The 72,089-nt window shown below is 40.6% G+C and overlaps 3 protein-coding genes across 4 annotated transcripts; 1 reads left to right on the forward strand and 2 right to left on the reverse strand.

The window, feature by feature from the left end:
* Nucleotides 1-35,127: 35,127 nt before the first annotated feature.
* Nucleotides 35,128-37,705, forward strand: LOC104093632 (probable polyamine transporter At1g31830). Of its 2 annotated transcripts, none has more exons than XM_009599403.4 (2): nt 35,128-35,347; nt 35,725-37,705. In XM_009599403.4, the coding sequence occupies exons 1-2, from the start codon at nt 35,345-35,347 to the stop codon at nt 37,165-37,167; spliced, it is 1,446 nt and encodes a 481-aa protein (XP_009597698.1). In that variant the 5' UTR covers nt 35,128-35,344; the 3' UTR covers nt 37,168-37,705. The 2 variants fall into 2 exon arrangements, with proteins under 2 accessions (XP_009597698.1, XP_009597699.1); XM_009599404.4 differs by having other exon boundaries at nt 35,128-35,331.
* Nucleotides 37,706-37,796: 91 nt separating this feature from the next.
* LOC104093633 (gibberellin 20 oxidase 1-like) lies at nt 37,797-39,450 on the reverse strand. Its single transcript, XM_009599405.4, has 3 exons — nt 38,960-39,450; nt 38,358-38,685; nt 37,797-38,183 (listed from the first exon to the last, which is right to left on the reverse strand). The coding sequence occupies exons 1-3, from the start codon at nt 39,448-39,450 to the stop codon at nt 37,926-37,928; spliced, it is 1,077 nt and encodes a 358-aa protein (XP_009597700.1). The 3' UTR covers nt 37,797-37,925.
* Nucleotides 39,451-40,150: 700 nt separating this feature from the next.
* On the reverse strand, nt 40,151-43,649 carry LOC138898047 (increased DNA methylation 1-like). Its single transcript, XM_070184078.1, has 9 exons — nt 42,699-43,649; nt 42,318-42,426; nt 42,110-42,201; nt 41,330-41,571; nt 41,146-41,199; nt 40,956-41,042; nt 40,766-40,865; nt 40,395-40,608; nt 40,151-40,242 (listed from the first exon to the last, which is right to left on the reverse strand). The coding sequence occupies exons 1-9, from the start codon at nt 43,647-43,649 to the stop codon at nt 40,151-40,153; spliced, it is 1,941 nt and encodes a 646-aa protein (XP_070040179.1).
* Nucleotides 43,650-72,089: the final 28,440 nt, after the last annotated feature.

Genomic DNA, 72,089 nt, shown 5'->3' on the forward strand with positions numbered 1-72,089 from the left:
TTAAGGTTCTTTAGAAATATAATGGATTCATATATGAAACTTTAGTAAAATTTTCACACATATTGATACTCTATATTAAAAGTATTGGATACAGATGAATCCGATACCGTAAGGCTAGATCCACCGTCGCACCCTACGCCCTCAGCTGGGGCACAAATAGGCACGCATTCAGTTTGCATTGGCTTGATTTCAGTTCAACATTAGAGAAATATATATCACATAGACTATTGGAGTGCTATTTGTGAGTTTTAGGCCTGTATGACAATGTTGAATTTAAAAAAATATCTTTTTTAGATCTCTTACGTATAAAAGAAAGATCTTTTATGTGTAAAAATAAATCTCTCATGTATAAAAAAGAGATGGGATCATAAAACTAAATACAAGTTTATAATGGGCCACAAAACCAATTGACCCGCTATTTGTATATCATGTCCCTTTATAATTTTGAATTTAAGAAAATGTCTTTTTCAGATCTCTTATGTGTAAAAAACACATCTTTTATGTGTAAAAGTAAATCTCTCATGTGTAAAAAAAAAGTAGGATCATAAAACTAAAAATAAATTTGTAAACAGCTTTAAAAAAAAAAACAATTGACCCGATTATTGGATTTGGAATACCCTACACATGAGGTTAATAATTATCTTATATGACCAATGTTCCTTTGACCAATTACTACACTAATTTTCTTGCTTATCTTTATTACTTGTACTTACTAAGTTACTAGTCAATATATCAGCTCTTCCACTTCGAGTCTTTTCTTGATAATGAAGTGAACTATCCAAAACCCTTTCCCCCCTGCAGTGATCTTCCGCCATTAATGAACCTTCTGATTTAATTTCTTGATTTTAATCTGCTCAAAGTTTTTTGACTGCAAATGGTGCCAACTACTTCAGCAGAAACTCTTCAAAACTCTGAAACTAAACTCACTTTTGAGGTTTCAAATTCTCGGCCACAAGTTGAAGCTTCTGCAGGAGCAGATAAGAAAACTTCACCTTCTCCTTCTCCTGCTACTGATGCAACAATTCAAACTGCAGCTCTATCTACAGCTACTGATAAATCTTTGCAGAATTCTCAGAATGCTGATAATCAGGGTTTTTTCTATATTTTCCTTTAAATGGTTAAAATTTATTTTTGTAGCTTTTATTGCGTTTTTATATATGTTTCTTTTGCGTACTCATTTGTTGAGTTTATATAAGAATGGCGGCTCAAGCATGTAAAACACAGTGTCTCCCCTGACTCTATAGCTGTTAATACCAATCCCAATTTAATGAGTAATCAAGAAAGATGATTAGCTGAAGTAAGTCAGGGAGATAACAATTAATTACTCCTTGTATACAGTAAAAACCGGTTAGTCCTTCGTACGAATTGGTTTAACTGGTAATACATTAGATGGGAGAAGAGTTTTCATAGTATCAGGTTGAGGTTCGATGTCAGGTCGCCAAGCTTCGAACCCGAGGGACCGATCAATGTCGAGCTCGATGTCATTATCAAACTTGAATCCAAGTCAAACTATGATTCAAAGTAAAGTTATCGAGCTTATGAGTCAGAGACCGACCAACACTGATCCCGAATCAATACAAGGATCCGAATCAAAATCGAGCTCGAGTCACGATCGAGAGCTCGAGTCAGGACCGAAAGCTCGAGTCAATATCGAGCTCATAGATAAGAGCCGTTGCAATCCCACTAGAGGAGAGAATCCTTGCAGGAATTATGGAAAAGTTGATTTATCTTGGATCTCCCACTATGTATTTTTAATTATATCTAAAGTAAGATCCCTCTACTATAAAGGAAATGGTTATTATTTCTGTAAGGACCAAGTTTTTACTTACATTGTAACTCAAATACCATACACTCCTATATTAAAGGGTTATTCTTTTTGGCTTCACAGATTGATTCATCTTGCTTAGTCCTTAAATCATCTTCTTTCCAACCTTGTATATTTTTCATTCTTTACAATTCGTATTTGATACTTTCAATTTATCCTTACGATTTGTGTTAAGTTATACCATGTATCCTTAGAACTACGTATAAATTTAACTCTATCTATTTTTCGGGTAAACAGTTTGGCGCCCACCATGGGGCTAAGGATAACAGTGGTTATTTGATACGAATATGCAAAAATACGCCGTTTTTGCGCTTGTTTTCGGAAGTGTCTTTGATTTTGGATTAGCAACGACTAAACTATCAATTAAATGGCCTTACCTATCGACAACGAAGCTGGTCTTCAAGATGAGAACAACAACTTGACACTCAATACTGAAAGGCCGTTTGTCAACGCTGTTGGAGCTCGAAGCGAAGTGTCGATTGACATTAATTCGCATGTGGCCATTGAGGCGAACCTACATTTTGAACCTGAAAATAGCATACATGGTGGCACTCGATCTGCAGCTCGAGATACCCATAACGTCGAGAAAAACGGCGTCAGCTTGCGTATGATTTTCGAAATGTTGCAAGCTCAACACGCAGCGATAGCTCAATTGCAGAGTCAAACCCATATAGAGAGCAGGTCGGAGCCCAGTCAACCCCGAGAAATTGCCTATACAACGGAATTAGCTATAGTGAAATCAAATGAGCAAGAGTCGAGGAATAATCCCGAAATTGCTAAGATGTTCGAAGAACTGACCAAACGAATAGAATCGGGAGAAAGGAGGATCGAAGCAAACGACAAAAAGGTGGAAACATACAGCTCCAGGGTTGATCAGATCCCGAGGGCACCACTAATATTGAAGGGCTTAGATTCGAAAAAATTCATACAAAAGCCTTTCCCCCCCGAGCGCGGCTCCTAAACCAATCCCAAAGAAGTTCTGCATGCCCGAGATTCCTAAATATAATGGAACTACCGACCCCAACGAACATGTCACCTCATACACATGTGCCATCAAAGGGAACGATCTAGAGAATGATGAGATCGAATCCGTATTATTGAAGAAATTCAGTGAAACTCTGTCAAAGGGAACAATAATATGGTATCATAATTTTCCATCTAATTCTATCGATTCTTTTGCTATGCTTGCAGATTCCTTCGTAAAAGCACACGTCGGGGCCATAAAAGTCGAGACCAGGAAGTCGGACCTGTTCAAGGTAAGACAAAAGGATAACGAGATGCTAAGGGAGTCTGTATCTCGTTTTCAAATGGAACGAATAGATCTACCACCAGACACAGACTATTGGGCTATTTAGGCTTTCACTCAAGGTTTGAACGAACAAAGTTCGATGGCTTCACGGCGGTTGAAGCATAACCTGATCGAGTACCCAGCTATCACTTGGGCCGACGTGCATAATTGGTACCAATCAAAAATCAGAGTTGAATATGATCAGTTGGTGTCTGAAACCGCTGCTCGAAGGGATATCAATCGAGAACAAGGTCCGACCAGGGATCGATATTGACCGTATAATGGAAATCACATAATCAATGAATCGAGACATAACCCCGGACAAAGTAACAAAAGAAGTGATCGGGGTCAAGGGTCTCGGGGGTTGATGAACAGAAGTGGGTTCGACAGGCCTATCGGATCTAAGGAAGCACCACGGTTATCGGAATATAACTTCAACATTGATGCATCTGCCCTCGTGTCGGCTATCGGACGCATCAAAGACGCTAAATGGCCTCGACCCCTACAGACTGACCCTGCCCAGAGGAATTTCAATCAAATATGCGAATATCATGGCACCCATGGCCACAGAACGGAAGATTGCAGGCAACTAAGAGAGGAGGTAGCCCGGTTATTCAATAAAGGGCACCTTCGAGAATGTTTAAGCGACAGGGCAAAGAACCATTTCAAAACCAGGGATTTTGTTAAACAAAACGAATAAGAAGAACCATAACACGTCATCCACATGATCATCGGTGGCGTCGATACCCCTCAAGGGCCGGTGCTTAAACGCACTAAGACACCGATTATGAGAGAAAAGCGACCTCGAACTCAGGACTACGCACATATAAGAACTTTTTCCTTCAATGATGAAGATGAAGAAGGAGTCATACAACCTCATAATGATGTACTGGTAATATCCGTACTTATGAATAAAATGAAATTTAAGCGTGTGTTAATTGATCCAGGTAGCTCGGCCAACATCATTAGACCGAAGGTTGTAGAATAGCTCGGTCTACAGGACCAGGTCGTACCTGCAACCCTGGTTCTAAACGGATTCAATATAACATGTGAAACCACCAAAGGCGAGATAATTCTGCCGATAAACATGGCCGGGAACATCCAGGAAACGAAGTTTCACGTAATCGAAGGCGACATGAGGTACAACTCCCTTTTTGGAAGGTCATGGATCCACAACATGAGAGTTGTACCTTTGACCCTACACCAGGTTCTTAAATTCCCAACATCGAGAGGAGTCAAAATAGTTTACAGAGAATAACCGGCCGCAAGAGATTTGCCGTCGAGGAAGTAAATCTGATATCCTCGCCTTCGCCAATAAAGGGATCGGACTCAAAAGGGGAACGGAATGCCAAATAGCAACCACAGACATCAGCTTTAACCCAACCAGAAAATCAGAAGATCGATGAAGATGATGATCAAAGGATCCCTCGATCCTTCGTGCTTCCCGATGATTCCGACGCTACCCAATCAACGATTGAAGAGTTGGAGCAAGTCATACTAATCGAGCATTTGCCCGAACAACTCCGATGCCACCAAATCGACGATCGAAGAGCTGGAGCAGGTTATATTAATCGAATATCTGCCCGAGAGAAATGTATACTTGGGAACGGGATTGACCCCCGAACTCAGGAAAAAACTTATTCAATTTCTTATCGATAACATAGATTATTTTACTTGGTCCCATTTAGATATAATAGGGATCCCATCGGATATAACGACGCATCGGCTAAGCCTGGACCCTAGGTTCAAACCGGTAAAGCAAAAGAGAAAACCTTAGTCCGAGGTAAAGCATGCATTCATAAAGGACGAGGTAACTAAACTTCTCAGAATAGGGTCCATTCGGGAGGTGAAATATCCCGAATGGTTAGCCAATGTAGTTGTAGTCCCTAAAAAAGGGAACAAACTTAGAATGTGTGTAGATTACAAGGATTTAAATAAGGCATGCCCTAAAGATTCTTTTCCACTACCTAACATCGATCGCATGATCGATGCCACGGCCGGCCACGAGGTCCTTACTTTTCTCGATGGCTATTCCGGGTATAATCAAATCCAAATGAACCCGGAAGACCAGGAAAAGACTTCATTTGTCACCAAGTATGGAACATATTGTTATAATGTGATGCCCTTCGGGCTAAAAAATGCAGGAGCTACTTACCAACGCATAGTAAATAAAATATTCGAAGAACAAATAGGTAAATCAATGGAAGTTTATATTGATGACATGCTAGTTAAGTCCATGTGCACAGAGGACCATTTGGCTCATTTGCAGGAAACATTCGAGATTTTAAGGAAATACAACATGAAGCTCAACCCCGAGAAAATGTGCTTTCGGGGTCGGTTCGGGCAAGTTCCTCGGCTTCATGGTATCAAATCTAGGGATCGAGATTAACCCCGATAAAATCAAGGCCATCGAAGACATCTCCATCGTAGACAGTGTAAAAGCCATGCAGAGGCTAACGGGATGGATTGCTGTTTTAGGCCGATTCATTTCAAGGTCGTCAGATCGAAATCACAAATTTTTCTCTCTACTCAAAAAGAAGAACGATTTTGCTTGGACCCCGGAATGCCAATAGGCATTAGAGGAATTAAAGTGATATCTATCGAGCCCACCACTACTTCATACTCCAAAAATAGACGAAAAACTTTGCTTGTACTTGGCAGTATCGGAAATTGCGGTAAGTGGTGTCCTAGTTCGAGAAGAGCAAGGTACGCAATTTACCGTTTATTATATAAGTCGAACCTTAGGAGAAGCATAAACTAGATATCCACACTTAGAAAAATTGGCACTTGCACTGATAAGCGCCTCTAGAAAGTTAAGATCGTACTTTCAATGTCACCCCATATGCGTATTGACCACTTACCCACTTCATAATATTTTGCACAAGCCCGAATTATCAAGCCGATTGGCCAAATGGGCCGTCGAACTCAGTGGGTACGATATCAAATATCAACCCCGTACGGCCATCAAGTCTCAAAGTTTAGCAGACTTCGTGGCCGATTTCACGCCGACCCTCGTACCCGAAGTTAAAAAAGAACTCTTATTGAAATTGGGTACATCATCGGGGGTATGGACCTTTTTCACGGATGGGGCTTCGAACATGAAGGGGTCCGGGCTAGGCATCGTTTTGAAGCCGCCCACGGGTAACACCATTAGGTAATCTATCAAAACTATTAGGTTGACTAACAACGAGGCCGAGTATGAGGCCATGATTGTAGGTCTCGAGCTAGTTAAAAGCTTGGGAGCAGAAGTCATTGAAGCCAAATGTGACTCTTTACTGGTGGAAAATCAAGTAAACAAAACCTTCCAAGTTCGAGAGGATAGAATGCAAAGGTATTTGGACAAACTGCAGGTCACTTTGCACCATTTCAAAGAATGGACTTTACAACATGTTCCATGAGAACAAAACAGTGAGGCTGATGCACTTGCAAATTTGGGATCATCAGTCGAGGAAGGCGAGATAAGCTCGGGGACTGTCGTTCAACTCTCGAGATCCGTGATCGAAGAAGGTCATGCCGAGATAAATTCAACAAACTTAACCTGGGATTAGAGGAATAAGTATATTGAATACTTAAAGAATGGAAAGCTCCCATCGGACCCTAAATATTCGAGGGCCCTACGAACCAAAGCTGCTCCATTCACATTGACTGCAGATGGACCATTATGCCGAAGGACATTCGATAGACCATTGGCAGTATGCTTAGGTCCAGGAGACACCGACTAAGTCCTACGTGAGGTGCACGAGGGCACTTGTGGAAATCACTCAGGTGCCGATTCATTAGTCCGAAAAATAATTAGGGTAGGGTATTATTGGATCGATATGGACAAAAATGCAAAGGGGTTTGTTGGAAAATATGACAAATGTCAAAGGTTTGCACCAATGATCCATCAGCCCGGAGAGTAACTTCACTCAGTCCTATCCCCATAGCCATTCATGAAGTGGGGAATGGATATCGTCGGCCCTCTGCCATCGGCCCCAGGTAAAGCTAAATTCATTTTATTTATGACTGACTATATCTCTAAATAGGTTGAAGCACAGGCGTTCGTGAAAGTAAGAGAGAAAGAGGTTATAGACTTTATCTGGGATCATATCGTATGTCGATTCGGGATACCCGCCGAAATAGTGTGTGACAATGGGAAACAGTTTGTCGGCAGCAAAGTGACGAAATTCCTCGAAGACCACAAAAAAAAGGATATTATCAACACCGTATCACCCTAGTGAAAACGGACAAGTCGAATCAACGAACAAAACTATCATTCAAAACCTAAAGAAAAGGCTGAACGACCTAAGGGAAAATGGAGAGAAATCCTACCCGAAGTTCTTTATGCATATCGAACAACATTAAAATCTAGTACGGGGCAACCCCGTTCTCCTTAGTATATGGCTTTGAAGCCTTGATTCCAGTCGAAGTCAGGGAACCCAGTGCCAGGTTTCAATATACAACAGAAGAGTTAAATAATGAGGCGCTGAACACTAGCCTCGCATTATCAGATGAAAAACGAGAAACTGCTCTCGTCCAATTGGCCGCCCAAAAGCAGCGAATCGAAAGATACTATAATCTAAGAACCAAGCTTCGCAATTTTAAACTTGGGGACTTAGTGCTAAGGAAAGTCACCCTCAGTACCCGAAATTCAAACGAAGGAAAACTAGGTCCAAACTGGGAAGGACCGTATCAGGTTCTCGAAAACGTCAGAAAAGGATCCTACAAGCTCGGTATTATAAACGGCAAAAAATTATCAAGCAATTGGAATGTGTCGCACCTAAAACGATACTACTGCTAAGGTACGACCCTCCCATATTCGTTTATATTTCGAAATTAACCCCTGCAGGAGTCCGATCAGGAGCTAGGATGGATTTTTCAATACGAAGCCCTAGGTCTGAAAGCACGCATTGCACCTTTTTTTCCCTTAGACCGGTTTTATCCCAAATGGGTTTTTCAGCAAGGTTTTTAATGAGGCAACCATTGATCGTGCTAACTTAGAAATAATTCGACAGTATCCGAGGCATCTTTACAATCGATCTCGAATACTGGGGGGGGAATTAGCCCTCAAATATATCCCAAGAAAGTTACTTCATAACAATAGGGTTTCGATAGGAAATATTGTAAGAGCCAAATAGTCAAAACGAACCATGCTCATGTAGTTGGCCCGAGCCCTAACGCGAAATATGGACACATGTATAATGACTTACAAAGAAAAATTTCTTCTTTACCAATATCTTATATCCAAGAAAGATTCCCCTATTTCGAGATTTATTATGCAAACATGCTTAAGGTAAATCAATGAGTTCGAGCACCACTCCTCAACTGTAAAGCCCAAGGGCTACACCAGCTTGAGTTCGAGCAACCATTCTCACTCGGGGACTATCTATAAGCCCACGGGCTACATTACTTCGAGTTCGAAATCACTCACTCGACTATTAAGCCTACGGGTTACGTTACTTCGAGTTTGAAATCACTCACTCGACAATTAAGCATACGGGCTACATTACTTCGAGTTCGAAATCACTCACTCGACTATTAAGCCTACGGGTTACGTTACTTCGAGCTTGAAATCACTCACTCGACAATTAAGCCTACGGGCTAAATTACTTCGAGTTCGAAATCACTCACTCGACTATTAAGCCTACGACCTGCATTACTTCGAGTTCGAAATCACTCACTCGACTATTAAGCCTACGGGCCACATTACTTCGAGTTCGAAATCACTCACTCGACTACTAATGTGATGACCCAAAAGATTATTTTATATTTTAGAGCTCGAATCTATGCTCTTAAGCCTTAAAAAACTTATTTTTACCCTCCTCTATTTGCGTGAACAGTCAGGGAAAGTTTTCGGAAAGCTTTTATGTTGAAAATTAATGAAAATAAGAATTTATGCCTTAAAAGTTGATTTTAGTTGACTTCGGTCAATATTTTTGGTAAACAGGCTCGGATCCATATTTTGATGGTCCTGGTGGGTCCGTATCGAATTATGGAACCTCGGTGTATGCTCGGAATCGAATTCGGAGGTCCCTAGCTCAAGTTATGAATTTTTGATAAAAATTAAAAGTCTGAAAATTAATTATTTTTAAGAATTGATTGATGCTTGACATTATTAGTGCCGTATCCGTATTCTAGTTTCGGAGCACGGTACAGGTTCATTATGATATTTAAGACTTGTCTGTGAAATTACGTGAGAAACGAAGCTGATTTGACGTGATTCGGACGTCTAATTGAGAAAATAGAAATTTTAAAGTGTTCTTGAGAATTTCATTTGATTTGGTGCTAAATTTGTAGTTCTAGATGTTATTTTGGCAATTTGATCGCACGAACAAGTTCGTATGATATTTTTAGACTTGTGTGCATATTTGGTTTGGAGCCCCGAGGGCTCGGGTGAGTTTCAGATAGGCCACGGAATGTTTTGGACTTTGGAAATCTGGTATTTTGCTGCAGCAGGTGTTCTGGCATGTCCTTCTTCGCGTTTGCGAAGGTACTCTTGCGAACACGAAGAGTAAATTGGGCAGCTGAAGATTTCTTCTTCGCTAACGCGAAGGCTTGGTCACGAACACGAAGCGATGGGGGCGTTACCCTTCGCAAACACGACAAGCCCATCGCGAACGCGTAGTGTTAGGCATTGGGGAGAGGGAGTCAGTCGTTCCTTCATCGCGAACGCGAGCAATGCCTCGCGAACGCGAAGGCCAGGGGGAGTAACCATCACGAACGCGAGCTAGGTCTCGCGAATGCGTAGGTTTGGCAGCCAGTATCCTTCGCGAACACGACAGTGCTCTCACGAACGCGATGAACATTGTCGCCCAACACTTAACAGAATCCAAAAACGGGATTTTAGCCAAAAATTCATTTTCTCAAAAACCAAACGGTGAGAGGTGATTTTTCAAGAACCATTTCTTCCCCAAATTGTTGGTAAGTGATTCTAAACCATTTTCTTTCAATTACCCATTACATTTCTTGAATTTTAAACCAAAAATCTAGAGTTATCATGGTAGAATTAGGGGTTAGGGTAGAAACTAGGGATTTCGGGAATTTGGGGATTTAGACCTCAATTTGAGGTCGGATTCCAAAACTAATTACGTATTCGGGCTCGGGGTTGAATAGGTAAAAGGATTTTGGTCCGAACCTCGGGTTTTGACCAAGCGGGCCCGAGGTTAATTTTTCGACTTTTTGAAGAAAAATTTGGAAAATTTAATTTATGAAAAATAATTGATTCCTTTAGCACTATTTGATATTATTGAGTCATTTTTGAATAGATACGAGTGGTTTGGAGGTGAATTCCAAAGAAAAAGCTATGATTGAGAATTAAGTGGCCTTCGCAGCGAGGTAAGTATCGTGTCTAACTTTGGCTTGAGGTAATATGTATTATGTGTTCATTTGCTACGTGTTTGGTTGTTAAATATGATGTATAGGTGAGGTGACGAGCATCTATGCATCGTTGTCGAGTCATAGCATGCGAGTAAAATTCTATTCTTGTCTATTTTGTAGCCTTAAATTCTACTATCCATGCTTATCGGGTTATTTGAAATGATGGGTGACTCATATCTGGTTTCACTAAGATTTGGTAACTTTCGAATATTGATTCAAGGTTGAGATTACATTGTGCTATGGATTATGGGTAAAATACTGGTTTCCTTGTGATACTCTTATCTATCCATTGTTATTGATTTTGTGACTGGTGAGGAGGAGTGTAAAGCATGAAGGGTGATGCCTTGCATGCATTATTTATATTGTGAGAAAGAGTGTAAATCACGAAGGGTGATGTCGTGCATGCATTATTTATATTATGAGGAAGAGTGTAAAGAACGAAAGGTGATGTCGTGCATGCATTAATTATATTGTGAGGAAGAGTGAAAAGCACGAAGGGTGATGCCGTACCGTTCTATTTATTTATTTGGTGAGGTTGCCGTTCTATTTATTTATTTGGTGAGGTTGAGAGTAAAATCACGAAGGGTAATGCGTGCAGTTTTCCTTTGCTGTTTTAATTGCTCAATTCGTTTAAGGATTTTCTGTTTAATTCTGTCTTTTCATTATTCTCACTCTTTATGCTGTATTCCCCCACTGTATGTCCCTTTCCCATTATTTTTGCGTTATTGCTTTATTTACTGTTGTTGCCACTAGCATGATTATAGTGTTCAGGTTATATGTGGGTGTCTTTTCCTAGCCTCGTCACTACTTCGCCGAGGTCAGGCTCGACACTTACCAGTATATGGGGTCGGTTGTACCAATGCTGCACTCTGCACTTTCTGTGCAGATTTTGATACCGGCTCAGGTTGATCGAGATTTGCTACTGGTCCGCTATCCGGAGACTCAAGGTAGATCTGTCGGCGTTCACAGACCTTGAAGTCCATGTCTATCTTTTATGTCCTACTATTTTCTTTCATTAAGACAGTTGTATTTCTTTCACACTAATACTTGTAGTAAATTCTAGAATGCTCGTGAATTGTGACTCCAGATCCAGGTGGTAGTAATTAATACAGTTTTATGATATTCCGCACTTATTATATTTTATCTTAGTTAATTATTGTTATTTACTGAATGGAAATAAGGAATTGGTTTAACAATTTTTCTAACGTTGGCTTGCCTAGCTAGTGAAATGATAGGCGCCATCACGGTCCCGTCGATGGGAAATTTTGGGTCGTGACAGTTGGTATCAGAGCCCTAGGTTGCTTAGGTCTCACGATTCACGAGCAAGCTTAGTAGAGTCTGGAGGATCGACACGGAGATGTCTATGCTTATCTTCCAGAGGCTATGAAGTTTAGGAACAAGTTTCACTTCTATTCTTCTCTGTCGTGCAATTTTGCTTTCTCAATACTGATTGAACTCTTCTACTCTTATTCTCTCGCAGATGGTGAGAACACGTACCGCTTCCTCAGCTGAGCAGCAGCCAGAGCCTCCAGTGGCAGCTCCTACGCGGGGCAGAGATCGAGGTCGAGGCCGTGCCAGAGGCCGAGGTAGGGGCAGAGCTCAGCCTAGAGCCCGAGCAGCAGCCCCAGCAGTGGAGCCTCAAATAGAGCTTGAGGAGGAGGTTCCAGCCCAGACTGTTCCTGCCAGACCAGCTCAGGTTCCGGAGGGGTTCATTGCTACCCTAGTACTTCAGGACGCTTTGGTCCGTTTGGTGGGCCTTATGGAGAGTGTGGTCCAGACTGGCGCATTTCCCATGGCACCAACAGTCTCTCAGGCTGGAAGAGGAGCCCAAACTCCCACCACTCCCGCTACGGAGCAGATAGCTCCCCAGTATCAAGCTCCAACAGCTCAGCCAGTCGGATTAGTTCAGCTGGTTATTGCGGCACAGGTCGGAGATGGGCCAGCTATGTCTTCCGAGGCTTTATGGAGATTTGAAAGGTTTATCAAGCTCTTTCCTGTTCACTTCAGTGGTGCTCCTTCAGAGGATCCCTGGGAGTATCTTGACAGCTGTCACGAGGTTCTACGGAACATGGGTATAGTAGAGACCAATGGGGTCGATTTTGCTGCATTTCAGATGACTGGTTCTGCCAAGAAATGGTGGAGAGATTACTTGTTAACCAGACTAGCTGGGTCGTCTGCTCTTACTTGGGACTAGTTCTCTCAGCTCTTCATAGAGAAGTTTCTGCCTATCACATTGAGAGAGGAGCGTCGTCGTCAGTTTGAGCGTCTCCAGTATGGCAGTATGACTGTTACTCAATATGAGACTCGTTTTGTAGATTTGGCCTGTCATGCTATTCTTCTGCTTCCCACCAAGAGATAGAGAGGATGAGGAGGTTTATTGATGGACTTGCTCAGCCTATCAGATTGCAGATGGCTAAGGAGACTGGGAGTGAGATTTCTTTTCAGGCGGCTGCTAATATCTCCAGATGAGTCGAATTGGTTCTTACTCAGGGAGGTCAGGGGTTTGACAAGAGACCTCGTCATTCCGGTGAATTCAGCGGTGCCTCACCTAGAGGCAGGAGTACTTTTGGTAGAGGCCATCCTCCCAGGCCATTTCATTCAGCGCTCCAGGCATCCCATGGTGCCTCAGGTGGTCGTGGACCTCAGATGCATTATCCCAACCAGCTAGCATACAGTGCACCACCAGCTCCTATTAGTGCACCTCCACTCCATAGTCATCAGGGTGGTTATTCAGGTCAAGAGGGTCAGTTTCAGGGTCAGCAGTCACAACAGCCGAAGTTATGTTATACTTGTGGCGATCCGAGGAACATTGCTAGATTTTGCCCTCGGGCAACGGGCAGCTCACAGCATCAGAGTTCTCGTGCCATGGTTCCGGCACCAGTTGCTGCACCACCTACTTAGCCAGCCAGAGGCAGATGTCAGGCAGCTAGAGGTAGAGGCCAGAATGTTAGATGTAGAGGTCAGGCCATTAGAGGTGGAGACCAGCCAGTTATAGGCCGTCCCGAGGATGTAGTTCAGGGTGGTGTTATGCTTTTCCAGTAAGGCCTGAGGCTGAGTCATCTGACGTTGTTATCACAGGTACTGTTTCAGTTTGCAGTAGAGATGCTTCAGTTCTATTTTATCCGGGATCTACTTACTCCTATGTGTCATCCTATTTTGCTTCCTATTTGGTTGTGCCCCGTGATTCTTTGAGTGCTCCGGTGTATGTGTCCATACCAGTGGGAGATGCTATTGGTGTAGATCATATTTATCGTTCATGTGTGGTCACCCTTGGGAGTCTTGAGACTCGCGTAGATCTTCTACTTCTCGACATGGTTGATTTTGATATCATACTGGGTATGGATTGGCTGTCACCTTATCATGCTATACTAGATTATCACGCCAAGACGGTGACCTTAGCCTTGCGGGGGTTGCCTCGATTAGAGTGGAGAGGGAATCTTGGCCATTCTGCCAGCAAGGTTATCTCTTATGTGAAGGCTCGGCAAAAGGTCAAGAAGGGGTGTCTAGCTTATTTGGATTATGTCTGGGATTCTAGTGTGGAGGTTCCTTCCATAGATTCGGTGTCGGTTGTTCATGAGTTTCCAGAGGTGTTTCTTGCAGACCTGCCGGGGATGCCACTCGACAGGGATATTGATTTCTGCATTGATTTGGCTCCGAGCACTTAGCCTATTTCCATTCCGCCATATCGCATGGCCCTACTAGAGTTGAAAGAATTGAAGGAGCAGTTGCAAGATTTGCTTGATAAGGGCTTCATTAGACCTAGTGTCTCGCCCTGGGGTGTACCTGTGTTGTTTGTGAAGAAGAAAGACGGATCGATGAGGATGTGTATAGATTATCGGCAGTTGAACAAAGTCACCATCAAGAACAAGTATCCATTGTCGAGGATTGATGATTTATTTGATCAGCTTCAGGGTGCCAAGGTGTTTTCAAAGATTAATTTGAGATCTGGCTACCATCAGCTGAGGATTAGGGCATCCGATGTTCCTAAGACAGCTTTTCGGACTCGGTATGGGCATTATGAGTTTCTACTGATGTCATTTGGGCTGACAAATGCCCCAGCAACATTCATGGATTTGATGAACCGGGTGTTCAAACCCTACTTGTATTCCTTTGTGGTTGTGTTTATTGATGATATCTTGATCTACTCCCATAGTCGAGAGGAGCATGAGCAGCACCTTCGGATCGTCCTTCATACTCTGAAAGACAACCAGTTATATGCTAAGTTCTCAAAATGCGAGTTTTGGTTGAGTTCAGTTGCTTTCTTGGGTCACGTTGTATCAGAAGAGGGTATTCAGGTGGATCCTAAGAAGATTGAGGTAGTCCAGAACTGACCTAGACCCACATCAGCTACAGAGATCCGTAGTTTCCTGGGTTTGGCGGGCTATTACCGTCGATTTGTGAAGGGGTTTTCATCCATAGCAGCCCCATTGACTAGATTGACCCAGAAGGGTGCCCCGTTCAGGTGGTCAGACGAGTGTGAAGCGAGCTTTCAGAAGCTCAAGACTGCTTTGACTACGGCACCAGTATTGGTGTTACCCACAGGTTCAGGATCTTATACAGTATACTCTGACGCATCTCGTATTGGTCTGGGTGCGGTATTGATGCAGGGTGGCAATGTTATTGCATATGCTTCACGGCAGCTGAAGGTTCACGAGAAGAATTACCATGTTCATGATCTAGAACTAGCATCCATTGTTCACGCGCTGAAGATTTGGAGGCACTATCTTTACGGCGTGCCATGTGAGGTATTCACTGATCATCGGAGCTTGCAGTATTTGTTCAAGCAGAAGGAACTCAATTTGAGGCAGAGGAGGTGGCTGGAGCTATTGAAAGACTATGATATCATCATATTGTATCATCCTGGGAAGGCCAACATGGTGGCCGACGCTTTGAGTAGAAAGTTAGTAAGTATGGGTAGCCTTGCATATATTCCAGTTGGTGAGAGATCACTTGCATTGGATGTTCAGGCCTTGGCCAACCAGTTCGTGAGGTTAGATGTTTCTGAGCCCAGCCGTGTTCTAGCTTGTACAGTCGCTCGGTTTTTTTTTTTAATGTATCAGAGATCGGCAGGATGACGATCCGCATTTACTTGTCCTTAGAGACATAGTGCGGTACGGTGGTGCCAAGCAGGTTACTGTTGGAGATGACGGAGTTTTGAGGATGTAGGGTCGAATTTTTGTGCCTAATATGGATGGACTTCGTGAGTTGATCCTTGAAGAGTCCCACAGTTCCCGGTATTCTATTCATCCGAGCACCACCAAGATGTATCAGGACTTGAGGCAGCATTATTAGTGGAGGCGAATGAAGAAGGACATAGTTGCCTATGTACCTCAGTGCCTAAATTGCCAGTAGGTAAAGTGTGAGCATCAGAAACCTGGTGGTTTACTTCAGATGTTAGAAATTCTTGAGTGGAAATGGGAGCGTATCACTATGGATTTTGTTGTTGGACTCCCATGGACTCAGATGAAGTTCGATGCAGTTTGGGGCATTTTATTCTTGTGGCAGTTACCTATTCCTTAGAGCGGTTGGCAGAGATTTACATTCATGAGATCGTTCGTCTTCACGGTGTGCCCGTGTCTATCATACCCAATTCAGCGTGAGTTGGGTATGCAGGTTGAGTTGAGCACATTATTTCATCCTCAGACGGACGGACAGCCCGAGCGTACCATTTAGATCTTGGAGGATGTGCTCCGCGCTTGTGTTATAGACTTCGGTGGATCGTGGGATCAGTTCTTGCCCCTTGCAGAGTTCACCTACAACAACAGCTACCAGTCGAGCATTTAGATGGCTCCCTATGAGGCATTATATGGTAGGCGGTGTCGGTCGCCAGTTGGGTTGTTCGAGCCGGGAGAGGCTCGGTTGTTGGGCACAGACTTAGTACAAGATGCCTTCGATAAGGTCAAGATTATTCAGGATCGACTTCGCACAGCTCAGTCCAGGCAGAAGAGTTATGCTGATTGTAGAGTTCGTGATGTTGCATTCATGGTCGGAGAGAGAGTGTTACTTCGGGTATCACCCATGAAGGGTGTAATGAGGTTCAGAAAGAAGGGCAAGTTGAGCCCTAGGTATATCGGACCTTTTGAGATTCTGGAAAGAGTAGTAGAGGTGGCTTACAGGCTTGCGTTGCCACCTAGTTTAGCAGTTGTTCATCCGGTATTCCATGTGTCCATGCTTCGAAAGTATCACGGCGATCCGTCCCATGTGTTAGATTTCAGCTCTGTCCAGTTAGATAAGGATTTGACTTACGAGGAGGAGCTGGTGGCAATTCTAGCCCGGCAAGTTCGCTAGTTGAGATCAAAGAGTTACCCTTCAGTTCGAGTGCAGTGGAGAGGTCAGCCTATTGAGGCAGCTACTTGGGAGTCTGAGTCTGATATGTGGAGTAGATATCCCCACCTTTTCACCAGCCCAGGTACTTTTCTATGTCCGTTCGAGGACGAACGATTGTTTTAGAGGTGGAGAATGTGATGACCCAAAAGGTCATCTTATGTTTTAGAGCTCGAATCTGCGCTCTTAAGCCTTAAAAATCTCATTTTTACCCTCCTCGATTTGCGTGCGCAGTCCGAGCAGGTTTCCGAAAAGCTTTTATGTTGAAAATTGATGAAAATAAGAATTTATGCCTTAAAAGTTAATTTTAGTTGACTTCGGTCAACATTTTTGGTAAACTGGACCGGATTCGTATTTTGACGGTTCCGGTGGGTCCGTATCGTATTATTGGACCTGGGCGTATGCCCTGAATCGAATTTAGAGGTCCCTAGCTCAAGTTATGAATTTTTGACAAAAATTAGAAGTTTGAAAATTATGATATTTAAGACTTGTCTGTGAAATTTGGTGAGAAACGGAGTTTATTTGACGTGATTTGGACGTCCAGTTGAGAAAATAGAAATTTTAAAGTGTTGTTGAGAATTTCATTTGATTTGGTGCTAAATTCGTAGTTCTATATGTTATTTTGGCGATTTGATCGTGCGAGTAAGTTCGTATGATGTTTCTAGACTTGTGTGCATGTTTGGTTTGGAGCCCTGAGGGATCGGGTGAGTTTCGGATAGGCCACGGGATGTTTTGGACTTTGTAAATCTGGTATTTTGCTGCAGCAGATGTTCTGGCATGTCCTTCTTCGCGTTCGCGAAGGCGAAGAGTAAACTGGGCAGCTGAAGATTTCTTCTTCGCGAACGCGAAGCGAAGGGGGCGTTACCCTTCGCGAACACGACAAGCCCATCGCGAACGCGTAGTGTTAGGCATTGGGGAGGGGGAGTCAGTCGTTCCTTCATCTCGAACGCGAGCAATGCCTCGCGAACGCGAAGGCCAGGGGGGAGTAACCATCGCAAATGCGAGTTGGGTCTCGCGAATGCATAGGTTTGGCAGCCAGTATCATTCGCGAACACGACAGTGCTCTCGCGAACACGATGAACACTGTCGCCTAGCACTTAACAGAATCCAAAAAAGGGATTAACCTCTTTCTCTGCAGCAAAGCGGTCCATACCTTCTTTAACTTCAAGGACACTGCCTCCTCACGGAGTTTCTCGATCATCTCAATTTTTTGCTGCAGCTGTGAGACCGAAAAATTAGCCATCATTCCGGTATTGAGCCCATAGGATTTTAAAAATATCATTACCTGCTCAGACAGATCGGTTTGATCTTGGTGAACCTTAGCCAACTCAGCTCGGAGATCTTTGATTTCCTCTCCCCTTTGCCCTAAGAGAAGTTTAAGGGAGTTCTTCTCCTCCGAGACCTGTTGAAGATCGGCCTCGAACCGATGTAGCTCAGCTCGAGATCGAGAACATGCTTCTCGATGGACCGCCACGGCCTGCAAAGAAATAAGAAAAGAATTTAGGAAAGAATAGCGAAACATAAAAAGAAATATCGACAAAGAGAGTTAAGAGCTTACCCGATTTAGAGCTAGCTGCACTTCACAGAGAAGGCCCGACACATCACTAGGTCCAGCAGCGTCCTCGACCCCAGTAAACAGATCACGGAAAGGGTCCTCCCCTTCATAAGACCGGCTCATCTCGAGGGTCCCCAAAGTTTGGGCTTCCCGAATAGCCCCTTCGGAAAAGGTAGGGAGAGTGGGCAAACCTACGATTACAATTGCCCCAAGTGACTCGCTTGGAGCGTTCTCCTCAGTTCGGAGAGCTTCAGGACCGGCCCCTTCCGATATACCCACCGTTTGTCGACTTCGGTAGGAATCATCCTCGATCTCTAATGATGCGGGGACTTTGCCCGAGCCTTCCTCCGATATCTCCTCGGTCTGAGGCGGAGCCTTATAAATCACCATCGATTCATCCACCTTTGGGGCATCGGTGCTTTTCTTTATTCGGACCGCCAGCACAGACCCGTCGTTTTTTCTTCTTCTTAGTTTCCATCCCTTAGACGTAGAACTGATTCTACAGTCAAAGGAATGGTACTCTTCTTCGGCTTACGAGCCGTCCTCGTCTTCAATTTTGGATCTTTGGGAGCGGAGGCCCTTTTCCTCTTATTATCCTTCACCGGCTTTGGAACAGAGGCCGAAGCCTCTTCCTCGACGGACAAGGGCCTCAAAATCACATTTTTGCCCACACCTACATACGGGAAAATTTATTGAAGTATATGAAAAGCATCTCGTTCAAACTACCAAAAAAATACGAGAAAGGGGATTACCATGATTTTTGACCTCCCATCGACCCTTTGACAAATCACGCCATGAGCGCTCGGCGTATGTGGAGGTCTAAGCCAGATCTCGTACCCATTTCTTGAGATCGGGAACTGTGCCGAGCATCCAGGGAACCGCTGCATCACGAAAAGGGGATATCGGTGAGAAAAGAAATGAAAGAGCAAAATAGTAGGAGCTAACAGCAGAATTGCACTTACGCTTCATGTTCCACTCCTCGGGAAAAGGCATCTTGTCAGTTGGAATCAGGTCCGAAGTCCTTATTCGAACGAACCTGCCCGTCCAGCCTCGATCCCTGTCCTCGTCTATGCTCGAGAATAAAACCTTGGTATCCCGACATTGAAGTTTTATTAACCCTCATCGAAAAAGGCGAGGACAGTACAATCGGATGAGATGGTCGAGGGTAAAAGGCATCCCCTCGATTTTGTTCACGAAGTATCGGATCAAAATAATGATCCGCCAAAAATAAGGGTAGATCTGGCCTAGGGTTATTTGGTATTGATGGCAGAAGTCAATAATAATGGGGTTGAGGGGACCTAACGTGAAAGGGTAAGTATACACACTTAACAACCCTTTCACGTAAGTGGTGATATCTTCGTCAGAAGATAAGAACACACACCCAAGGAACGCACTCCTCAGGCCGTGGCTCTACCAGTGTTTTGTCGGCGACAGGCTGTGAAGAAGAAGCTTTCCCTTTCTGAGGAATGATTTGTGATATTTTCGCCATTTTTGAATTTAAAGGTCGAGAATAGAAGAAAGTGACAAAGATTTGGTAGTTTTGAAGAAGGATTTTTGCAGAAAGGAATCACAGATCTGCGAATGAACTCAGAATATACGAAAAAGAACTTGGAAAATTTGGAAGATTGAAGATGTAAAAGTGATAAATGGTAAAAGGAAGAGCTATTTATAGATTAAAGCAATGGCGGTTCAATATCAACGGTGGCCGGCTACCGTCTGACATGCATTAAATGCCTTGAAAAACTAAACCGACAGGACAACTATCACGTGCGTCATGATCAAGCCCAATGTGAACATCAGCTCATATCTGATCGAGCCGTTGTGAAATCATGTCGTTTCTCACTACATCCTTCCCGAGAAACAAGGGAACTATCTGTATAAGGTAAAAACCGGTTAGTCCTTCGTACGAATTGGTTTAAATGGTAATACATTGGATCGGAGAAGCGTCTTCATAGTATCAGGTTGAGGTCCGAAATCAGGTCACCAAGCTTCGAGCCCAAGGGACCGATCAATGTCGAACTCGATATCATTATCAAGCTCGAATCCAAGTCGAACTATGATGCAAAGTAAAGTTATCGAGCTTATGAGTCAGAGACCGACCAACATTGACCCCGAATCAATACAAGGATCCGAATCAGAATCGAGCTCGAGTCACGATCGAGAGCTCGAGTCAAGACCGAAAGCTCGAGTCAATATCGAGCTCATAGACAAGAGCCGTTGTAATCTCACTAGAGGAGAGAATCCTCACAGGAATTATGGAAAAGCTAATTTATCATGGGTCCCCCACTATGTATTTTTAATTATATCTAAAGTAAGATCCCTCTACTATAAAGGGGATGATTATTATTTCTGTAAGGACCAAGTTTTTGCTTACATTGTAACTCAAATACCATACACTCCTATATTGAAGGGTTATTCTTTTTGGCTTCATAGATTAATTCATCTTGCTTAGTCCTTAAATTATCTTCTTTCCAACCTTGTGTATTTTTCATTCTTTACAATCCGTATTTGATACTTTCAATTTATCCTGACGATTTGTGTTAAGTTATATCACGTATCTTTAGAATTACGTATAAATTCAACTCTATCCATTTTTCGGGTAAACACTCCGATTACTAAATTAAAAGAAGTGCTAGAAATTTTAAACTCACGACGTTCTTTGTTCATTAGTCCTTTTTTTTTTTTCCCTTTCTTATCTTGAAACTAGGGCGTTTCATGTTACGTTAACGACAGCCTGTTTCATACAATTACCTATGACATGTTCCTAATTCATTTGTAAATCTAACATATTTCTTTTGTTTTATATAATTATACACATGTTAATGTAATAAAACAGTGAAACATATCCAGTAATTTTATGCAGCTTACTTTTCTTTTTTCAAGCTTACAACGCTTTATGTCACGTCAAAAGATTAATAAACTAATTTACTTTGCATTCCTCTTTTCCGATGTTATCAATAAAATCTTGAGTTCGGTTATTTTTAAGTTAGAATAAGGTTCTGGGTTCGAGTCACGCTAAAGGGAAAGTGAGAAACACTATAGATAAACACTAGCCGATTAGATATGAGCTAATAAATATTTAACTCCTTTTTTCTTTTATTTTCTTTTTCTCTTCATAATCTAATTTCATTTTTTTCTTTTTTTCATTCTTCTTCTTTTTTTATACAATAAGAAAAAATAACTAATATATTAAATATTATTTTTATTTTTTAATATAACTGGTATAATATATAGTTTTTTTAAATCAATTATTAGAATAACTTATACATTATAAATATTTTCTCTTCTCTTTTTTGCTTTCATTTTTTTCATTTTAAATTTCATTTATTATTATTTCAATTCATTTTTTTATTTTCTTTTTTTATCATAATCTAATTCTGCACACATTTTTGGCTCCTTTAGTTTTGTTATTTTTATTTATTTGTTTTTTTATATACTAACTATTAGGAAATAACTTACTTTAGCATATATTATATCTAAAATAATATATTAGTAGCATTTGAATTATGTTATTGTAGTATACTATGTTACCTGCATGCTATATATCATATAAGGTATATGATATCGAGAACTCTGTTAGAAAATTGTAAAAGGACACATTGATTATTTTTTGAAAATTTTAAAAAATGCCAAATTTAACTATATTGTTACATTATACCATATGATATAATAGTATATTGTTGCAGTAAATTATACACTATTAAATTAAATATTATATACCAAAATGGTATATAGTATGTTATTTTGGTATATAGTATAAATTAGTTTTCTTCGCTAGTTCAACTCAATTTCAACCTAAATTTCAAAAATTTACTCCAGAATTTTCACCATTTGACTCAAACTTTAACCACAACCTTCAATCAAATATTTCAAACTAAATATTTTGGTTTAAGAAAAAAAAATTAAAAACATGAGAAAAGTTGAAAAAGAACTCAAGAAAATTTCAAAAACATTATAGAAAGACCAAATGGTAAGAGTATACCGTTACGTTATATTGTATAATGTAACAGTATACTATTGAAAGAAATGTATACCAAAATGGTATATAGTATATCATTTTGGTATACAGTACAAATTATTCGTCGTCAGTTCAACATAATAAAGTATACACTATTGAATTAAATATTATATACCAAAATGATATATAGTACATTATTTTGGTATATAGTACAAATTAGTCTTTTTCGCTAGTTCAACTCAATTTTAACTTACCTTTAAAAAATCTACTCCATAATTTTCACCAAATTGACTCAAACTTTAGCCACAACCTCCAATAAAATATTTCAAACTAAATATTTTGGTTTAAGAATTTTTTTTTTTTAAAAAAACATGAGAACCCTGTTGAAAAGTTGAAAAAGAACTCGATAAAAATTTCAAATAATTCTAAAATGATCAAGTTGTAATAGTATATCGTTACATTATATAGTATACTATAACAATATACTATTGGAAAGAACTGTATACCAAAATGGTATATAGTATATCATTTTGGTATACAATACAAATTTTTCTTCGCCGGTTTAACTCGGCTTTAACTCAAATTTAAAAATTTTACTGTAAAATTTCTACAAAATTTACAAATATTTAGCTACAACCTTAAATCCTCTATGATACTAACATGGTATATATCATATACTTATAGGGTATCATAGATGACTGGTTCACATATACTAGCAAGGTATATAAATATACCAACTAGGTATATTACTACTTCTCTATAGAACTCCATCAAACATCTCTTCTAAGAATTATTTTTTTTTTTTGTAAAAAGCATGACAAATTTATTAAAATATTTAAAAAGGATCCAGTTAAATTTTTTGAAAAATTTAAAAATGACCAAATTGAAACAGTATATTATTACATTATATTGTGTGCTATAACAATATATTATTGAAATAAATTATATACTGTTAAATTATATATTATATACCAAAATAGTATACAATATATCAAAATAATATCTTGTATTTTTTATTCAACAATATACTATTATATTATACTATATACTATAACATTGTATTATCGTAATTAATTATATACCAAAATAGTATACAATATATCCTTTTGGTATACAATATAAACTCGTCCTTTTCGCTAGTTCAACCCAATTTCAACCCAAAATTATAAAATATACTCTAAAATCTCCACCAAATTGATCCAAAATATAATCACAACCTCCAATCAATATTCAAGAACACTCTAATCACAATTGGATCAAAATAACTACAAACTCAACAAATCTAATTAGTGAGTGTCAAGCTTCAAGATACTTCAATGATGGATTTAATTTTCTCACAATAAAATCTTCAAAAATTAGCATTAATATCATGATCTACACATCAAAGAACAATACCCAATAAATTTCAACAACACTCCAAACACGCATGAAAATTCTAATCTTAGTTAGATTGTACATATTATTTTTTGTTTTACTTTTAGGAGATAAAATAAATTATGGAGCGTAAATTAAAAAAAAGGTGGGTGATGGCAGCAAGAAAAAGGTACAATACAAACATCATGCAATTGCTATCTTTTTGTGACTGAAATTCATATTTGAAAATTGTGATTTTTCATGAAGTGAAAGAGGAAAAACGATTTTGAAACTTTTTAAAAGTATTTTATGTTTCTCCTTGAGAAATGAGAATTGATGACATGATGAAAAGGAAAGCTAATTATGTAACGACCCGACTGGTCGTTTTGAGCTCTAACGTGTCATTCGGCGGTTTGTGGCCATGAGCAGTTTCACTTCGGGTATTATGACTTGTAAGAGAATTCTAATTTCGGAAGCCTTAAGTTGGAAAAATTGACTAAAGTGTGATTTTTGAGTAAACGACCTCGGAACTGGGATTTGAAGGTTCCAACAGGTTCGCATGATGATATTAGACTTGGGCGTATGTCCGGATCGGGTTTTGGATGACCCAGGAGTGTTTCAGCGCTTATTGTAGAAGTTGGCATTTTGGAAGAATTTCATAAATTTGGGTTGAAGTGTATTTCAATGTTATCAATGTCCATTTGGGATTTTGAGTCTGGGAATAGCTCTGTATGGTGATTATGGTATTGGGAGCGCGTCCGGAAGTGGATTCGGAGGTCCATAGGTCATTTTGGGGTCATTTGCGGAAGTTAGAAATCTGAAGGTTTATGAGAAGTTTGTCCGGGAGTGAACTTTTTGACATCGGGGTCGGAATCCAATTTTGGGAGTTGGAGTAGGTCTGTAATGTCGAATGTGACTTGTGTGCAAAATTTGAGGTCAATTGGACATGATTTGATGGGTTTCATCATCGAATGTAGAAGTTTGAAGTTCTAAAATTCATTAAGTTTGAATTGGGTGCGATTTATGATTTTGATATTGTTTGATGTGATTTGAGACCTCGAGCAGGTCCGTGTTATGTTATGGGACTAGTTTGTGCGATTTGGACAGGGTCCCAGGGGCCTCGGGTGTGTTTCAGGATAGTTTCGAATCATTTCGGGCTGTTTTAGACTGCTGTTGCTGGTGTCTGGTGTCCTTCTTCGCGAACGCGAAGGAAGTCCCGCATTCGCCTAAAGGAAATTGTGAGGCTGTTGGATTGGCCTTCGCGAACACGAGCAAGTGGACACGAACGCGAGGCAAGAGCTGGGCAAGCCTTCGCGAACACGGCCAAGGCGATACAAACGCGAAGAAGAAAGGGGGATGGGCCTAAGGCCATTTGGCCTACGCGAACGCGTATAAGGGAATGCGAACGCAAAGGGTCTGGGCAGCTGGCCTTCGCGAACGCGATCAGAGTTTCGCGAATGCGAAGTGAGATTTTTGGGCGTGAGGTTGTTGAGCCTCGCGAACGCGATGGATGTGCCGCGTTCGCGAAGAAGGGTCGCATGGGCAGTGAGGTTTTTAAAAGACGTGATTTAGTCATTTTCCTCCATTTTTTATTTAGTTGGGCGATTTTTAGAGCTCTTGAAAGGGAGATTTTCGTCATCTATATCAAGGTAAGTGATTCCCACCTATTGCAAGTTAAATATTTGGATTATATATGGATTTAGACTTAAAAATTTGTGGAAATTTGGGATTTTGAAGAAAAATCTAGAAATTGATATTTTGGATTTTTGACCACGAAATTGGACATGGAATTTGGAATAAAGTATATATTTAAGTTCATGGTGTTATGGGTAAATCTTATCTTCAAATATTTTTGGAATCCGGGCACGTGGGCTCGAGGGTTGCTTTTTCGATTTTTCGAGCGGAGTTGAAAATTGTTATAAATTGATTAATTATGAGTATTAGAGTATATTTTTATTGGGTTGCATCTTATTTGACTAGTTTTGGATTGGCGGTCACCGATTTGAGGTGTTAAGGTGGTGTTGGAGCCGGTTTTGGAACGTCGGAGTGAGGTAAGTCTCCTATCTAACTCTATGAAGGGGGAAAATACCCCCAGGTATTGTATGTTGATGTGTGCTACTTGTTGTGGGGTCTACGTACGCGCGAGGTGACGAGAGCCCGTACGTAGCCACATTTATGTTATTGTCCGGGTAGGCTTAGGTTCACATCATGTTGTAGCTGCACTATTTGAGCATTTTCTCGCCTATTAAATTCCTCTATTTTACATTCCCACTTTAGACTAGACTTGCTATTATAGAGACTTCATGAGTTCACGATTAGTTACCGAATAACTTTACTCCTCCTACGGCATGTTTTCATGATATATATATATATATATATATATATACTTCATTGAAAGGTTTTTATTAAAGAAATTGCATCTCACACGTTTATTCGTGAGTGGGGTCAAGGAACCGTCAAAGCTTCTTATTCTAATGGGATCGGGCCGTTCGCCTCGGCAGGATTATGTATTTCACTCTTATGGGATCGAGCCATTCGACTCGGCAGAATTATGTATTTCACTCTTATGGGATCGGGCCGATCTCCTCGGCATGATTTACGTACCACACTCTCATGGGATCGGGTCGTTCGCCTCTGCAGTTTAATAGATGTATCTATGGTTCGGGCCGTTCGACCCTCGACAGTGCACAGTTTAAATTTTTATGTTGGATCGGGCCGTACGCCTCGATATCTTCTATATCATATCCTCATGGAATCGTGCGTAATCTTTGGCAAGAAGCCAATGTATCTGTGAGTTTTTCCGATTTGAGTTATGACAATCTATCTGATGAAATCCACTATATCTATATATATGCTCCGGTTAAGGAGGGAATTTCTAATTGAGAGCTTGAGTTCTTCATAAAGAGGGGGATTTGTACCACCTGATTCATACTTGCTTATCTCACTTATTTACTCTGCCTCATATTTACTTACCTCTTTACTGTACTTGATATTATTGGACCACTAGTGAGTGTCGATGTCGACCCCTCATCACTACTTCTCCGGGGTTAGGCTAGATACTTACTGGGTACACGTTGATTACGTACTCATACTACACTTGCTGCACATTTTTGTGCAGGTACATATGTGACTAGTGGCCTTGTGAGAGCAGAGGCATGTATGCACGCGGGGAATTACGTGAATGGCATTCCATATTATGACTCGCAGCCAACAGAGTCTCCCTCACAGTATTTATATTTTTCCTGTCTAAGTTGTATTTTCGGACATATGTTGTACTTTATTTTTACTTCTTAGTTGATGCTCATACACTGGTGACACCAGTTTTTAGGGTAATTATGGGTTGTTCTATATTAAAATTATTAAAAATATTATTATTTACATTGTAGATTTCATCTTTTACTGTTTAATTGAAGAAAAATATAATTTCTAAAATATTAAGATGAGAACCAACTTAAATAGTTATTGTTGGCTTACCTGACAGTGGTGTCTGGCGCCATCACGACCTTAATGGATTTTGGGTCGTGACAATATGGTATTAGAGCGCTAGATTCACTTAGGTCTCACGAGTCATGAGCGAGTCTAGTAGAGTCTTGCGGATTGGTACAGAGACGTCTGTACTTATCTTCGAGAGGCTACAAGGTTGTTAGGAGCACTTCCCTTCTTGATTCCTCATCGTGCGAATTGATTCTTTTGAAGCTTGTACTTTTATTTCTTTCCTATTCAATCTTATGCGACGTGAAGCTCTTGTTATAGATTGGGAATCGGGAAATTGTCATGGTACTACAGAGGTGGTGCAGGATGTCTCTGCCTGCGTGTTTGATTGGGCTATTACCGTCGCCTTGCGGAAGGTCGTCCTGTCATTTCAGCTCAGCATCAGTATTTCCTATGGTTTTGAGATTTGGCATTGATTGTTATGATAATTCGTGCGTTGTTATCGCACCGTGTTTGTGTAATGGTAGGATGCCTATCTATGCGTCGAGGTAGTGAATGAATTGAAGGGAGGTTTTACTAAGTGCATGATTCAGAGGCTAAGTGTTTTATTTCCAGCGGAGGAAAGGCAATCGGACTATGAGTGTTTGGGTTGATGGAGTAACGAGACTTGGTATTTTGAGCGTGGTGGAGATCTCAATTATGATGTGGCGTCATCGCCCTTGTTAAACGCATTAAGGTTCGTCGGTGTTATGATTTTCTTCAATTTGCCTTTGGGGCAGGGTATTGTGGAATAGTGCCGGGGAAGCGGCTGTTAGAGATCGCGGTGTGCAGTGGTTCACGATCGAATCGGTGTTCCTAGTGTTGATGGTTCGAGAAGGATGATCTTCAGAGAGGCTTTAAAGTTGGTAGCAATCTATTGGTTCAAATGTTATAGAGACGGATTTTGATTCAAGGCAACAACTGGGCAGTGGAGGATGAGGAAGGACATGTGCAAGGTGTCTTGTGGTGGGTAAATTTCTGGGAGGCCAAGTGTGAGAAGCGGAAGTCGAGTAGTTGCTTAAAGGAGAAGGTTTGACCAAAGTGGGAGAGTGGCAGAGTATCATATGGGTTCTGTTGTAGGATAGCTATACGTCTTGGGGAAAGTTTAGAGTGATTTGGGATTTATGGTGGACAGTGACTGGGCCTACAGACTAATTTGAAATATTGGCTGCTATACTGAGGAAGGTTGGATACGACAGAAAGGAGTTGCTTGATATGAAGAGGGATGCAACATGACTTTGAATTTGAAATGTATTATCACATCCTTAGTTGATGTCATTGGGGAGCGAACAAACTTGTACAGCTGGTGAATGAGCACTGGATCAGGATGGTTTACTGATTTTGTGGTGTTGACGGAGCTTCTACGAAAAATTCTACTGGCTATCCAGTAACAAGTGGAATATGTGAATGTGGCTAGTGATTCAGAATGTTCACGAAATGTTTAACAGGAGGATTTCGAGAAATTTGGCAGGTCGATTGTGCGGGCTCATGACTATGAGGAAGGAGAAATAATGGTGGGTTCCGGGGTTATGTAATTGTAGCTTTAAGCTAAGTGGGAGAACCCCACCGTCTACAATTGGATTGCATGGTTGCCTACTTGTGAGGTTTCTGGTTATCAACATATTGGTGGGTTATTACGACTAAGGAAAGAAAATACCAGTGGTAATTTGAGCAAAGGATTGGAGGAATGTGTGTAATACTTGGGCCTTATCGGTTCATGTTCAGTTTTGAGAAGACTCAGAGTTTCTGCTTCTGGTGGAAGTAATTACAAGGGGAAAGAATTCAGTTGGGTGCTTCTTTGATAGGATGTTCACGTGCTGGCAGAGCGCTAGAGTTTAGCTTATACTCGGGACCAAGACAGAGTGGGTGACTCTCAACAGTGGTCCTGGTGGGTTCAAGAATTTGAGTACAGTGCCTAAGGAATTGGAATGTTATATGTTATCATTGGGTATGTGGTGAAATATTGGAGGAAGGGAATAAGTAGCTCCAGATTCACGAAAAGTCTTGCAGAACGGGTATACCAGTTGGCTAAGCTATTGAGCGCTTAAGGAGAAAATGAGACGGTTCATGGGTATTGAGATGATGTGGTCTCGTGAATTGGGTCACTCAGGATGAGTGTTGTTGGGTTTCGTTACGTTAATCAATGGACCTATTATTGTTTTTAAGGCAAGTTGAGAATAAATTGGAAGTTGAGGATCTAGGTTACAGTTGATGTCGACAAGAGTGTCAAGAGCTCAGATGAGCATGGAAGAATTCATATGTTTAGAGTAAGCTGGTATTGTCTTTAGCGTCACTTGAGATCGATGTCATGTGGAAGAGGCTTGGTGTATTGACTTGTAGATTTTTGACTCACTCTACAGAATTAGAACGTCTGGTGGTATAGATGTGCAGACCTTGCTACCTGAGCGGAATGGTCGTGGGAGCACGCCCCACGAGGAGATTTGTATAAGTGTGACATGTCAGTCACTTGATTGTTAAAGATTGAGACCGAATGTGGAGGTCATGGTAATAATGCAAGTGCGAGAGTTTATGCCTAAGAGGCATTATATTCCTTGGGGTGTGGACCATGTGAGTTCATTTTGGATTTGACGGTTGTTCTTATGAGTCGTGAATAGGTCATTGTGGGTCCTTGATGGGTTATTAGCCCAGTGCGGTACGATCAGAATCAGCTTGAGGTCCGTGGATGGATCTAAATGTGAATATGGGCTCTATATCAGGCCGGATGTGTTCATTCAGCATAACGTTATTTTCGGAGGGGTCTTCGGTCCTTGGATGATATTTTTGTTGTCGGCCCTTCCGTGTATTCTATATTATGCCAGGTGGGTTGTGGGGTGGTTTGATTATTCGCACTTGTATTGAGATCCCGTGTAATTGGTGGTGTTGTGAGAGCAGGATGGCTCTCGAGATACAGGTCATTTATTGAATCGTAGTTGTGCTTGATTTTCGTAGCGTATGGCGCTATCCATCTCCCCAGGATTTGTATTATGCACTCCGTGTGTTTGTGGTTGATATTCGAGTATTTCGTAGTTATGAGCATTTTAGCTCGATAAGTATTTTCTTATAGATTATTATGTGTGGATCGGGTGGCACGCCGCCACGGGTATTATGGTTGGATCGGGTTGCACGCCGCAACGGTATCATGGTTGGATCGGGTTGCATGCCGCAATAGTATGATGTTGAGTATAGTATCCCATATCTTCTATTGTGTGTTTTGCTTCTCATTTTTTTGAGGAAGGTCCATAATATCTTTTCGGTTGTTTAAATTAGTTACGTGGGTTGAGATATTCTTTCCAGAGTTCGTTTCCTTATGTATCACATTCGAGTTTATAGCTTGTTGGCATATTGTGGCATCATATGAGACTTTTGGCAACGTCGGAGGTGGCTTATTTCCCGAGTAGCTTGTACTGGGTAAGACGAGATTATTGGACCTGGAATCAGTGCGATCAGGTTTATATGAGGCACATTAAAGAGTAAATATCGATATTCAGTCCAGAATGAGGTAAGGGTTCTTGTCGGGAGGAGAGACTCCATGAGTTGTGATTCGGCAGGTAGTTATGAGTTTCAACACATCCTTTCTGTCGTGGCAGTGTTGCGAGGGCTGGGACGAGACTTATATGCTTTATGAGGTACGTTGCGGAATCAGATTCGTGGAATTTCGGCTATTGTTGTTAGGGGATGTCATTATGGACATGTGAATAATGTGGTGCATGGTGTGAATTCGGTAAGAGTATACAATCATGTATGGGTACATCGTGTAGTGATGGGTATGGTGTTCGTATGTTGGAAGTAGACATGGTAAAGAATTTCAGATATTGGAATTTGGCTCTAAGGCTTATTTGACTAGATAAAAGAGAGGATTTCCAGGTTTGCTCGAGCGTATGAGCTCAATGGGGTCATGGAGGCACGGGTAGGTGCACAAGGTGTTAAACAGTGATTTCAAACAACTCCAGAGTAGTTCTTAGCATGTTTGAGGACGAATGTATGTTTAAGTGGGAGAGAATGTAATGACCCGGCTGGTCGTTTTGAGATCTAACGCGTCGTTCGGTTGTTTGAGGCCATGAGTAGCTTCACTTCGGGTATTATGACTTGTACACGTGGTCAGAATTAAATTTTGGGAAGTTCAGAGTTGATATAGAAAGAGAATTCTAATTTCGGAAGCCTTAAATTGGAGGAATTGACTAAAGTATAATTTTTGAGTAAACGACCTAGGAACTGGGATTTTAAGGTTCCAACAGGTTCGTATGATGATATTGGACTTGGGCGTATGTCCGGATCGGGTTTTGGATGACCCGAGAGCGTTTCAGCGGCTATTGTAGAAGTTGGCATTTTGGAAGAATTTCATAAATTTGGGTTGAAGTGTATTTCAATGTTATCGATGTCTGTTTGGGATTTCGAGTATGGGAATAACTCCGTATGGTGATTCTGGTATTGGGAGCGCGTCTGGAAGTGGATTCGGAGGTCCGTAGGCCATTTTGGGGTCATTTGACGGAAGTTAGAAATCTGAAGGTTTATGAGAAGTTTGACCAGGAGTGGACTTTTTGATATCGGGGTCGGAATCTGATTTCGGGAGTTGGAGTAGGTCTGTAATGTTGACTGTAACTTGTGTGCAAAATTTGAGGTCAATCGGACGTGATTTGATAGTTTTCGGCATCGAATGTAGAAGTTTGAAGTTCTAAAGTTCATTAAGTTTGAATTAGGATGCGATTCTTGATTTTGATATTATTTGATGTGATTTGAGACCTCGAGCAGGTCCGTGTTATGTTATGGGACTGGTTTGTGCGATTTGGACAGGGTCGCGGGTGCCTCGGGTGTGTTTCGGGATGGTTTCGAATCATTTCGGGTTGTTTTGGATTGTTGTTGCTGGTGTCCTTCTTCGCGAACGTGAAGGAAGTCCCGCGTTCGCGTAGAGGAAATTGTGAGGCTGCTGGGTTACCCTTCGCGAACGCAAGCAAGTGGACGCGAACGCGAGGCAAGAGCTGGGCAACCTTCGCGAAGAAAGGGTCGCCTGGGCAGTGAGATTTTTAAAAGACGGGATTTGGCCATTTTCCTCCATTTTGTCATTTGGTTGAGCGATTTTGGAGCTCTTGGAAGGGAGATTTTCGTCATCTATGTCAAGATAAGTGATTCCCACCTATTGCAAGTTAAATACTTGGATTATATATGGATTTAGACTTGAAAATTTGTGGAAATTTGGAATTTTGAAGAAAAACCTAGAAATTAGTATTTTTGGATTTTGACCACGAAATTGGACATGAAATTTGGAATAAATTATATATTTGAGTTCGTGGTGTTATGAGTAAAGTTTATCTTCGAAAATTTTCGGAATCCGAACACGTGGGACCGAGGGTTGCTTTGTCGATTTTTCGAGCGGAGTTGACAATTGTTATAAATTGATTAATTATGAGTATTAGAGTATATTTTGATTGGGTTGCATCTTATTTGACTAGTTTTGGATCAGCGGTCACCGGTTTGAGGTGTTAGGGCGGTGTTGGAGCCAGATTTGGAATGTCAGAGTGAGGTAAGTCTCATGTCTAACTCTGTGAGGAGAAAATACTCCTAGGTGTTGTATGTTGATGGGTGCTAGCATTTTCTCGCCTATTAAATTCCTATGTTTTACATTCCTACTTGAGAATAGACTTACTATTGTAGAGACTTCACGAGTTCACGATTAGTCACCGAATAACTTTACTCCTCCTACGGCATGTTTCCGTGATATATATATATATATATATATATATATATATATATATATATATATATATATATATATATATATATATATATATATATATATCTCATTGACAGGTTTTTATTAAAGAAATTACAACTCGCACGTTTATTCGCGAGTGGGGTCAAGGACCCGTCAAAACTTCTTATTCTAGTGGGATCGGGCCGTTCGCCTCGGCAGGATTATGTATTTCACTCTTATGGGATCGGGCCATTCGCCTCGGCAGGATTATGTATTTCACTCTTATGGGATCGGGCCGATTGTCTGGGCAGGATTTATGTACCACACTCTCATGAGAGCGGGTCGTTCGCCTCAGTAGTTTAATAGATGTATCTATGGTTCGGGCCGTTCGACCCTCGGCAGTGCACATTTTAAATTTTTATGTTGGATCGGGCCGTACGCCTCGGCATTTCCTATATCATATCCTCATGGAATCGTGCGTAATCTTTGGCAAGAAGCTAGTGTAATATGTGAGTTTTCCTGATTTGAGTTATGACAATCTATCTGATGAGATCCACTATATCTATATATATATGCTCCGGTAAAGGAGGAAATTTCTAGTGGAGAGCTTGTGTTCTTCGTAAAGAGGGGGATTTGTACCACCTGATTCATACTTGTTTATCTCACTTATTTACTCTGCCTCATATTTACTTACCTCTTTACTATACTTGATATTATTGGACCACTAGTGAATGTCGATGTTGACCCCTCGTCGCAACTTCTCCGGGGTTAGGCTAGATACTTACTGGGTACACGTTGATTACGTACTCATACTACACTTGCTGCACATTTTTGTGTAGGTACATATGTGACTAGTGGCCTTGTGAGAGCAGAGGCGTGTATGCACGCGAGGACTTACGTGAGTTGCATTCCATATTACGACCCGCAGCCAACAGAGTCTCCCTCAGAGTATTTATATTTTTTCTGTCTAAGTTGTAATCCAGACATATGTTGTACTTTATATTTACTTCTTAGTTGATGCTCATATACTTGTGACACCAGGTTTTGGGGTGATTATGGGTTGTTCTGTATTGAAATTATTAAAAATATTATTATTTACACTGTACATTCCATCTTTTACTGTTTAATTGAAGAAAAATATGATTTCTAAAATATTAAGATGAGAACCAAATTAAGTAATTATTGTTGGCTTGCCTGACAGTGATGTCCGGCACCATCACGACCTTAATGGATTTTGGGTCGTGACAACTTATGTATTAGATTGGGCGAGTAATTAGTTGTAATAGAATATGTATTTTATATAATTACTTTTAAAATGGGTAAATACGGGTAATACTGTTTGATTATGTAGGTATATAGGGTAGTTTTCCCAAGATACACATCCTTATGTATAGTTATCGGGCCTAGGTTCCCGAATGGGAGTGATTGGTCCAAGTCCCCCGGGTTCTAGCGTGGCCCAATCTTGTCCTAATCTAGTAATCTACCACAAATGGGTCGATTCCAATCCTTTCTTTTGGTTATGAAGTCGCTTTAATTGAAAAGCAAGTCTATGATAGCAATAAGTCAAACGGGCAGGTGAGGCTATTCGCATAGTGCGCCAGCAGGTCACATTCCACGTTTATTTTGCTTAAAACTCCAACATAGATGTCGCTGTCTTGCTGGAAAAAAATATAAAAGATATTGCTCTCTTCCTTTTTTATTTCTTAGTTTAGGAAACATTTTGATAAAAGAATTTTTTTTATTGATATTTGGTGTTTACACATAATTATATTAGTGCATTATTGGTAAGCAAGATGATAATACACTACTTGCTAAGATTTTAACTCAGAATTTAAAAACAAACTTACATTATATTTTAATTTGTTCAAGTTAGAACTTTTTGAGCATGATTTGATCACTCGAATCCTAGTATTATTGTGATTTGTGAACTTTAGTTAGCTATATATTATGATTTATGGCTGGTTTTCTCCGACTAGTTCCGGGTCGAATCCCGGACAATCCACTTGCATATCGAAATTTTAATTCTGTGTAGAGAGTTAGTATTTTTCCAATTAACTTCATTAAAAAATTTATTTTTAACATCTATCCATATAAGTTTGCGGTCCAGGAATGGAGAATAAGTTTATCTCCAAACATCTCGATAATATCAGAAATTGTTGATATAACATTTCTCTCTATCCTTTTTATTTTAACACCATATACAGGCGATTAGTTTTTATAATACACTTTTCTTAAGGAATATTGAATATGATTAAAATTCTCTTTTAAAAGTAGAAATAGATCCTTAAGTAGAAAAAAACGGGCTTTCACTTGGCATTTAGTTGGTGCAGTAGTGTAGTGCTACGTAAGTGACACTTACACCTACCCCCCTCTCCTCTCAGTTGCATACTTGCATTGCAAATACTCAGGTGTCAAGAGCGATACCTTCGATCTATCTGCCCTGGGCATTAAAAGCTTTGGCTTTGTGTTAACTTTGAGGGCAAGGCAAGAATGCTGGAATTTTCCAATTGAAGTACCTTTCTTTCATGGTCTTATTCTCTTTACCTATCTCCATCTTTATCTTTTATTTTTCTATTATACTGCTTGCTGTAGATTTGACTTTTGATATCTTTTGCCTTAGCTCGGATCTGATGCATGCACAATAGGTAGATGGGAAGCTTTTTTCATTTTCAAGATTTTTCAAGATTTAAATTTTTGCTCTCTATGTTGATGTATAGATACATTTATCACGACCCATTATGCGATTTTGTCATTATTGATTGTTTTACTATTGTTTTGGTAAGTTTAATTGCATTTATTGTACTCACCCGTGTGTGGTGATTCTTGTGCTGTGTTGGTTGAAGTATGATGAGTATGTGTGCTGTGATTGTTTTCTGTTAAACATGAAATTTGTTGGAAAATGCAGAAATTGAGGGTTTCAGCTCATAGAGAAACTGCAATTCCAATGGGAGATTTCAATGGTGCAGAGTACATAGGGATTAATGAGGTTCCATCTCCCAGAGCAAATAATGCTAGAAAAGTTTCAGTCGTGCCTTTAGTTTTCCTCATTTTCTATGAGGTTTCTGGTGGTCCTTTTGGTGTTGAGGACACTGTGCAGGCAGCTGGTCCTCTTCTTGCTCTTTTGGGTTTCTTGATTTTCCCATTCATATGGAGTATCCCAGAGGCATTGATTACAGCTGAAATGGGCACCATGTTCCCTGAAAATGGTGGTTATGTTGTGTGGGTTTCATCTGCTTTAGGTCCATATTGGGGCTTTCAACAAGGTTGGATGAAATGGCTGAGTGGAGTCATTGACAATGCGCTTTACCCCGTTATGTTCTTAGATTACCTGAAATCAGCTATCCCTGCATTAGGTGGTGGGCTTCCTAGAACTATAGCTGTTTTGGCCCTTACCGTGGTTCTCACTTTCATGAATTACAGAGGGTTAACTATTGTTGGATGGGCTGCTGTTTCGCTTGGTATATTGTCAATTCTTCCTTTTGTGGTTATGGGGCTCATTTCGATTCCCAAATTAAGGCCCGAAAGATGGTTAGTGGCTGATGTACGCAGTGTTGATTGGAACTTGTATCTGAATACTCTCTTCTGGAATCTGAATTATTGGGACTCGATAAGTACTCTTGCTGGAGAAGTACATAACCCAAAGAAGACTCTGCCCAAGGCTTTGTTTTATGCCGTGATTCTAGTCGTTCTGTCTTACTTTTTCCCTTTATTGATTGGTACTGGAGCTGTTCCCCTCCAGCGTGACTTGTGGACTGACGGCTATTTCTCTGATATTGCGAAAATGCTGGGTGGAGTCTGGCTTAGAGTTTGGATTCAAGGGGCTGCTGCAATGTCAAATATGGGGATGTTTGTAGCCGAGATGAGCAGCGACTCTTTCCAGTTACTTGGTATGGCGGAGAGGGGGATGCTCCCTGAGTTCTTCGCGAAGAGATCTCGTTATGGAACTCCTTTATTTGGGATTCTCTTCTCAGCTTCTGGTGTGGTTTTGCTCTCATGGCTGAGTTTTCAGGAGATAGTAGCAGCAGAAAATTTCTTGTATTGCTTCGGAATGATCTTGGAATTTATTGCATTTGTATGGTTAAGGATAAAATGCCCCAATGCACAACGTCCATTCAAGATACCAGGGGGAACTGTTGGAGCAATCCTGTTGTGTATACCTCCAGCCATTCTCATATGTGTCGTTTTGGCCTTCTCTTCGATCAAAGTGATGGTTGTAAGCCTCATTGCCGTTGCAATTGGGTTGGTGATGCAACCATGTCTTAAGTTTATTGAGAAGAAGAGATGGTTGAAGTTCTCTGTTAGTTCTGATCTTCCTGATATTACAACACATGGATCCTTACTTCATTGATTCCGTAATAAGCAGTGACTTTATATGGTACAACTATTCCACTAACATGTCAGCAGTGGCACTGTGTCAAATTCTTATCATGGAGTGCATTGAAATAGAGCGAAATCAGTAGAAGTGGCTGTCAAAGTTTGGATGATCCGTCTCTTTTAAGGATCTTATGGTAGCTTTTAAACTTGTAAGTTTTATTGCCCTGCTCTTGTGCCTACTTGTGTTAGTGTCTAGTTGCTACGATGTCCAGAGCATATTGCAGAAGTGGTTTATCCAATGTTGGATGATCCTTTTCTCTCTAAGGATCTTATAGCGATAGATTCTCATCTTGTAACGTGTATTTCCCTGCACACGTGCCTGTTTATAGTTAGTGTCAAGTTGCATTAGTGATAGTCATTCAGGAATTGCTTCAGAAATAGACAGTGATTTTGTTTTTCCTGAATTGACTACATTAGTAGTGCAACGCACAGTGAGCTAGTAAGACTAATAATAGTAGAGGTGTAACTGAATCCATATGTTCACAAATGAACCGCTGTTATGTCTGTTTGAACTCGTGATGTTTATTTAACAAACAAACTCAAGACTTTTATTCACCGTACATACTTCAATATGGTATCCAAAGTTTGAACAGAGAGATATCCTGGGTTCAAATCTTACCATCATAATGAGACTTCACAAGACTTCTTTTTCATTTACACTAACGTATATTCACATAGTCGAGAATGCAGATCGCGTCTATAGATTTGAAAATGATGAAGGATTCTAGAGTCTCAACTAGATATAAGGAATTTATTGATGGCAACAGCTTTGCCCCTAACCCTCCTAGTAGTCAAAAGATGATGCCGCAGCTCAGCCCACGTAAAAGATACATATTTTCTAGGATTGGAAACCGGATCAATAAGCTGAGGAGGGCATTCAATTGTTGCACTGCTTGTTGGATTCAAGAAATATGCCATTGATAGCCTTTGCTTTTCCTTATTCACCACTGCCCTGTGTATAACACTCTTTAACCTTCCATTTGTCCAAGCCTGCAAGAAAAATAAAGGTTCAATACTTTCTTGAAAATACACAAAAACATGTGTGTTTGGTATGACAGAATGTTCTGGGAAAATGTTTTCCTTCATACCAAACATACATTAAGAAAATTGCAGCCTGATCATTGTAGTAATTATGTTTTTTTTTTTTTTGAGAGAGAGAATGACCTCAAGGGTGTCACCAATATTGATGACAAATGAATTGGGAAGAGGGCGAACTCCAATCCATTGTTTGTCATCCTTGAGGATTTGAAGGCCACCAACATGGTCTTGATACAATATGGTTAAGGTTTGTGGATCTGAATGGATCCCTATTCCTACTATCTTCTCTGGGAGGGGACAAAGGGGATATTTGCTTATCCTGAATATAGTAGCCTCCTTTTCTTCAAAGTTTTTGCTGAAGAAGTCATCTGCTAGACCTAATCCATGAGCCAACATCTCCATTATAATCATTCCTAGCTTGTCCATCTCTTTCATGTACTCTATCATTGCATTGCTGTTCAGTTTATCAGAATCAAAACCAGCAAAATCAGCATTTTTGGTAAGACTAGTTAAGTAAATTAAAGTTTACTCTCTCTAGCAACTTAAACTTAGATGAGCTGGTCACACAATTTAACATGGTATTAATTAGAGTAGGTAGAGGTCCTATATTCAAATTTCACATTTTACTGCCACCTTTCTTGAAAAGAAATTTTCACGTGCTTGTCTCATCAAAATGAATCAAGCTCGCACAGTAGGACTGATTGATGATATAAGTGTTGTATGTGTACCTAAATGGGTGGTATTGGTCACCGTAGACCTTTTTTGCGAATTGGACAACCATTTCAGGTGACTGAAGCAGCTGCAAGATTTCAGCCCAAGGCAAGTTTTGCTCATACTCAGGGTTTGAAGCGTAATACCCCAACGGCAAGCTTGATGTTCTGCCACCTTGGAGTTTTTGTTCCATCGGAAGATCAAAAAGCTCGTGCAAGCGACTGGTATAATTCTCAACGATCTCACTAGGTACCCCATGATCCACAAGCTTAAAGAATCCCCATTTTTCGCTTGCTTTCACCATATCTTGGCAGACATTTTCGTATAGTTCTTGATTCTCCCAAATACCATTAAGACTAATCACTGGAATATCGCTAATTACATCTCCGAAATCATCATGCTTTAGTGCAGGCCATTCTTCCTCAGACCATATGAAATCTTTGACTTGCATTTTGTTGCCGTTCATTGAAAGTGTCTCAACATGTTCTTCTTCAATTCTAGGTGCCATTGTAATTAGACTATTGTTGTGCAATAAAGTACGCGCTATAGACTAGAGATTTGTGACTTGACATGTTTTGTGTCTCTGTGCATACAACCCCTTATGGCCCCAACTACTTAATATATACAGAAATTTGAGGTGTCCTTTTTGCGAGAGATTTAAGAAAAGAAAAATGGTACTATCTATTGCATTGTCGAGGCCATTGGTTTCTTGTTGCCACCAATGTGCCGAATAGCAAAGATCTCTAGGATTCTTCGGCACTAAGTTTATTTGGAAAATGTTCATTAATCAAAATTCATGTTTAAGCAAATAAACACTACGAATCTCAACCAACAGAATGAAACAATAAATAAAACATCCGCATGTCAATGATCTTGAAACTCTAGTACAAATAAATATGAGCATTACAATGATCACGACAATCTAGTACATATAGAGTACAGCAGTCTTAATAAAAATAGTATATAGGCATGACCTATGATATGTTAATGTCTAGCTAAGAGATCAGTTCAAAATTTGAAATAAAAGTCAGCCCGATGCACAAAGTATTCCGCGTCTACACAGGATCCGGGGATTGGCCACACACCAAAGAGTGTGATGTAGATAGCCTACACTAATGCAAGCATTAATGACTGCTTCCACGTAGTTCAAAATTTGAAATGCTCAGCATAAATATAGGAACTATAGTGACTTTGGCTATGCCATTCAACTAGCAGTCCTTATCCTCTGGAGATGCTTCAACATTCAAGTCAAAGGGTCTTGCCTTTCCAGATTTCGTCGGGGAACTTTGTGTCTCTTTGGCTGCAACAACAAGAATCAGGCTCAGTTCCAAATAAGTCAGGATCGGTTATATGAATCCTTAAACATATGTTCCGCTTTATTAAGTCAAGATTAGCCATAATTTTTTTATATTTATGGTAGGACGGAGGAGGATTAGTTGGGAGGGGAAAAACCTCGAGAATTAGCTCGACATGTCCTAGCCAAAGAAGATGAAATGAGATCTTTTTGCAATCTCGTTGAATCATGGAACATCAATGTATTGTGCAGCTTCATCTCTTCTGGTAGTGGTGATTTGACTTTATGAAAACTATAATTAGCAACCCAGGCGCCTATGCGTTCTGATACTGATGGAATTACCAGCTTTTCTACCTTCAAATAGTGAAGGACCTGCATCAAATAAGATCATCAGCTCAAAGTACTTCTCAGCTATTGCTAGCCGTCCATAAAAAGTGAGAATAAATAATAACTTGAAAATAAGACAAGTTACCAGCTACGATATGTTAAAACATATCGATATAGTATAAAATTGAGATAAAATTCTTACTGATTCAATGGTAACCATAAGCTCTCTGCACATTCCTTTTCTCCTATATTCCTTGTTTGTTGCAATGAAGGGCATTTCAGCAAGCTTTGTTCCATGGATCCTTAGAATATTAACTAGATGTTTAGCTCAAAAAAAGCATACTTATGACAATCTGATGCTAAATCTGGTTTAAGAGAGATATATAATATACCTTATGGATGCTGCAGAAATGATTTCCTCATTCTTTTCTAAAATAATAGTGTAAAAACCCCTGAAATTCACCCTGTTAAAATTTGACCTGCAAGAAGTTTTCATTAGAATATAAAAAAGGCAGCCCGGTGCACTAAGCTCCTCTATGCGCGGGGTCCCGGGAAGGGCCGGACCACAAGGATCTATTGTACGCAACCTTGTCCTGCATTTCTGCAGGAGGCTGTTTCCACTGAACCCGTAACCTTCTGTTCACATGGCAACAGCTTTACCAGTTACGCCAACCTGTGACTTCTTTCTATGTTTCATTAGAACATAGAAAGAATTAAACATTTTATATATCCTTTGTGCAATATATGATGAGAGACTGTAAATTACCCACAGTTGTAGACCACACTTTTAATGACATCAATTCTAGTATGTCTGTCTGTAATTTGCTCAAAACAGTCTTCCATAAGTCTTCGTGCCACGGCTAGCTTGGAATGGCATACAGTTCTTTGATAATCGTCTTCTATATTAATCCCAGAGCCATCATCTGTGTTCTTAAGTACAGTCCATTTGTAGCTTTCTTCGAGCTCATGTTCAACACCAACAATGCTCCTCTCCAAATTATCATAGACCTTCACAATTATGATTCATTTCAAAAGCATCTTAGTTATCATTAGCAACTAATAAGACTATTAGTCCTTTATAAGCACAAGGTCAATGTGTATTTCTAAGTCTAATATAGAGACAGAAAATGATAGGTGATTTCTTCTAATATGTCCAAGCCTTAGTGGGCAGAGTTATTCAATACATGTGCTCGGTGGCGGAGGCAGGATTTCCGCTAAGGGGGTTCAAAAGAGAAAAAATTAAAAGAAATTGTGGCCAGTGGGAACTAGCAAACTCACAAAGGTTTTGAAGCCCCTTGACCATTGAGCGATGCTTTTGGGCTGTGTCAGGGGATTCAAAATATAATATATAGTGGCACAAAATGGATTTTGCGTTATATGTATACTGTAATTTTACGGCGAAGGGGGTTCTTCCGCCCCCTAAATCTACCGCTGCCTGTGCTGGTGGGAGGTAAACGTACTTAGACACCACCGTTATAGAAAAAAATAAAGTTTCAAAAGTACAACTCTATCAAAATTAACTGCTTTATGATATTGAGAGTATTACCTCATTGCAGCTATTGTCACAGAATGTGCCTTGTGGGTGGTTGTTAATGTCTATGCTGATTTTCACTCTGGCTAGATGGCACTCCCAATGATCTGCAGAATAAGGGATATTGTTTTATTTTAAGTTGCAATTCCTAGAGGAAAAGAGTTTGTACCATGGAACAAGAAACTCAAAAGAGTACAGACAGGAACTAGAAAACATTTCTTACATTTTTTCTCACACTGAGAACATTTCAGCAAATAATCATTTTCATTAGCAGGATCACCACAGAATTTGCAGACACAAAATGAGCAATACCACGACCCTTTAGGAACCTCCTGCAATACAGAAACTATCAGTTTCAATATGATTTAACCCCAAGATAACTATGTAGTGAAGGGGAGCCTTGTCGCAATACTAAAGTGTTGTTGTCATGTGACCAGAAGGTCACGGGTTCAATATATGGAAACAACCTCTTATAGAAAAAAAGGTTGCATCATTAGATTCAATATGATCCAACCCGTCCTCGAACCCTGCACATAGTGGGAGCTCAGTGCACCGGACTGCCCTTTAGATATAACTATGTAATAAAAGAGTTTGATTTTGTTACCTCTAGTCCCAAGCACTTAACATAATGATATGTAGTGCTGCATTTGTCACAACATATTAGATCACCTCCATCAGCACAAATCATACAAGCATCATCAGAAGAGTCACTAGCATCCTCCTTGTTTTCGATCAAATTAAATCGACGATAATTACGTTCTTCTGGAAGATCCCAAGCTTGAATCATGCAAGACAAGAGAGAAGAGCATGTTTCAGCAATGAAAATTTTCTCATAAGGTTTACTAGATGTTCCTCCAGCATGAGTACTGAGCCGAGGGTCTACCGGAAACAGCTTCTCTGCCTTCTTATAGGTAGGGTTAAAGTCTGCGTACACTCTACCCTCCCCAGACCCAACTTGTGTGACTACACTAGGTATGTTGTTGTTGTTGTTGCCGCCAGCATGAGTATAAAAGCCTGCTACTGTGAAAACATTATAGCAACATGAACAAAGTATGCCTTCTTTCCTTATTTTCCCCTGCTTTGTTTTTGGCTCCCCTTCTTCCATGACAAAAACTTTTGCATTTTCTTGAATTACCTTACAATCTATTAGCCATGAAAGTATTGTTGTTCTCCTCTGTCTTTGGCCATTTCCTTTTCTTGAATTCCTAGTTCTACCTCTCGTTGCTCTTTTTCTTCTTCCCCATTTAAACTTTTCCTCACTTGAAACATCAGAACTTTGATTATTCTCAGATGAAGATGGTTCATCTATAACATATTGCTCCTTTTTCGATTGGCACTTTCGTTTTCTTCTTGTCCTCATTGAAGAACTTTCAGGATTTGTGTCATCTTCACTGAGATAGCCTTTTATGGGGTTAGCCAAAATGTCTTTTTTTGCCTTTTTCTTTGGTAACTTTGCACTATAATGCAAGTCACTGCTACTGTCTGAAGATTCTGGACTCCAAGAAGAACTAGAACTGCTTTTCTGTTTCTTCTGTTTTCTTGATCTTCTAACCATTTTTTCAGGTATATAAAAAGCTCTTTTGACTTCTTTTCCTTTTTCCTTCTGCCTTTGACAAGAAACAAAAGGAAACAACTCATAAGGAGGTCAAATAACAGTTGTTTTATGCAAAATTTTCCAGAATAAGAAATGCATGCATGAAACATAATAAATGGTGATTTGTTACTCTTTTCACAATGATTCTTGTTTTTATAAATGCAATTGATGCAAATTTTATTGGAATGGTAACTGAAGAGGTAGAAAGAGAGAGTAGCTGTCCTGCTCAAATTACGACACTATATTATAGTGACTATAATTAGTGTCAACATGTTAATCAAAATTTTGCGTAAATTGGTAAATTAAAGTTCAGTTTGGGTATTCTTATTTCTCGAATTCAATCCAAGTATGGAAAAATGTGTTGCACAATTAAATTGTTTACAGTTTGTTGCTCTATTTTGATTCATTTTGTTGCCTTTTGATTTACTTGTACCCTTGGGATATAGTACAATTGAAGAGTGGATTTTGGGAGTGGTGAGTAAGTTCTGCGTGTGTACCAGACCAATCAATTATCCAATTTCCATAAATATCCATATTAATAAATTGCTCTATTCAGTTTAATATATATGACATTCTCTCCATTTTGATTTAGTCTAAAATATTTGATACAACAACAACAACCCTTACCCCTACCCTGGGGTAGAGAAGCTGTTTCCAATAGACCCTCGGCATCATTCCAACAACAACAACCCAGTATAATCCCACTAGTAGGGTCTGGGGAGGGTAGTGTGTACGCAGACCTTACCCCTACCCTGGGGTAGAGAGATTGTTTCCAATAGACCCTCGGCATCATTCCCTCCAAGAACTCCCCACCTTTCTCTTGAGGTGACTCGAACTCACAACCTTTTGGTTGGAAGTGGAGGGTGCTTACCATCAGAGCAACCCACCTTGTCGTCTAAAATATTTGATACAGTATGTTTAATATTTTAGCTAGTCACCTTTAAGAGCAACCCACCTTTAAGAATTCAAATTCATTTAGCTAGTCAAATTCTAAATGTTGATGTTAAATTTTCTTTATCAAACGAACTTTTTGCCTATTATTTTTATATTTTTCACTTACCATTAATATGATGTTTAAGCCAAATTAATATTTTAAACCTCATGTTTAGTCGAATGCATTACCTTTTTATTTGGATATGTGAAGATGTACTTATAATCTGACCTAATAATTGTTTTAAAATTTATACATCGCTAAGTTTCAAACTCCACCTAATTACTATCATTTTTTTTTTGTTATATAAAGTCAAAGTTTTGGCTGTTAATTTTGACCTATAAATATGTAAAGCGCTAAACATAGTCAAACATAGGCAGGTCAAGCAACTTATAAGTCCAAGTGAAAAACATCAGTCGAATTATTTGATATCTAAAAATAAAAAGATACCTTAATCAATCTATTGAAACTAATATGCAGATTTAGTGTGTCATATAGCATTTCAGCACATAAATTGAAACAAGAGAATTGAAATGAACCTTTTTACCTAATGTTTTTTTGTGATTCATTCTCAATGCTGATTTTATTCAATTTCATTGCATACATTATCAAATACATAGATAACACATTGTACAAGTAAAATCAAGCAAAATTAACAATGAAAATCTCACCAGGAAAGTAAATCTTCTTATCAAACCCACCAAAATTGAAAAATCTATGAATCTCCGGTTATCGATAGAGAGTTGTACTCCAAGTTTGACAATAACTACGAGAAAGATTTTGTAAGATTAGAAATGAAATGCGTTTTGATGAACAACGGTAAGTTTTATACACCTAAAATAAGAGAAAATTATTTCGAATGTAATCAGAAAGAGATTGTCAAGAGAGCGACAGAATCTCCTCTTATTCTTAAGTGAAAAAACCTTTTTACCTTAGAAGAAAAGAGCGGGATAATTATTACGTTCACAAAATTCAATATTACTCTTTCATACTTTTTATATTAAAAATATTAATTGCATTTATTTTTTCAATTGCATATCAAAACAAGTTATGGATTAAGTAGTCACGACTCACGAGTTCAGAAGAGCCCGCGCTAATAATGTTAATAAAAAAATAACACTGTATAACCGCTCTCAAAATAATAGCCGAAAAATATATATTTTATATACTTTTACGCTAACGAATATAAATAGTTTATGACGCATGCTAAAGTGATCTTTGCCCAATATTAAATAATGGCTCAGTATTGATCTTTTTTCTTTTAATGTTTTCCTTTTTTCTTATTTAAGTAAGTCAACGTAGTAAACTACATTTAACTTTCTAAAATCTTTATTGTTTAAGTTTTGAAAGTTTATCCTTTTTTACCTCTACACAATTTTGGAAAACTAATTAAAACATAAAGTTAGCATTTCGACATAAATTTGATTGAAACTTGAAAAAATAGTTTTTGAAGTTGTGTTGAAAAATAATTTTTGAACTACCCGGACTTTAGCATTAGTAGTAGCTACGCACGGACTCTCATCACTTCGTGCATACGTAGCCCCCACAATTAGCAACAATTATTTAATTTTAATTACCTATGAGGTAATTTCCCCCTCACAAGATTAGACAAGAGACTTACCTCGTCTTGCTCCAATTTAATCCACTATAAGGCCTTTTCCACGATTATCCAACTCTGTCTGGCTCGAATCTAGCCAAAATAATTCGATACAATCACTAAAATTTATAGAAATCAATTCCATAAGAAAATACTACATTTTTAATAAAAATCCCAAAACTAATTAAAATTTTGTCAATGGGGACCACATCTCGGAATCCGGCAAAAGTTACGAAATCCGACAAGCCATTCAATTACGAGTCCAACCATACTAGTTTCACTCAAATCCGACTCCGAATCAATACCGAAATCTCAAAAAAAATTGTTTCTATGAGATTAATAAAAATTTTCCAAATTTAAATCTCAAAACACTAATTTATGGTGAAAACAATGATATACTTGTATATGTAGACCAAATCCGAGTTAGAATCACTTACCCCAATGTTTTTCCCTTAAAACACTGACAAAAGTCGTCTCTGCTCAAGCTCAAGTTCGTCAAAAATGGCAAATGGGACGAATGTCCTCTTTTATAAAATACCCAGGCAGCCTTAGGAAATTGGGCCTCGATTGTGGCCCTCGAGCCTGGGATTTAGTCATGGCCTCGATCATGGCCTCGATCATGGGACTTGGTCATGGCCTCGATCAGGCCTCGAGCCTGGGACTCGGTCATGGCCTCGATCAAGTTCGATCTTGGGTCTTGATCCTGGCCCTCGAGCCTTGCCTTCGATCATGGCCCTCGAGCTGGACCTTCGATTGTGCCTTTGATACTGAGCCTTGCCCCTGGCTTCGACTCAGGCCTTGATCATGGGCTCGATTTCTAGGTTCGATCTGGGGCTCGATATCTGGATTCGATCTGGGGCTCGATCACAACCCAGGATATTAAGCAGAAGGAAAAATTGCAGCAGCTTTTTTAAGTCTAATATTTGATCCGTTAACCATCCGAAACTCACCCGAGGCCCTCGGGACCTCAACCAAATATACCAAAAAGTTCTAAAACATCATACAAACTTAGTCGAACCTCTAAATCACATCAAACAATGCTAAAACCGTGAATCATACCCCAATTCAAGCTTAATAAAACTAAGAGTTTTCAACTTCTACATTTGATGTCGGAACCTATCAAATCAACTCCGATTGATCTCAAATTTTACACACAAGTCATAAATGACATAACGGAGCTATGAAAATTTTCGGAACTGGATTCCGACTTCAGTATCAAAAAGTCAACTCATCGGTCAAACTTCAAACTTAAATTCTTGTTTTTAGCCATTTCAAGCCTAATTTAACTACGGACTTCCAAAGGTTCCGAACACGCTCCTAAGTCCAAAATCACCATACGGAGCTGTTGGAATCATCAAAATTCTATTCCGGGGTCGTTTTCTCAAAATGTTGACCGAAGTCAAACTTAGCACTTTAAGGCCAACTTAAGGAACCAAGTGTTCCGGTTTCACCCCAAACACTTCCAAATCCCGAACCAACCATCCCCGCAAGTCATAAATCATTACAAGCACATACGGGTTTAGGGAACGGGATTCTAAAAGTTAAAATGACCGGTTGGGTCATTACATTCTCCACCTCTTAGACAAACGTTCGTCCTCGAATGGGTTTAGAATTATACCTGGAGTGCTGAATAAGTATGGATATCTGCTTTGCATGCCTTCCTCGGCCTCTCAAGTCGCTTCACCGACTGGTTGGCCCCTCCACTGGACTTTTACTGTAGAAATCCTCTTGGACCTCAACTGGCGAACTTGTTTATCAACAATGGCAATTGGCTCCTCTTCATAACCCAAGCTATTATCTAGCTGAACTGTGCTAAAGTCTAACATATGTGATAGGTCGGCATGATACTTCCGGAGTATAGATACGTGGAAAACCGGATGAATTCCCGATAGGCTGGGAGGCAATGCAAGCTCATAAGTAACCTCCCAAACTCGTTTCAACACCTCAAATGGGCCTATAAACCTTGGGCTCAACTTGCCCTTCTTCCCGAATCTCATAATTCCCTTCATCGGCGAAACCTTCAAGAGAACTTTTTCACCTACCATAAATGATATATCACGCGCTTTCTGATCCGCGTAATTCTTTTGTCTGGATTGTGCTGTACGAAGTCGCTCCTGAATCAACTTTACCTTTTTCCAAGGCATCCCTTGCCAAATCGGTACCATATAACTTAGCCTCACCTGGCTCAAACCATCCGATAGGTGAACGACATCGCCGACCATATAAAGCCTCAAATGGAGCCATCTCGATGCTGGATTGGTAACTGTTATTATAAGCAAACTTGGCCAAAGGCAGGAAACGATCCCACTGACCTCCAAAGTCGATCACACATGCCCTGAGCATATCCTCCAAAATCTGAGTTGTCCTCTCTGACTGTCCATCGGTCTGCGGATGAAAGGCTGTGCTGAGCTCTACACGGGTCCCTAATTCACTATGTACTGCTCTCCAGAAATGTGAAGTAAACTGAGGGCCTCTATCTGATATGATGGAAATTGGCACACCGTGCAACCGAACTATCTCCTGAATATAAATATGGGCCAACCTCTCTGAAGTATACGTAGTCACAACAGGAATAAAATGTGCCGACTTAGTCAACCTGTCAACAATGACCCAAACTGCATCAAACTTCCTCAAGGTCCGCGGCAACCCTACTACAAAGTCCATAGTAATTTGTTCCGATTTCCACTCTGGTATATTCATCTGCTGAAGTAGGCCACCTGGCCTCTGGTGCTCATATTTAACTTGCTGGAAATTTAGACACGTAGATATATGTTACAACCCAAATTCTCATACCATAGATCACGTAGTAAGTAGTCGATGTAAATCCAAGAAGATATTATCTTTGAGATGATAAGAAGTTAATCCTATTGGTCTTAAACGATACAAGGGTGTATAAGAGTGGTTAACAAATATTAGAAGTTAAACGAATCAAGGATGTTGTAACCCGTATTTTCGGGTAACACTAGAGGTGATTAACTGTCCCAAGAGGTCTTGTTTTAATGTATTTGAATCATATAATATCCGCATCATAAGTCTTGAAGTCAAGCGAGTTATGAAATAAAAGTCGATAAAAGTTGTCGCAACTTAGGTTTATAATTTTACTTAAACTTTAGGTCAAATGTTACTGTATTTTTCTCCCAATGTGCTTGGAATTATGGGGTGATCTACCTATCAAATTGAAGATCTATGAGTCTAGTTTCCAACGCATTAAACCGTTCGTTGATACGATCTCGGAATAGAGAGATATTCGCATTTTCGCGAGAGTGCGCCAAGCTGCTCTCTATGGGGCCCACAAAGGCGGTTTAAGACATTTGGACATATATAAGATAACTCAACCCCGTTTTAAGTCATTATTTTTCAGTATATTCAGACCTTATAACCCTAAAAACATTCTCTCAAGGTTCTCTCATGATCCAAGACCCAAACAAAGGGCAAACAACACAAATCAAATGTCGGGAATCCCGTGGTGCTAGTAAGTTTCTTGTTTTTCTTGTTGTTGCTGATTTTTGTGTTGTTCCAGCTCGTGTGGGAGGTTGTTTTAAGTGCTTTATGTTCTGTAAATACACCTTCAAGTTTTTAATATCAACCCTAGGTGATTTCAAGTCTTCTAAAGTAATTCTAGTGCCGAAAAACCCGAATTAATTGCTAGTTTCGCTTCCTTGTTCTTGTGGCAGAATTGAAGGGATATTTCGTGGAAAATTAAGGTCAAATTGGAGTTGTTCTTTCTGTTTAAAGGTAATGAACCTCTTACTCTATATATATTTAAGATTATCCAAGTTGTGGCTAAGTCGTTGATGCTAGAACTTGTGAAATATATATCGAAAGGCTTGGTAGTAATGTTGTTAGTTGGTGGACTGTTTTGGAGGCTCAATATGATTATTAATGATGTTGTTTGGGCTGTTTGGTGATTGTATTGACTTGTGTGAAGTCATATAAATAGGGGAGGTGCTGTCCGTTTCATCGTAAAATAGGTTGCGGTCGATACATAATAGTTACGACGCTTAAACGATAATGATAGTGTCATTTCTTTTATTGTAGACTAAGGAGTCGTGACATTTGCATAGCTTGAGGTTGGGCAGTATATACAAGGTATGTGAGGCTATCCCCTTCATTCTTTTGCACGACTCCAATTGTACATAATGTAATGAACGAGCTCCCAAAAATACTCTACTCTTAGAAGCTAGCAGTACTTACATTGCTGCCCTTCTTATGAAACGATTGATATTGATGTTACTTCTCTTATTCTTATATTATCAATGTTGTTGGTAGTTCCTGATTCTTATAAGATTCTTGATGAAGAGTTAATCCTAATAACGTGTACGAAGGATACCGACCTTACGTCACTCCGAAAGGTTCAAAATATGATTCCAACGAGTCCAGCATGCATCATATATATGTATCTATTTTACTCTACCGAGCCGCGCTATAGTCGGCCGGGTATGGCACCTATTGTGCAACCACTGATCAGTTGGGTTTTACCGAGCTCCACGTGGCCGGGTACGATTCTACCGAGCCCTATGATGGCCGGGTACGTTTTACCGAGCCTATTATGGCCGGGTACGATATGATGATGATGATGCCCACAAAGGCATATGTTTTAAACGTTTATGTATATATATATATATATATATATATGTATGTATCATGTATTTCATGTCAGTAGCCCTCAGAGGTACCCAGATGTCACAGGTTGTATATTCCCTATCACTGTTTACATTATTGTTCTTACTTATGCTATTCTGCCTTACATACTCAGTACTTTATTCGTACTGACGTCCTTTTTATTTGTGGACGCTGCATGTCGTGCTGCAGGTCCTGATAGACAGGTAGACGTAGCTCCCCCACCACAGTAGGCTGTCCAGTTCAGCGGTTATTGGCGAGATCCCTTCTCCGGACTTGCCATGGTCTTGGTATGCATTTTTGTTATAGACCTTATGGGTATGTCGGGGCCCTGTTCCGGCAATGTTGTAGCACTTATGTTCTTTTAGAGGCTCATAGACATGTGTCGACTTATGTATGGTTTAGAATGCCTTTTTGGCTGATTTTTGTTGTATAGTCTTTCATGGCATCATGATAGCTCGTACCTTATATATAGTTTCTTGACAGTCTTGTCGTCCCATGTTATGTATGTTCATGACATTATCTTTCATTGTTAGATGTTCATGATCCATGTCTACTATTTATATTGATCTTGTCGACCCTTAAAGATAATAAGGAAGGTTAGATAAAATATACGTTGGTGCTCGGCAAGTATGGCCCGGGTGCTAGTCATGACCCTCCAGTTGGGTCGTGACAAACTTGGTATCAGAGCAAGTCTGTCCTAGGGGTTGTCTATGAGCCGTGTCTAGTAGAGTTTTGATTATGGATGTGTAGCGCGCCACATTTATAATCAGGAGGCTACGTGACATCTAGGGTTGTTACCTTCTTCCTAAATCTAGATCGTGCGTAGAGTTGAGTCGTAAGTGTTCATATCTAATATTCACATTGTTTTCTTTCAGCGATGCCTTCGACTAGGAAGCAAGCGATTAGTAAACGGCTTGATACAGCTGTGGGCGAGGGTAACATTCAGGTCCCTCCAGCCAGAGCAGGCCAAAGTGAGGCTCAGAGTGAGATGCCGTCTCATACCTCTCCGTCTCCTCCAGAGGATATTAGGAGGCACCCAGTACATCCAGTTCCACCGTCTGGCACTACAGACCACGATATGCGCAGTGCAGTGCAGTTGTTGACTAGCTTGGTAGCTGCTCAGGCTCAGAGGCAGAATACCGGTGTTGCTGATAAACCGGTTAGTGCGAGAGTTCGTGATTTTATTAATCTAGACCCTCCAGTGTTTACCGGATCAGATCCCAAGGAGGACCCACAAACATTTATTGATCAGGTTCATCGTACATTGCGGGTTATGCATGCTAGTGATACGGAGGCAGTAGAGTTGGCTTCTTATCGGTTACGGGATTTAGCGGTTTTCTGGTATGATAGTTGGGAGAGATCTAGGGGTCCGAACGCTCCTCTAGCCGTGTGGAAGGAATTTTCTGAGGCCTTTCTTCGTCACTACTTGCCAGTTGAGATACGACGAGCAAGAGCTGATAAGTTCTTGAACCTTCGACAGGGTAATATGAGTGTACGAGAGTATAGTATACAATTTGATTCTTTAGCAAGGTATGCTCCCCATATGGTGGCCGAAATGAGTGATAGGGTGCATCTGTTCGTGAACGGGTTGGGACCACATCTGATAAATGAGTGCACAACAGCCTCCTTGGTAGAGGGCATGGATATTTCCCGTATTCAGGCTTATGCCCAGACCCTAGAGGATCGTAAGCGCCAGCAAAGGGCAGATAGGGAGCAGGATAGGGGCCAGCATAAGAGGGCGAGATTTGCAGGGTATTCTGATGAGTTCAGAGGCAGTATCAGGCCCCAATCTTCGAGGAGTTCGGCGCCACCTGTAGCTAGTGCTCCTCCACAGTTTCAGAGGCCTCGGTATGATCGATTTACCTATTCTGGTTCAGGTCAGAGTTCGAGGGCATCAGGTTCACAATTTCATAGAGATACGAGTCAGACGAGACCCCCAACACCTCGTTGTGATCAGTGCGGCAAGGCCCACTTTGGACTGTGCCGTCGAGGTTTCGATGCGTGCTATTCTTGCGGACAGCCTGGCCATATGATGCGGGATTGTCCTAACAGAGGAGGTGGTGGTATGGCTCGACCGACTGGATCTGTGTCTGGTTCTTCCTCATCAGTTCGACCTCCAGCACAAGGTTTTCAGCAGTCGACAGGTCGTGGTAGAGGTAGAGGTTCAGTGCCGAGTTCGAGTGGTGCTCAAAATCGAACCTATGCTCTAGTAGGTCGACAAGATCTCGAATCGTCTCCGGATGTTGTTACAGGTATATTGTCTGTGTTTTCTTATGATGTATATGCGCTAATTGATCCAGGATCTACCTTATCATATGTTACACCCTTTGTGGCTAATAAGTTTGGCATTGAACCTGAATTGATAAGTAAACCACTTGCGGTATCCACTCCGTTAGGAGATTCTGTGATTGCTAGAAGGGTATATAAAGGTTGCACTGTGATGATTTGTAGTCGTCAAACCTCGGCAAATTTATTTGAGTTAGAAATGGTTGATTTCGATGTGATAATGGGAATGGACTGGTTGGCCTCATGCTATGCAACTGTTGACTGTCGTACGAAGATGGTTAGGTTTCAGTTTCCGGGTGAACCCACCATTGAATGGAAGGGGAACATTGCTATGCCGAAAGGTAGGTTTATTTCCTATCTTAAGGCAAGGAAGATGATCTCAAAAGGTTACATTTATCATCTTGTTCGTGTTAGGGATGTGGAGGCGAAGCCGCCTACTCTACAATCCATCCCCGTGGTCAATGAATTTCCAGATGTTTTCCCAGATGAACTCCCAGGCCTTCCTCCTGAAAGGGAGATTGAGTTTAGCATTGATGCGTTGCCTGACACTCAACCGATCTCTATCCCTCCATACAGGATGGCCCCGGCAGAGTTGCGAGAGTTGAAGGCGCAGTTGAAGGACTTGCTGGATAAAGGGTTTCATTAGGCCTAGCACTTCACCTTGGGGTGCACCAGTCTTGTTCGTGCGGAAGAAAGATGGGTCGTTAAGGATGTGTATCGATTATCGACAGTTGAATAAGTTTACAATAAAGAACAAGTATCCACTTCCAAGGATTGATGACCTGTTTGACCAACTCCAGGGTGCCAAGTATTTCTCCAAGATTGACTTGCGTTCAGGGTATCATCAGGTAAGGGTTAAGGATAAGGATATTCCAAAGACGGCCTTCCGGACAAGATATGGGCACTTTGAGTTCTTGGTGATGTCGTTCGGGCTAACAAATGCCCCAGCAGCTTTTATGGATCTCATGAATAGTGTATTCAGGCCCTATCTTGATGTGTTCGTGATCGTATTCATTGATGACATTCTGGTGTATTCTCGTTCGGAGGCGGAACATGCGGGCCACTTGCGGATAGTATTACAGACCCTTCAGGATCATAAGTTATATGCTAAGCTCTCTAAATGTGAATTCTGGCTGAACTCAGTAGCATTCCTTGGCCATGTGATATCTGATGAGGGTATTAGTGTCGACACTCAGAAGATCGATGCAGTGAAGAATTGGCCGAGACCTACAACACCGTCAGAAGTCCGCAGCTTCCTGGGGCTAGCAGGATATTATAGGCGGTTTGTAGAAGGGTTTTCCTCTATATCAGCACCATTGACTAAGTTAACACAGAAAGCTACCAAGTTCCAGTGGTCTGATTCTTGTGAACATAGTTTTCAGGAGCTAAAGAATCGATTGACATCTGCGCCAGTGCTCACTCTCCCAGAAGGAACAGAAGGTTATGTGGTATATTGTGATGCCTCAGGTATAGGTTTGGGGTGCGTATTGATGCAACGTGGGAAGGTGATTGCTTATGCATCACGACAATTGAAGAAGCATGAAAAGAATTACCCGACTCATGATTTGGAATTGGCTGCAGTAATATATGCTTTGAAGATATGGCGGCACTACTTATACGGCGTCCATGTTGACATCTACACAGATCACAAAAGTTTACAATACATCTTCAAGCAGAAGGAGTTGAATTTGAGGCAGCGTAGGTGGCTTGAATTACTGAAAGACTATGACGTCGAGATATTGTACCATCCTGGTAAAGCCAATGTTGTGGCAGACGCTCTCAGCCGTAAGTCAATGGGAAGCTTAATACATATTGAGGCAGGTAGACAAGGGTTGACCAAAGAGCTTCACCAGCTGGCCAATATGAGAATCAGATTGTTGGACTCTGATGACGGAGGTGTTACTGTACAGAATACAGCAGAATCATCTTTGGTAGCCGAGGTAAAAGCACGGCAATATGAAGATCCTACCTTAGTAAGATTGAGAGAGGGAATTCAGCAGTGTAAGATTACAGCTTTCAAGATCGGAGGAGATGGGACACTGAGATACCAGGGCCGATTATGTGTGCCTAGTGTGGCAGGGTTGCGAGAGAAGATTATGATTGAGATTCATCAGTCCCGATATTCTATCCATCCTGGCTCGACAAAGATGTATCATGACGTTAAGGAGCAGTATTGGTGGGACAACATGAAGAAGTCTATTGCAGAATTTGTAGCCCAGTGTCCTAATTGTCAACAAGTAAAGATCGAGCATCAGAAACCCAGTGGATTGATTCAGAATATAGAGATTCCGACCTGGAAATGGGAGGTGATTAATATGGACTTCATTATTGGATTACCTCGCTCTTATCATAAGTTTGACTCCATTTGGGTGATAGTTGATCGACTTACAAAATCTGCCCATTTTCTACCAGTTAAGACAACTTACACGGCTGAAGATTATGCGAAGTTGTATATCAAGGAGATTGTTAGGCTTCATGGTGTGCCGGTATCTATTATATCAGACCGAGGAGCTCAATTTACGGCTAACTTTTGGAGGTCTTTTCAGAAGGGTTTAGGCACACAAGTAAATCTCAGCACTGCATTCCATCCGCAGACTGACGGACAGGCTGAACGTACCATCCAGACGCTGGAAGATATGCTACGAGCATGTGTTCTAGATTTTAAGGGGAATTGGGATGACCATCTGGCACTTATAGAATTTGCCTACAATAATAGCTACCATTCCAGTATTAAAATGGCCCCGTATGAGGCACTGTACGGGAGGAGATGTAGATCACCAGTTGGATGGTTCGAAGTCGGTGAGACAGAATTATATGGGCCAGATTTGATTTACCAAGCCATTGAGAAGGTGAAACTGATACAAGAGCGGCTGAGGACGGCACAAAGCAGGCAAAAATCTTATTCCGATGTCCGACGTCGTGATCTGGAATTTGAGGTTGGTGATTGGGTTTTCCTGAAGATCTCGCCGATGAAGGGTGTTATGCGTTTTGGGAAGAAGGGTAAGTTGAGTCCACGGTATATTGGGCCGTACAAAATTCTTTGACGAATTGGACAGGTTGCTTACGAGTTAGAATTGCCATCTGAATTGGAATTTGTCCACCCGGTATTCCATGTATCTATGTTGAGGAAATGTATTGGAGACCCTTCTCGGGTCGTCCCTATCAAAGATGTACAAGTTACAAAGGATCTATCATATGATGAACTGCCAGTGGCTATATTAGATCGACAAGTCCGCAAGCTGAGAACAAAGGATGTAGCTTCCGTGAAAGTATTATGGAGGAACAAGAATATAGAAGAAATGACATGGGAAGCAGAAGAGGAGATGAAGTCTAAATACCCTTACCTATTCCAGAGTGAAAATAACGAGGATACCGGGGGAAAGAAGGACGCATTATAAGGTGAAACGGCTCTATGAGGTAAGCAATAGCTTGTGAATACTCTTTTTTTTAATACAAAATGGTGATATGCAGATAATGTACATATCCATAATGCTTTGTATAGTCTTGTAAGGCCATAGGTTGGGTTTAACTGCTTGCAAGTTTGGCTAGTGTCCATTTTATGGGGAAACTCAGCCGGAAATCTCCGTCGGAATCCACGATAAGTTAGACACCCCATAAACCCTTACATTCGAGGACGAATGTTCCTAAGGGGGAGAGGGTGTTACAACCCAAATTCGCATACCATAGATCACGTCGTAAGTAGTCGATGTAAATCCAAGAAGATATTATCTTTGAGATGATAAGAAGTTAATCCTATTGGTCTTAAACGATACAAGGGTGTATAAGAGTGGTTAACAAATATTAGAAGTTAAACGAATCAAGGATGTTGTAACCCGTATTTTCGGGTAACACTAGAGGTGATTAACTGTCCCAAGAGGTCTTGTTTTAATGTATTTGAATCATATAATATCCGCATCATAAGTCTTGAAGTCAAGCGAGTTATGAAATAAAAGTCGATAAAAGTTGTCGCAACTTAGGTTTATAATTTTACTTAAACTTTAGGTCAAATGTTACTGTATTTTTCTCCCAATGTGCTTGGAATTATGGGGTGATCTACCTATCAAATTGAAGATCTATGAGTCTAGTTTCCAACTCATTAAACCGTTCGTTGATACGATCTCGGAATAGAGAGATATTCGCATTTTCGCGAGAGTGCGCCAAGCTGCTCTCTATGGGGCCCACAAAGGCGGTTTAAGACATTTGGACATATATAAGATAACTCAACCCCGTTTTAAGTCATTATTTTTCAGTATATTCAGACCTTATAACCCTAAAAACATTCTCTCAAGGTTCTCTCATGATCCAAGACCCAAACAAAGGGCAAACAACACAAATCAAATATCGGGAATCCCGTGGTGCTAGTAAGTTTCTTGTTTTTCTTGTTGTTGCTGATTTTTGTGTTGTTCCAGCTCGTGTGGGAGGTTGTTTTAAGTGCTTTATGTTCTGTAAATACACCTTCAAGTTTTTAATATCAACCCTAGGTGATTTCAAGTCTTCTAAAGTAATTCTAGTGCCGAAAAACCCGAATTAATTGCTAGTTTCGCTTCCTTGTTCTTGTGGCAGAATTGAAGGGATATTTCGTGGAAAATTAAGGTCAAATTGGAGTTGTTCTTTCTTTTTAAAGGTAATGAACCTCTTACTCTATATATATTTAAGATTATCCAAGTTGTGGCTAAGTCGTTGATGCTAGAACTTGTGAAATATATATCGAAAGGCTTGGTAGTAATGTTGTTAGTTGGTGGACTGTTTTGGAGGCTCAATATGATTATTAATGATGTTGTTTGGGCTGTTTGGTGATTGTATTGACTTGTGTGAAGTCATATAAATAGGGGAGGTGCTGTCCGTTTCATCGTAAAATAGGTTGCGGTCGATACATAATAGTTACGACGCTTAAACGATAATGATAGTGTCATTTCTTTTATTGTAGACTAAGGAGTCGTGACATTTGCATAGCTTGAGGTTGGGCAGTATATACAAGGTATGTGAGGCTATCCCCTTCATTCTTTTGCACGACTCCAATTGTACATAATGTAATGAACGAGCTCCCAAAGATACTCTACTCTTAGAAGCTAGCAGTACTTACATTGCTGCCCTTCTTATGAAACGATTGATATTGATGTTACTTCTCTTATTCTTATATTATCAATGTTGTTGGTAGTTCCTGATTCTTATAAGATTCTTGATGAAGAGTTAATCCTAATAACGTGTATGAAGGATACCGACCTTACGTCACTCCGAAAGGTTCAAAATATGATTCCAACGAGTCCAGCATGCATCATATATATGTATCTATTTTACTCTACCGAGCCGCGCTATAGTCGGCCGGGTATGGCACCTATTGTGCAACCACTGATCAGTTGGGTTTTACCGAGCTCCACGTGGCCGGGTACGATTCTACCGAGCCCTATGATGGCCGGGTACGTTTTACCGAGCCTATTATGGCCGGGTACGATATGATGATGATGATGCCCACAAAGGCATATGTTTTAAACGTTTATGTATATATATATATGTATGTATCATGTATTTCATGTCAGTAGCCCTCAGAGGTACCCAGATGTCACAGGTTGTATATTCCCTATCACTGTTTACATTATTGTTCTTACTTATGCTATTCTGCCTTACATACTCAGTACTTTATTCTTACTGACGTCCTTTTTATTTGTGGACGCTGCATGTCGTGCTGCAGGTCCTGATAGACAGGTAGACGTAGCTCCCCCACCACAGTAGGCTGTCCAGTTCAGCGGTTATTGGCGAGATCCCTTCTCCGGACTTGCCATGGTCTTGGTATGCATTTTTGTTATAGACCTTATGGGTATGTCGGGGCCCTGTTCCGGCAATGTTGTAGCACTTATGTTCTTTTAGAGGCTCATAGACAGGTGTCGACTTATGTATGGTTTAGAATGCCTTTTTGGCTGATTTTTGTTGTATAGTCTTTCATGGCATCATGATAGCTCGTACCTTATATATAGTTTCTTGACAGTCTTGTCGTCCCATGTTATGTATGTTCATGACATTATCTTTCATTGTTGGATGTTCATGATCCATGTTTACTATTTATATTGATCTTGTCGACCCTTAAAGATAATAAGGAAGGTTAGATAAAATGTACGTTGGTGCTCGGCAAGTATGGCCCGGGTGCTAGTCATGACCCTCCAGTTGGGTCGTGACAATATATACTCAACTATGTCCTTTTTCATTTATCGCCACCAATAATGTTGCCTCAAGTCACGATACATCTTAGTAGCACCTGGATGAATAGAATACTGAGAACTGTGTGCTTCTTCCAAGATCTTTCTCCTCAGTCTATCCACATTAGGAACGCATAGACGATCCTGGAGTGGCAGAACACCATCCGCTCTAATAGTAACTTCCTTGGCACCACCTCGTTGTACCGTTTCACGAAGAACCATCAAGTATGGGTCATCATACTGGAGAGACTTGATCTGCTCAAATAGTGAAGATTGGGCCACCACACATGCAAGAACTCAGCTGGGCTCTGAAATATCCAGCCTCACAAGTTTGTTAGCCAAGGACTGAATATCCGAGGCTAATGGCCTTTCCTCTACTAAAATGAAAGCCAAACTACCCATACTCTCCGCCTTCCTGCTCAAGGCATCTGCAACCACATTTGCTTTGCCCGGATGATACAAGATAGTAATATCATAATCTTTTAGTAACTCTAGCCATCTGCGCTGCCGCAAATTTAGATCCCTCTGCTTGAACAAATGCTGCAAACTGCGATGATCAGTGTAAACTTCACAAGACACCCCATAAAGATAATGCCTCCAAATCTTTAGAGTGTGAACAATCGCAGCTAACTCCAAATCATGTACTAGATAATTCTTCTCGTGGGGCTTCAGCTGACGTGAAGCATATGCGATAACTCGCCTTTCCTGCATCAATACACAACCCAAGCCAATGTGTGACGCATCGCAATACACTGTATATATTCCCGAACCAGATGGTAACACTAACACTGGTGCTGTAGTCAGTGATGTATTGAGCTTCTGAAAGCTTGACTCACAATCATCGGACCATCGGAACTGAACACCCTTCTGGGTTAAGTTGGTCAAAGGTGCTGCAATAGATGAAAAACATTCCACGAACCGATGACAATAACCTGCTAAACCCAGAAAACTCCTGATCTCAGTCGCCGAAGTGGGACGATGCCCATTCTGAACTGCCTCAATCTTTTTGGGATCAACTTTAATACCTTCACCCGATACAATATGACCCAAAAATGCTACAGACTCTAGCCAAAACTCAAATTTAGAGAACTTAGCATATAGCTTTTGTTCCCGCAATGTCTGAAGCACTACTCTCATATGCTGCTCATGTTCCTCCTTACTACGCGAATAGATTAATATGTCATCAATGAAGACAATGACAAATGAATCAATATATGGCATGAATACCCTATTCATCAGATCCATAAATGCTGCCGGGGCATTAGTTAAACCGAAGGACATCACCAGAAACTCATAATGACCATATCTAGTCCGAAAAGCAGTCTTCGGAACATCCGAATCCCGAATCTTCAACTGATGGTACCCCGACCTCAAGTCGATCTTAGAGAATACCCTAGCACCCTGCAACTAGTCAAATAGATCATTAATACGCGGCAACGGGTACTTGTTCTTAATAGTGACTTTGTTCAATTGGTGATAATCAATACACATCCGCATTATTCCATCCTTCTTTTTCACAAATAATACTGGTGCACCCCAAGGCGATACACTCGGTCTGATGAACCATTTGGCTAGTAACTCTTCAAGTTTTTCTTTCAATTCTTTCGGAGCCATGTGATATAGTGGGATAGATATAGGCTGGGTATCTGAAGCCAAGTCAACACAGAAATCAATATCACGATCAGGTGGCATACCTGGAAGATCTGACGAAATACATCGGGGAACTCCCAAACTACAGGCACTGAATCAATAGCCGGAGTCTCTGCAGTAGTATCCCGAACATAGGCTAAATAAGCCAAACAACCCTTCTCAACCATGTGTTGAGCCTTTATAAAAGAAATAACTCGATTAAATGAACTAACAGGCAAACCCTTCCACTCCAGCTTAGGCAATGCTGGAATAGCCAAGGTAACAGTCTTGTCATGACAATCTAGAATAGCATGATATGGAGATAACCAGTCCATGCCCAGAATAATTTCAAAATCGGTCATCTCAAGCAATAGGAGATCTGCTCTAGTTTCATAACCACAGAATGTAATAATACAGGACCGGTAGATCCGGTTCACAACAACAGAATCACCCACATGAGTGGACACATAAATAGGAGTACTCAAGGACTCACGAGAAACACCTAGGAATGGAGCAAATAGAGATGACACATATGAATACGTAGATCCTGGATCAAATAATACTGAGGCATCTTTGCCACAAACATAAATAATACCTGTAATCATGGCATCTGAGGCCTCTACATCTGGTCTAGCCGGAAAAGCATAGAACCGAGCTGGAGCGCCAACTGTCTGGCCTCTGCCTGGCTGACCTCCACCTCTAGGATGTCGAACTACTGGTGGAGCAACTGGTCCGGTAAGCATAGGCTGCTAACCCTGTTGTACTAGTCTACCCCGAAGCCTGGGGAAAAACCTCCGCATGTGACTGGGATCCCCGCACTCTTAACAACACTTCAGTGCGATGGGCTGCTGACTAAGTGTCTGGCCCTGGGGACGTGAATACCCACTGGGAGGACCCTGAATAGCTGGTGGGCGGGAAGTACTCTCTGGGATAGCACTGAGATAAGGTCGCACTGGAGCACCTCGAGGAGGTAATGGTGCTAGATATGGGGGTCTGCTGGACTGCCCCCTCACGAACTGACCTCTGCCCCCGGACGGAGCACCTCTGAACTCTCCAGAGTACCTGAACCGCTTATCTCTCATACTCTACTCTCAGCTCCGCTGACGTACACCCTCAATTCTCCGGGATATCTCCACAACTTGCTCATAAGAAGTACCCATCTCAACCTCTCGAGCCATAGTGGCCTGAATACCAGTATGTAAACCGGCTACAAACCTTCGCACTCTCTCCACCTCAGTAGGGAGTATCATTAGTGCATGGAGAGATAATTCAAAAAACCTCGCCTCATAATCAGTCACTGACATCTGACCCTGCTGGAGCTGCTCAAACTGAAACCGCAACTCTTCCCTCTGGGAGGGTGGAATATACATGTCCAAGAAGATACGGGTGAACTTGTCCCAAGTCATGAGAGAAGAATCTGCTGGTCTGGCAAGAGCATAAGACTGCCACAATCTACGGGCTCTACCCTTTAGCTGAAAAGTAGCGAAATCCACCCCATGGGATTCCAATATCCTCATGTTGTACAATCTATCCCTGCAACGATCAATGAAATCTTGTGGATCCTCATGTCGCTCACCCCCGAAGATAGGAGGGTGTAGTTTAGTCCATATGTCCAATAGTTTCTGAGGATTGGCAGCTACAGCTGACCCGGGCTCAGGTGTAGCTGCTGCCACTGGCTGGGCTCCACCCACGGGTAGTGCACCCTGGGTCTGACATACAGCAGCTGCCTGTCCATGAGCCTGCGCGGTAGGGGTTTGTGCTCCCCCGCCCGCCTGAGATGTGGCTGGGTCTGCCGGAAATAAATCAGCCTGAGTCATATTGTCCATGAATCGCAGCATACGACCCATGACATCCTGAAATCCCAGTGCAGATGTAAAGTCCACCGGAGCTGGCTCTGCTATAGGCACCTCACCCTGCTCCTCAATAATGGGATTCTCTGCTGGATCCACTGGCGGCATAACCAGAATAGTCCTGGGACATTCTCGCCCTCTACCACGGGCTGGAGCCCCCCCTCGGCCTCGGCCTCGGCCTCGACCTCTAGCAACTGGGGGAGTAGCTCTTCCCTGGTCTGGAACTTCATTCGAGCGCGTTCTCACCATCTATGAGAAAATAAGAGAAGGATTTTTAGTGCTACATTAATTGCACGATGGAATGTGAAGAAAGGTAATTTTCTAACACCCTATGGCCTCTCGAAGATAAGTACAAACTTCTCCGTACCGATCCGCAAGACTCTATTAGGTCTGCTCATAACTTGTGAGACCTACGTGAACTTAGTGCTCTGATACCATGTTGTCACGACCCAATTTCACCTGTAGGTCGTGATAGCGCCCAACACTACAGCTAGGCAAGCCATCAAATAAATTAAGCATACATTGATAAAATTTAAAACCAAGAAAATATAAACCCAAACTCTACCAATGTATGTGTGCCAAGATCTAATTGATTAGCCAAAGGGATTAGCTAACCCTAGGACTCGCCCATTTACTTCTAATTGATTTTGGGAAAGATAATTTGGGGTTGGGAAAGATTAATTAACAAGAACTTGAGGCTTTAACCCTCACTTTATAGATTCTACGTAGGGATAGGATTGAACTACTTGTATCCATATTCGAGTGTGCTTAATCTCTTAATTGTTTTAGGGATAATTCAATTAGGAAGTCTTGATAGTCTTTGGAAGAAGCTAATATAGAATTATTACCCGAGGCTAATTAACATAAACTCGCTCATATTTGTAAAATCGTGAAATACATTGGATCGTTACATGAGTGTAAATCCCAATGCATCCCTGCTTGTAGCCATTGATCATTTTACTTGCTTTTTAGGTTAGTTTACATTTTTACAATTAGTCATAAATATTTTCTCAAAATCATTCTAAGTGTTTGGCTTAGGATAATAAGCAATAATTCTCTTACATGCCTAATCACCTATATATTGTTCTCTATGGGATTCGACCCTGACTCATAGTTGGGCAAATTATATTGCATGCGACCGTGTCCATTTACTTTTTAGTAGTGGATGTGAACGTCATCCGACACCATTTGAAATTACAGGAGATGGGGTCCTCAGATATCGAGGATAATTATGTGTCACGACCCAATTTCACCTGTAGGTCGTGATGGCACCCAACACTACAACTAGGCAAGCCATCTAATAAATTAAGCATACATTGATAAAATTTAAAACCAAGAAAATATAAACCCAAACTCTACCAATGTGTGTGTGCCAAGACCTGTTGTCACAAGTGCATGAGCATCTAGTAGATTATACAAAACTCCAAATACTGTCTGAAATGAAATAGACAGAATGTAAATATAAGAAGAGACACTGGTAGCTGCAAAACGGCTCAGAAAGGCAGCTCACCACTATGTCTCGGGATGACGTGGGTATGTGATGATAGGTCCTCCACTAGTACCTGTCTCAGGTCCTGCACAAAAAGTGCAGCAAGTGTAGTATGAGTACGTAAACAACGTGTACCCAGTAAGTATCAAACCTAATCTCGAAGTGGTAGAGACGAGATGGCCGACTTTGACACTTACTATGGGTCAATAATAATAACTGAAATAAAACTAGAATTTTTAAATCAGCATGATTTACAGAATTTACAAAAATTTATTTAATCAGCGAAAATAATCAAATTCCTTCAAATGTAACAATTCTCAATATATTAATTAAATTCCTTCAATTCAAATAAATTCCAATTTATAGATTAAATCTCATTTACAAGAGTAACAATTAATTCATAAACAAGCAAGAATAATAATTCATTAAATTCCAAAGATTTTTTAATTTATTAATTAGCTTCACAAGGTGAAATAAATTATTAAAGTATTGTGTAATTATTATTATTAAGCACGATTTCTGCCAAGGACGTACGGCCCGATCCAGAGTGTCGTGTACACTGCCGAGGGACGTGCGGCGCGATCCATAGATGCATCTATCCTGCCGAGGCGTTCGGCCCGCTCCACAAGAAAGGATGACATTTTCTTATGTGCCTCCGGAAGGAGAGTATATTTATTATAAGATAAATTCGGGAGGAGAACAAATTTCTTTTAACAATTAATTGATTTAAATAGAAAATCAAGCCTATGAGATTTCCATTCTCTAATATCTTTATCTAACAATTCACAATATATTCATATATATCAATTAATATTAATTAATAAATACTATTTACACAAGTAATGCATGCTTTGAGTCCTAAACTACTCGGACTTTAGCATTAATAGTAGCTACGCACGGACTCTCGTCACTTCGTGCATATGTAGCCCCCACAATTAGCAACAATTATTTAATTTTAATCACCTATGAGGTAATTTTCCCCTCACAAGATTAGACAAGGGACTTACCCCGTCATGCTCCAATTTAATCCACTATAAGGCCTTTTTCACGATTATCCAACTCTTTCTGGCTCGAATCTAGCCAAAATAATTTGATACAATCACTAAAAATTATAGGAATCAATTCCATAAGAAAATACTACATTTTTAATAAAAATCTCGAAATTAATTAAAACTTCGTCCGTGGGGCCCACGTCTCGGAATCCGACAAAAGTTACGAAATTCGATAACCCATTCAATTATGAGTCCAACCATACCAGTTTCACTCAAATCCGACTCCGAATCAATACCGAAATCTCAAAAAAAATTGTTTCTATGAGATTAATAAAAAATTCCCAAATTTAAATCTCAAAACACTAATTTATGGTGAAAACAATGATATACTTGTATATGTAGACCAAATCCGAGTTAGAATCACTTACCCCAATGTTTTTCCCTTGAAAAAATGACAAAAGTCGCCTCTGCTCAAGCTCAAGTTCGTCAAAAATGGCAAATGGGACGAATGTCCTCTTTTATAAACTGCTCAGGCAGCCTTCGGAAATTGGGCCTCGATCGTGGCTTCGATCGTGGCCCTCAAGCCTGGGCTTCGGTCATGGCCTCGATCATGGCCTCGAGATTAGGACTTGGTCATGGCCTCGATCAGGCCTCGAGCCTGGGACTCAGTCATGGCCTCGATCAAGTTCGATCTTGGGTCTTGATCCTGGCCCTCGAGCCTTGCCTTCGATCATGGCCCTCGAGCTGGACCTTCGATCGTGGCTTCGATACTGAGCCTCGTCCCTGGCTTCGACTCAGGCCTTGATCGTGGGCTCGATTTCTGGGTTCGATCTGGGGCTCGGTATCTGGATTCGATCTGGGGCTCGATCACAGCCCAGAATATACAGCAGAAGGGAAAATTGCAGCAGTTTTTTAAGTCCAACTTTTGATCCGTTAACCATCTGAAACTCACCCGAAGCCCTCGGGACCTCAACCAAATATACCAACAAGTCCTAAAACATCATACGAACTTAGTTGAACCTCTAAATCACATCAAACAACGCTAAAACCATGAATCATACCCCCAATTCAAGCTTAATGAAACTAAGAGTTTTCAACTTCTACATTCGATGTCGGAACCTATCAAATCAATTCCGATTGACCTCAAATTTTACACACAAGTCATTATTGACATAACGGAGCTATGAAAATTTTCGGAACTGGATTCCGACTCCGGTATCAAAAAGTCAACTCATCGGTCAAACTTCCAAACTTAAATTCTTATTTTTAGCCATTTCAAGCCTAATTTAACTACGGACTTCCAAATAAGGTTCCGAACACGCTCCTAAGTCCAAAATCACCATACGGAGCTGTTGGAATCATCAAAATTCTATTCCGGGGTCATTTTCTCAAAATGTTGACCGAAGTCAAACTTAGTACTTTAAGGCCAACTTAAGGAACCAAGTGTTCCGGTTTCACCCCAAACACTTCCAAATCCCGAACCAACCATCCCCGCAAGTCATAAATCATTACAAGCACATACGAGAAGTTTTATTTTAGGGAACGGGGTTCTAAAAGTTAAAATAATCGATTGGGTCATTACATTATGTGTCCCTAATGTTGCAGGGCTGCGCCGGCAGGTTATGGGAGAAACTCACTATTCTCATTATTCTATCCATCCAGGAGCAACAAAGATGTATCATGATATCATGGAAATATATTGGTGGGACGGAATGAAAAAGGATATAGCGGAGTTTATTGCTCAGTGCCCTAACTATCAGCAGGTTAAGATTGAGCATCAAAAACCCGGTGGATTATTGCAGGCTATAGAGATTCCGACTTGGAAGTGGGAAGTAATCAATATGGATTTCATCGTAGGTTTACCTCGTACCTGGCATAAGTTAGATTCTCTATGGGTGATTGTTGATAGACTTACAAAATCAGCCCATTTTCTGCCTGTTAGGACTACATATTCCGCAGAGGATTATGCAAGGCTTTACATTAAGGAGATAGTACGACTTCATGGTGTCCCTGTATCTATTATCTCGGATATAGGAGCTTAGTTTACAGCTAATTTCTATAGGTCCTTCCAAAAAGGATTGGGGACTCAGGTAAGTCTTAGTACATCATTTCATCGCCAGACAGACGGACAAGCTGAGCGTACTATTCAGACACTTGAGGATATGTTATGGGCTTATGTGATAGAATTTAGGGGAAGCTGGGATGATCATCTGCCGCTTATTAAGTTCGCGTATAATAATAGCTATCATTCCAGTATTCAGATGGCTCCATACAAAGCTCTTTACGAGCGGAGGTCTAGGTCGCCTATAGGATGGTTCGATGTTGGAGAAAGTAAGTTAGTAGTACCAGAATTGGTACAACAGGCAATCGAGAAGATTAAGCTTATATAGGAAAGGCTATTAGTAGCTCAAAGTCGTCATAAGTCTTATGCGGATAATCGATGACGAGACTTCGAGTTTCAGGTTGACGATTGGGTATTCCTAAAGGTATCACTGATGAAAGGCATTATGAGGTTCGTAAAGAAAGGAAAACTTAGCCCTCGGTACATTGGACCATATAAGATCATACGTAAGGTAGGCCATGTAGCATATGAGTTAGACTTTCCTTCTGACTTGGAATCTGTACATCCAGTCTTTCCTGTATGTGTCTATGCTCCGTAAATGTATCGGAGATCCTTCCAGAGTTGTGTCAGTTGACGATGTTCAAGTCACAGAACAACTATCATATGAGGAAACTCTCGTTGCTATACTAGATAGACTGGTTTAGATATTGAGGACTAAAGACGTAGCTTCGGTAAAAGTACTTTGGAGAAACAACAATGTGGAAGAAATGACTTGGGAATACGAAGAAGACATGAAGTCTATATATCCTCACTTATTTCCTCTTCCAGAGTAGAATCCGACTAAGACATCACAGCCTTAAGGTACGTGTATGGATTCTTGTGTTAGTTATCATCATTGGTCGTGTGAGGCCATTGTCGTTATTAACGATTGTGTTCCTATGTGGCATTGAATTATTGAGTATTCTACAAAAAGGGTTTGCAGCAGTACTGTTACAAAGGCGACTCTGCCAAGATTTATATAGATCCCGGGGAGTTAAACATTCGAGGACGAATATTTCTAAGGGGGGAAGGATGTTATATCCCTCATTTCGTACGTAAAAGTTTCATCATAAGTTAATCGACGTTGACTCGGGGATGAGATTATTTTTGAGGTTATAAGCATTTGTGCTACTTATAACAGGCGATAAGTAAAGTGTCGTGAAGGTTAAAGGGTAAACGAATCAAAGAAAATGAGTTTTGTTGAAGATTGTCGATTTGGGATAAAATACGGTCCGAGCTATAGTACCCGATATTTATGGACTAGTGTCATACAAGGTACTACATGACCATGATAGTAAGGTGTATAACGTATGTTAAAAGTGAGTAGTATTTTAAGTAAGTTGAGTTAATTCTTAATGATGTGGGTAATTGGCTAATTATTGGGTGATTAATTAAATAATTTAGATAAGATTAAACCCTCCCTACCCCCCACCCCGCCCACGTGGAAGCAAGCCATCCCAAGGTTCATGACTCTTAAGTCATTAGGAAAAGGTGGCAAATTAAAGGTATGTGGTTAAGCCACCACATAAAGTGGGGCCCACATCCATTCTAATATAAGACATCTCTAACTTAAAAGAGAGATGCATATATCACATAAGTAATGTGAGATCTTCAACAAATTAAACAAGATTTCTTAGCATCTTAGCAACGTGAGATGTTGCAATTTTAAGGGAGTACGGTGCAATCTTTCTCAAGAATATCATACGGATTTTTTTCTACTCCGATCTGCCGTCACGTGTTTTCTCACAATTAACGTGTGTTAGGGGGATTGTCAAAAGAATCGACCCAGGTATGTTAAGGCTATCCGTTCTTTCCTTTTGGCATGATCCAAATAATAGAAATGAAATGAGAAAAATACGCAACTCTCATAAATGACTCTATTCATAGAAATACTAGGGGTGTCTATATTCTTGATTCCCCATGTGTCTTATTATTCTATCATTTGTTCATGGATCTCAGAAAATACGTAAGTTAAAAAAGTTTATTTCATGACATTGATCAGAGGCATAATGGTCTTATGACGTTCCGAGAGATTTTATTGACGTACTTCTCATGCATTGCATTCATTTATACATGTATATTGACCCGTGACCAGATGGCGTTATATACGCGTATATTATATGTATATGGGATATGGAAAAAGGTTACGGTGTTATATACGCACCACCACCTGATTAGCTGGTATACGTTGATAGTTTGCCCACGGTAGCCGAGATGATATCATGGGATGCCCTGAGAGGCTTGATGATGTTATGAATGCATATACCTATGCATGGTATGACATTTATATGCATATGCATGGCATTGTAAATATTAAATAATTCATAGAGCTATTCAGACTTACATGTCAAGTCCTTTACTCCATGTTTCTCTCATGACTTTTATTTACTGATGTTCATTCCTTACATACTCGGTACTTTATTTGTACCGACGTCCCTTTTGCTCGGGGACACTGTATTTCATGCTCGCATGTCCCGTTAGATAGGTTGAGAGTCTTCCAAGTAGGCTATTAGCTCGGCGGAAGGTGTCGGTGCACTCTATTTGCTCCGGAGTTGCTATTTGGTCAGTATGATTAGGACATGTGTTGCGGGACTCTGTCCCAACCTTTATGATATTTATGTACTCTTAGAGGCTTGTAGACAGATGTTATGTATATGAAAGATTGTATGGCCTTATCGGCCTATGTTCAGTGTACGAGCAATCATTTTGGCCTTATAGGCCCGTATGTCAAATGTATAAGTTTTTATATCAGATTGGGTCATCTTATATTGAGTATTCCCTTATGTTTATTCTGGTTAGCCCATGACGGACCGTTTGGCCCATTTGCCAATGACAGTACGATAAGAAGGATATGTAACGTTGGTACTCGGTTGAGTAAGGTATCGGGTGCCCGTCGCGGCCCATCGGTTTGGGTCGTGACAGCCCTACTGGAAATAATAAGAAAACCAGGGCGGAAGATATAATAATGTGATGAATGGCAGAGAAATGTAACAATAGAAATTCACAGAAGATAACACGGAATTCAAGAAGATAACTACAACACGTAAAGAAACAAAAATCTTATAAGTTAAGAAACAACAACAACAATACAACAAATAGAGGTAAACAACACCCCCCTCCCCCCCCCTCCCCGAGGTATCGCCTCGTAGTCCCAAAAGTAAATATCTCACAACGGCACGACAGAAACTTCATGCAAACAATGATAACCATACGGCGGAAACCTCGTGCTATAATAATACACCGCACGACAGAAACCTCGTGCCACAATAACACTCCGCACGACAGAAATCTCGTGCCACAATAAACCCCGCACTACATAAACCTCGTGCCACAATAACCCTCCGCACGACAGAAATCTCGTTCCACAATAACATTCCGCACGGCAGAAACCTTATGCCACAACCAACAGTTATCTAAACAAAAGTCACGAAAACAATACATAACATATAGAAACAATGAAATTACAGCAAGAAAACCTACAGTTAGAGAATAGATACGAAATCAAGGAAAGCAGGTAATTCAACTAGGCATGTTGCACAAATTGCACGTAAGAGATAAGACACGTAGACAAGTGACATTAGGCTAAACATGATGACTACAAGTACTAGAGTAACTCAACTAAGGGAATAAAAGGAACTATTTAGCATAAATCGGATTTTCAACATTTAGCCCGAGTACGCACTCGTCACCTTGCATACACGGCCTTCATATATTTCAAATACTATAACAGTACCAAATCCTAAGGAAAATTTTCTCCACACAAGGTTAGACAAGTCACTTACCTCAAACCTCGCTCAATCAATCAATAAGAAGACCTTTGCCTCGATTTTCCAACTCTGATCGGCTTGAATCTAGCAAAAACAATTACATACTATAAATATAACTATGAGAAACTAATTTAAATAATGAAACTATGACTTTAGTAAAGAATCGAAAAATCACCCCAAAAGGTTTACCCGGGCCCACGTCTCGGAACCCAACCAAAATTATAAAATCTGGACACCCATTCCATATCGAGTTCACCCATACCAAAATTACTCAAATCGGATACAAAAATCTCGATCAAAACCTCAAAATTCGGCCTAAGGATATTTTCATCCCCCCCCCCCCCTCAATTTCCCAACCCAAATCCTTAATTAATGAAAAATAAATGATAAATTAGTGAAAATTAATCAAAAACGAGTCAAGAATCCTTACCCAAATGTTTCCTCTGAAAATTTCTCAAAATTGTATCTCAATTCAAGCTCTCTAGGTCCAAAAAAGGAGAATTAAATCAAACCCTCGAACTTAGGCCTTTTTCGCCCAGTGAATTCGCACCTGCGAACCCACAACTGCATCTGCGGCTCCGCACCTGCAGAATTTCCATTGTAGGTACGATTATCACTTAGCCCAGCAACTTCCGCTTCTGCGGACCAAAATGCGCATTTGCGCTTCCGCTCCTGCGGCATAGGAGCGCTTCTACGCACGCGCTCCTGCAGACTAAGTCTGCTTTTGCGATCACCAGGCCTTCCTGGCATTTCCATTTCTGCGCTTCCCCAATCGCATGTGCGAGTCCGCTTCTGTGAAACTTTGCCCGCATATACGGTCCCAGCTGGGCAGACCACAAACCGCCTCTGCGACTCGATGGCCGCTTCTGTGGCCCAAAGTGCGTAGGTGTGATTACCCACAAGCCCAATATTATTCCAGATTCAATCTGAATCACATCCGGGGCC

Source organism: Nicotiana tomentosiformis, chromosome 8 (genome assembly GCF_000390325.3).
Source record: "Nicotiana tomentosiformis chromosome 8, ASM39032v3, whole genome shotgun sequence".
Lineage (NCBI taxonomy): Eukaryota > Viridiplantae > Streptophyta > Magnoliopsida > Solanales > Solanaceae > Nicotiana > Nicotiana tomentosiformis.

Bases quoted from the DNA above. Each gene is read 5' to 3' on its own strand.
- LOC104093633 (XM_009599405.4), bottom strand. From the start codon at position 39,450: ATGGCACCTAGAATTGAAGAAGAACATGTTGAGACACTTTCAATGAAC. The intron at 38,686-38,959 runs GTACACATACAA...TAAACTGAACAG, and splicing joins GACCAATACCACCCATTTAG to CAATGCAATGATAGAGTACA. The intron at 38,184-38,357 runs GTCATTCTCTCT...TTTTTCTTGCAG, and splicing joins ATATTGGTGACACCCTTGAG to GCTTGGACAAATGGAAGGTT.
- LOC138898047 (XM_070184078.1), bottom strand. From the start codon at position 43,649: ATGGTTAGAAGATCAAGAAAACAGAAGAAACAGAAAAGCAGTTCTAGT. The intron at 42,427-42,698 runs GTAACAAAATCA...TCTGTATTGCAG, and splicing joins TTAAGTGCTTGGGACTAGAG to GAGGTTCCTAAAGGGTCGTG. The intron at 40,243-40,394 runs GTTTTTCCCCTC...TTGTTGTTGCAG, and splicing joins ATGTCGAGCTAATTCTCGAG to CCAAAGAGACACAAAGTTCC.